The sequence below is a fragment of the Erithacus rubecula genome (assembly GCF_903797595.1).
Source record: "Erithacus rubecula genome assembly, chromosome: 11".
In the NCBI taxonomy this organism is placed as follows: domain Eukaryota; kingdom Metazoa; phylum Chordata; class Aves; order Passeriformes; family Muscicapidae; genus Erithacus; species Erithacus rubecula.
The window spans coordinates 8,580-69,527 of record NC_136663.1 but is presented as its reverse complement, the minus strand read 5'-3'; the positions used below and the strand labels follow the sequence as shown (position 1 = coordinate 69,527).

The following is a 60,948-nucleotide window of genomic DNA, read 5'->3' as shown; positions in this document are numbered from 1 at the left end:
AAATCACACCCAAACCACCAAACTCCCCAAACAAAAGCCTAGTTATTTCAGAGAATATTGCCAGTTGGAGGGGACCTACAAGGATCTTAGCTGGAGGGCTTATATGTGATTGAAACCTCAACCTTGGTGGTGTTAGCTCCATGCTCTAACCAGCTGGGTCAGGGCTTTTTACACAAGCCAACTGTCTTATGACAAAACTCCTTCCATGTGTCTCTAAAGCTCTACTCATGTAACTATACTAGTAAAGGGTATTAGTTCTTGGCTTTTTTTACTAATGTTGGGATGGCAAAAATTACTATGCACGATTAAAGCAGGTAACAGATGTGCTACCAAAACCTGCAATCTCAAATTGTCCTTCCTTCATGAATACACACATTAATAGTGAAGAAGAAAAAAAAAAAAAGCAGCAATATAATCTTTGGGATTTTATTTGGAAGCACGTTTGAAAGCAAACAAACAGGGTTCTGCAATTTACTTTTTTTTTTTTTTGGTAAATAGATTTTTCCAGGCTTTAGTTTTCTCAATATTCATCTCCTTCTTCAGCCTCTGCTTCTACTGAGTCTAGGCCAACTTCTTCATAATCTTTCTCAAGGGCAGCCAGGTCTTCCCGGGCTTCAGAAAATTCTCCTTCCTCCATCCCCTCCCCAACATACCAATGCACAAAGGCACGCTTAGTATACATGAGATCAAATTTGTGGTCAAGCCGAGCCCATGCTTCTGCAATAGCAGTTGTGTTACTCAGCATACACACAGCCCGCTGCACCTTGGCAAGATCGGCACCTGGCACCACAGTTGGAGGCTGGTAGTTAATGCCCACCTTCAAGAAAACAAATGTGAACTTTCCTTAGGAATGCTAAGGCTTAAAGACTCATTTCTGTTAACAATCAAAAAATTACCATGATTACAAATAAATAAAATAGCTTAGAGTTATTTTGCACTTTATCAAAATATTTAACAGGGACATTACAACATTGTAGCATGACTGTCACCTCTGAAGACTACACAATTCCTAATCATTTAGGTATTGAGCACTTAAAAGGCTACATACCTTGAATCCAGTTGGGCACCAATCCACAAACTGAATGGTACGTTTAGTCTTGATAGTGGCAATGGCTGCATTGACATCTTTGGGCACAACATCACCTCTGTATAACATGCAGCAGGCCATGTATTTGCCATGGCGAGGGTCGCATTTGACCATCTGGTTGGCTGGTTCAAAGCAAGCATGGGTAATTTCAGCCACAGATAACTGCTCATGATATGCTTTCTCAGCAGAGATGATAGGGGCATATGTTACCAAGGGGAAATGGATTCGTGGGTATGGAACCAGGTTAGTTTGAAATTCTGTCAGATCTACATTGAGGGCTCCATCAAAACGTAGTGAGGCTGTGATGGATGAAACAATCTGCCCAATTAATCGGTTTAAATTGGTGTAAGTGGGTCGGCCAATGTCCAGGTTACGACGACATATGTCGTAAATGGCTTCATTATCGACCATAAAGGCACAGTCTGAATGCTCTAATGTTGTGTGGGTAGTTAGAATTGAGTTGTAGGGTTCCACTACAGCAGTGGAAACTTGTGGTGCTGGATAAATTGCAAATTCTAGTTTAGATTTCTTGCCATAGTCAACAGACAGCCTTTCCATGAGCAGTGATGCAAACCCTGAACCAGTGCCTCCTCCAAAACTATGAAAGATAAGGAAGCCTTGCAGCCCTGTGCACAGATCAGCCTATAACAGGATCGAAAAAGATGGGAGAAAAAAAATTATTGATGGTTTTGGAGAAATCAATATTCAAAAGCATTTCTGTCATAGGTTTGCTAGTTTTACATTATTATTATTTAAAAAGAAATAGTTTAACAGTTTAACTGGTTTAACTGATTGAATTTTTATTTAAAGGAGGGGGACAGGGCAGGCCAGGAAATCAAAGGCTTATTTCGTTTTGAACAATGAACTATACACAAAACTCTTAATGAAAAAACAGCAAACCATCAATATAGCTAGCTGTAGAGCTGTATCAATTATTTTAAATACTAACTTGCAGCATGAATCCTTACCAGTTTGCGAATGCGGTCCAGCACTAGATCAACAATCTCCTTTCCAATGGTATAATGGCCTCTGGCATAATTATTGGCTGCATCTTCTTTCCCAGTAATGAGCTGCTCAGGATGGAATAACTGCCTATATGTGCCTGTACGTACTTCATCTACAAAAAAACCCCAAAATACCACATCATAAATTTGATCACTTCTGTGTATGTTACCTAATGACTACACGCAAAGCAAACATGCAAAAAGAGTGCAGACAGCATCTCTGACTACATGCAGCTTGTCTGACTGGTCTAAATTGGTACAACTTCTGCCCCTTTGTCTCAGGGCAAACATGAGGCACACACAAAGCAGTATTTGTACATAAGGAACTCAGAGATCACTCATAAAGCTACATTACAGGTACAGACATGATACTGGACAGCACTCAAACAGATCTCTATATGCAGTGCAACAGTCTGGGAAGATGATCCAGTCGTAAAAAAGTTCTCCTGTTTTCCAGATATTGTTACCTATAGACAATTATTTAATTTCTTTCAAATAACATTAACTGCAAATGTCAAAACAGAATCCAGACACATGTTTTTAAATCTATCATATTCTAAACAAACAAAAAAAGACAGTAGGGAATCCATAAAGGATTCTCACTTTTTCACTTAAAACCTTCAATGTTGGGTACATACCAACTACTGTTGGCTCCAGGTCTACAAACACTGCTCTCGGAACATGTTTACCAGCTCCCGTCTCACTGAAGAAAGTGTTAAATGAATCATCTCCACGTCCCATAGTATTATCACTAGGCACCTGACCATCAGGCTGGATCCCATGTTCAAGACAATACAATTCCCAACATGCATTGCCAATCTGAACACCAGCCTGGCCGACGTGGATGGATATGCATTCACGCTGAAAAGTAAAACGAGAATGATAATGAGACAAGGGGTTACCTGTCTGCAGGTATGAAAGATCTATGATCTTTCTCTGCTGCAATATTCCCTGGTTGCTCGTAAGTAACAAATTAAGAGAACAAGTTATCTGCTGCAGGCAAGATACTACTCACCTTTGCTGACCTGCACTGACTTTGTGAATATTGGAAGATCCTAAAGACAACACAGTCTCTATACGTGAATACAAGTTCATTATCCCTTAAAATGCTGCACATATATTAATGTTCAGCATAGTCTCTTTTTCACCTTCTTTTAGTTTTTGGAAGACCTCTTTATATAATATCCCAATTTTCTTGTTTCCAGACCACGAACTGGGTAACAGTTGCAGGAGTCTTTCCTAGACAGGACTATTAAGCACATTTCCCTTTATAATAAGCACACTGGTATCCAGGCCCTGGCAATTAGTTTGGGTTTTTTTCATACATATTCCGATGTGAAATCATCCTAGAATCGCAATGAAATGTAATCTGCCCCCTTTAAGCCAGCTCCTTTGATTCTACGCAACTGTGCCATGTATGTTTACTCTCCCAATACCTCTATTGCCTTAGATCTGAGATGGAAATAAGCTGCTTTTCTAGTTTATTGTTTCAATGTATCTAGAAAAAAGCAGAGGTGGAAAATAAAAAGCAAGATGTCTGGGTCGCTCTTTCCAGTTTCCTTGGTGGCTTCCTGAAATTCCACAGTCGCCGCTCCACCCCCGCAGATCCGCCACGAGACACGCGCCGCCCGTCCCGCCGCCGGCCACACCCCCTCCTCTGATTGGCTACCCCAGTGAGCGGCGCCCTGCGCACGCCGCCCCCCCCCGCCACCGGCCACACCCCCTCCTCTGATTGGCTACCCCAGTGAGCGGCTCCCTGCGCACGCCGCCCGCCCCGCCCCTCACCGCCACCGTCCCTCGAGCACGCGCTGTGCTCGCTACGGCTTCACGGGCCAAGGCAGCCCAAAACAGGCATATAGATCCGGCTGGCGACCACCATGCTGTCCCGCTATCTCCCCGCTGCTTGGACAGTGGTTTCAGTTCGCGGAGGAGATGCCTGCTCCGAACAGACTTCCCTTGCACATATCTCGTCTTGCTAGCTATCGGCCGGTTTCTACGCCTCGCCTCTCCTAAAGTTAATAAACTTTCACACTAATTTCTCTGTTTCTCCCCAACCCTTCTGTGTTAGAGCTACCGCGGGGATTTCAAATAGGGACTGCCTGCGAGTCCTGCCGCAACACGTGCAGTCATGAACTCTCCTGAAGTGCCGCAATAGAAGCGGTACCAAACGCCGTTTCTCCCTCCACAACCACAAGGATCCCGTCTCCCAAACGCCCTTTCTCCCTCCACAACCACAAGGATCCCGTCTCCCAAACGCCCTTTCTCCCCCCGCAGCTGTAAGGATCCCATCTCCCACCATGGTGCCTCGTTAAGGTGACGAACTCCGACTGTGCCACAATACGTCTGTCGCAGCGACCGACCAGCACCAACTGCCGACCGTTAACGGCCTCGAACCGCTCGCCTCAGGCGCTGGCTCCCCATTGGCCATTACCCGCGCGGACAGGGCGCGAGGGAAGGCCTCTGATTGGTCGAGGGCTCTCTTCTCCCGGCGAGGGGCGAGACTGCCACAAGGCAGAGGCGTGTCCGGAGGCGGGGCTTGAGCAACCCGGGGCGGGGCGTGCGCGTCGCGCGCTCTCGAGGCGGGAAACGGCCGTGAGGCGCCGGGGGTTGGCTGTGGAGGTTTGCCGTAAAAATGGAGTGGTACCACAGGGCTAAGCTGTTTTCGTATGTAAAGGTGTGTATTCTGGTCATGGTGATACAGAAGTACTACCTCCTGTAGGCTCTCCTGATAGTAGGAGGATAGAGATCTGCTTTCCCAAGGGAGATTCATTTGATAGAAATACAAAACGGGAGTGGTATTGTAATTACAGTATCACTCTATGAGTAGTAAGCATTTTCCATTTCCTGCTTTTGACTAGGCAGATTCATTTTGGGACTTCGGGAAATTGTGTGATTGACGCCTCAAACCAGCTGAGGAAGGGGGAGGAGACAGGTGCTTCCATGCTCAGAATGAAATATTACTGAAAATGTCAAATAAAAAAAATTATTACTCTTGAAATATAAGAATACTAGGATATTCCAAAGAAATAGGCCAAAATATAACATCTTCACCCCTTTGAACATTAGTGTCATTTACAGTTTTTGTGAGACGAGGAGGACACCCCTGTTGATTTTTCTGGATACCAGAAGACAGTAAGACATGGTCAGAACCTTTTTTAGAAGTTTGTTGTTTGTTTTCCTGAAGCATACAGGACAGAAATGTTATTTGAAAATTGTTCAGTATTTATTTAGAGCTTAATCATTAACTAAGTATGACTTGAATTCCTCTACTTAAAACATAAAACAATCTTAACTATAAATAGCGCCACATCCATAGCATTGTTGCTACTTGTACAGCTGCCACGTGAAAATTGCTTATTCCTATTAGTTATTGTGTTGCATACATGCTTATTACTGAGCATACAGTTGAGATATTTTAAGTTCTAATTCCCATTTTCCCAGGTAGAATTACTCTTTAATATATTTTGAAATGGTAGGCCAGAATTTTCTGTAGTATGGGGCAGCTTGTGTTTTTATGTATTGCAGACTATATCCTTATTGTGTAGCAACTGTTCTGATTGCATTTTGATCAATGGAACTGTTTTGAAGCATGAGAGATCAGAATGTTTCCTGTATGGAAATCTCTGGATTTAAATATGTTTCTGTATTTGCAAGAGATAAAACTCCTGAAGAATTGCGTGAGACATTACTAAGTAAAATTAAGTTGGTTCTGAACTCTGTTTCAGATGAAGAATGTACAGTTTGCTTGGAATCACCAACTCATCCTGTGATAATACACTGTATACATGTGTTTTGTAAAACATGTATTTTTTGAAGTCCTCAGAAATGAACAGGTTGGTTGTTCTATGGTTAAAAGTAATTGTAATAGCTATTTGAAAGCAATGAAGTGCTATCACCAGAAGGGCCATCTAGCTATTGTTCATTTAAATTGTGAAGAGTTTAAACCTAGTTATCATCTGGCCTGTAAAAACTATTGGCCTGAAGTCTGTCTGTGGGGACAGCAGCTGTCAAACTGAACAGTGGTAAGGTCCATCAGTATTTTCAAAAGCTTGTTCTGTAGTTCTTACCTTAAATTTTCTCTGGAGTAAAAGTGTGCAGCATGGTATGCCTCTATATGGCTGTGTGCCTTTTCACAGCTTGTATGTGGTGTAATACACATATATATTATTGTGCTCAAAAGAGATCAAAGCTGTGTATTGAAGTTGACTGTTGAATTAAAATAATGTCTACTCTCCGTTTTCCAAGCTGATAAACTTTGACAGTGAAATAGCTGTTTTGGTAAAGGGCTGTCTTTATATGTCCCTTCTTTGCACTCTATCCAGAAAAAGCTTGTGGGTGAGTATACTTGGATTGCTCTTTTGAAAAACATAGTATTTATTTTTCTTGTGTGCTTCTAAGATATACTTTTTCTTTTTGTTTGCCCTTTTCTTTCTAGGGCAATATAATGGCATGGTAATCTCACCATCTGTATCCACTGCTGCTGCACTTACTCTTGGGAGTTGTTCTGACTCCTCCTCAGTCAGAATAGAGCTGCAAACATTAGCACAAACTGGGGGTGTTCTTCGTTAGGAACAAGCAGGGACAGGTTACAAGTTAGTCCCTGCTTGTGAATAGTCCGTCAACCTAAGAAGACAGAGGTGGAAATTGTGGTCTCCCTGGCTTCTGGACTGACACTGCCACATAAACAAAATTCTGATGCAGCTGTCCCACTCTATAGTTTCTGAGAAATTTGAGGGAAACTAGTGAAGGAAACAGCACTTGCAGAGGTCTTTCTCCAGTGCAGAGGTTCTTGACGTGTCTGCAGTAGTCAGGACCCCTACTGAACCTTCTGTTGCTTTTAACATGCAGAGAAATGAACTGGATTATGATGTGTTGGAATTATCATTATTATATACTACTTGACTGTAAAGTAGCATATAGCTTTTGAACTATCACAATTTTCTAAAACAGTGAGTGAATAACCTTCAAAGTGATTCCTGATTTCAATCAATTGCCAAGGAAGTCTTTGCAGCTTTTAGACAAAATTCTGACCTGCATCTAAATCCCAAAGTTGAGAAATTCACTGTTTCCACATGATAGGTACTTGTACTAGTACTGCATCTGAGCTGAGTAGTTTCTGAATAGTTTACAATTTCCTAGTAAATAACATGGGAAAGTACTTTAGGTATCACCTTGAAAACAAAGGAGACCAACAAATTGCATATCCTCTCCCCAAAGCAGCTTGGGTTCAAGCAGGATTCTTCCAGGCAAGACAATGGTTTGCATTATTAATACAAATGACAGCATCAGTGAGAAATGAGATGTGAAGCGGCAAACACAAAACTGCTGAGTGAAAAGTTTGGTCTCTCATGGTTTTACAAACTTGGAAATCATTTTATATTTCTAATGTTAACCTAAAAGCCTTTACCAAAAACTTATTGGTAGTTAACAGCTTGAGAGTTAATATTACCTTTATTTCAGTCTTCTGTTGAGACTAAATTTAGAGTTGTGCAAGTAAGTAAAGATCCTGTGCAGAAGCCACAATAAAGCTGTAAGATCTCTATAGTAATTCTAATGTCTTTGTGTATCAACTGCACTCCTTTAAAAGCTTGCCAGATATGTATTCAAACACTTTTTTGTTCTAGCTGTTCATTGTGAGATTTTTTTTGTCATTTTCATATGCTTTTACCATAAGTCTTCAGTATCTGTGTTGGCAATGTTCAGCTGACTTTTGTGTGTTGTTTATAATTACAGTACTAAAGTGGAGAAGGGATGCAGAAATATGTGAGCCTTTTATTTTAAAAAAGTCTTTATGAGAACTGATTGGGGTTTTTTTCCCAGAAAACTTTTTTTCAGATTTAGTAGAATACATTTATTTTGTCTTGTCACTGGAGGATTTTGGGTTTGCTGCCAAATCAGGAATGGCTCATTCATTCACTATGTTTGGAAAACCGTTATTTCAAATTTGTTTGTGTTAAACAATCTATCTCTTGAAAAGATATCTTTATTGCTGCAATAATGTATCAGACTTATGACTGCCAGTCTCGTTAATTGGCTAGCGATTCATTCCAGATTAGCAGCCCCCAGTGTTCATGTGCTTTATGAAGTCTGTTTTGTAGCCTCTCCAAAGATGCCTTGGTTCCATGGTCAGATTTCTGTACAGAGTTAGATAATTTTAAAGGGTTGCTCTGATAGGCAGAAGTTTTTTCAGGTCTGTAATTTTTGCTTCACAAAGTTGTCCATTTGTATAGTGCACACAGTCTATTATTAAATTTTCTCAGTAGTCCTATGAAAGTGCTATTGTATAAATTTTGCTTTATCTAGAATATACTTCAGATAAAAATGCTTTTGGTGTTAAATTATGTCTCATTTCATGTGTCTATTGGGGAAAAAGAGAAGATACCCTGTGCCTGGTCCTGACAAAGCATATTTCATCAGACTGCTATTATTTCTGTGCAGGCTTTGAAGAAAAAGGGTAAAAGGTCATTCTTTTGTTTGTAACTAAGAAAGATATTGTCTTTGAAAGATGGTTTATTTTTTGCATATTTTAAATAATCTTACTTTCATAGCCAAAATATATCCTTGCTTTAAAACCTTGAGCTACTTATTTCAGTAAAAATATGCTCAGAAAGAGGACCATTTCACCTTTAAGGAAAGCTGAGAATTAATAAAATGTGAAGTGTTTATGTCATGTTAATAGTCTGGCAAATAAAACATTTTGACTGACACATCAGAAATGACAAAGTGTGTTTACAAGAATGAATCCTTAAGGATTTTTTTACATGAACATTAACATAATAAATGCATAAAGGTGCTTTGTAAAGGTGGTATTTATCATTCACTATGATAACAGTAAAATAAACTTTTAATACTTTTAATACTGTTTGGGCTTATGCATAGCCAAATACCCTTTCTGTAGGAATGAGCTTCAAGTAGACAACTTGGTGGAACGGTCCCCTGGAAGAGGAAATACTCCAGAAATGGAAAGAAGACTGATAAGGAGTGGATATCTAGCTCCAATGTGCTTTCTTAGTGTGTTTTATTTAGTTTTCATTCTGGTTTTGTATAGCATACTCTATAATTGTGTACATATAGTGAACATACTATATGTATTGATAAAATACCTCACATTATTATTTATAAGTCTGTTCAGCATGTCTAGCCAGCACAAAAGAAAACGCATACAAAAATCACACTGCAAATAAAGTTTGCAGCAGGGAAACAAGAGAAAAGGAACACCGGTTGTAATTTGATGCTGGTCATTATCTGGTACATAGATGTGTGTTAATTAAATAAAACTTCCTGTAAAGATCTTTTCCTTTTGTTTCAGTTTCTGAAGATAGAGCAGTTTTATAACCACTGAAATTTATTCAAATATTAATTTACTTCTGGAAACAAAATCTAAAGAATCCTTCTTTCTTAAAGCTTATTTAAGCAATATATATTCTGCTCTAGAGGGGAAAACTAAATGCACATATGTTCAATATAACACTTGCCAGAAAAAACATTGCAATATTTTTATTTTACTTTTTAGACTTGTTTCTCAAGGTCTGCCATATCATTTTTCTTTGCCTCCTCTCATTTGTTGCCAGATTTTGTATCTTCCTGCTCATTCTTTGACCTTTTCATTTTGAGATTGCTTTTCTGAAACATTAAGTTTTTAACTTTCTATGAAGAAATTATTCTTTCAAATGCTGGTTACAAATTTGTTCCCTAAAAATGTTTTTGTGGAGGCTTAAGAATTAATTTCAGACATTATGCCCTAGAATAAATGAAGATTTTTATTGTTTGGGGTGTTTTTTAACTGGTGCAGTTACTTTCATTCTCTAGTTAGCGGTTCTTTACGTCATCATAGCTGAACCTTGTTGAGAAAACTAGCAGTGTTCTGCCTCAAACCCAATTCCTTGTTCGTTTTGTTCTCATGTTGGTTCCAAGAGAGCTTCTGGTGCCTCCTTATTCTGTCACACTTAGCCAGGGGTCTTGCATACCTTATTTGCCTCAGTGTTTCTTGGGGAAGACTTTCTCACTTCTTGGGTATTGCTGTGCTAGATCACTTGCCCTGGGGCTGTCAAATTGCTCAAGCCTTATTCTCTGAAGTTCCAGTATTTTGTTCCTATTTTCCATATACCCTGGAGATAGGGGACTTGCAAACTTTTGACAATGTCAAGTATGTCTGGAAAATGGATTGTGAATCCTCCTTCCCAAGGCACTCTCAGTCACCCTGTAGTTTGTGACTATTAAAATGCTGAACTTTTCATTTCCCATGGAAATTAGAATAAAGCCTATCCACAGAATTCAAAATTAGTTCATTTAAAAGGCATTACTGAACAGTGATTTCTCTCAATTGATGTGAACTTTATCAAAGCCATCTGTAGGAATGGACTCTAGCCAAGTCAGAATAAGTTCCTTTCATTTTAGATAAATATTTTACTTGATTTCAGGTAGTAGAACTACAGAGAGATAAGTCCAGCTGCTAAATGTCTGGTTGTTTCTCAGTTCACAGCTTTCTTGTCACTGATAGAAAATAATTGAAGCAAGTAGAACTTATGTTATTTTTAATAAACATGTGATTTTATGGTATTTTAGAAAGATCCCTCAGAGAAAACAGAATTTTAAATAAGCATTTCAAAGCAGAGGTCAGGATTTTAGTGTATTTATTTCCTGTTGTCACAGAAAATGGATTGTTAAATTGAACATTTTTACTTTCTCTTTAGAGAGTCAGGGTTTGACTTTACTGATTTTGATGGGTCAGTGGCACAGAAGAAAAGAATGGAAGCAATTTGTTGTTTCCAAAGCAACCAAGCAGGGTCCTGAACTGTAATGCTTTTGTCTGTGAAAGTGGGTGGAGCTGGATTAAATGTGACAGCAGCTTTCCTAGTGTTTTTAATGGATCCCGTGAGTAATGGGTTGTTCATAATGATATTGCCTAATCTAAGTGAAGCTTCTTTAGTCTTTTCCTAAGAGGCAGAAGGAAAGCTCTTCTGAGAAAGAATGACCCTGATGAGTATCTGTTTAAAAGACAAACAGGGCTTTTCTTCATTTGTTTCCCTAGCATCTTCTTGTCTTAACACTGTATTTTTGTGCTGTCCATTTATATGCTAGTAGTACTACTAACAGAGCAGTATGACACTTTACCATGTAGCATATGCTATCTGTCTGTTCTTCATATCTCTCTTGCTTTCTGATAATTTTGAATGAGGTTTTCTATTTGTTGTTTATGAACTTCAAAAGCCATAAAGTGGAATTCAAGGAACAGTGTATATTTAATGAAGTGCTTGTCTGCTCTAGTCTCTTCTGTTATCACAGACAATTTATTTATAAATTAAGACATTAGTCTGAGGTTACCTTTTGTGGTCATGGGAGACTGGTAATACCTACATTTAGGAAGTTTTTTTCCTTTCATTAAAGCACTCAGAAATGCAAAATTATTTATAAGGAATAAAAATGTAAATTACCTTTATTGATAGCAAAATGGTATTCATAGCAAAATTGGTTCATATGTTGTCTCATTATACCAGATTAAGGGGTTACTATTCACTTCCTGCCTTCCCCCATACACTCCTCTGCTGTAATTCTCAAGCTTTTTATCAGTTGGAAACTGAAACAAAATCTGCATTTGAAAGAAACAGAGTAAATTAAAACAACAGTCTAGCTTTGGACTTGGGCATCTGTCACCACCAATAGTAAAGAATAAGTACTAGCTTGGACATCAGCTCAGCGATAGTAACAATATGAAGACAAGAGCTACTTATTTAATAAACGAAAGAAATTAAGTGTGAGTTAAGAGTATGGAGAAATTTCCATGAAAGAATTTTTTTGTTAATTGTAATGTGTTTTCACAAATGCTGTCTGTGTATGGACTGCATTGATCTGTTCAGTTGGAAGGGGGACCTACACTACCAATGCCATCAAATCTGACTGCTGCTGCTTTTTTTCCCCACATAATTCTCTGAATACTTGTGGAAATTTCAAGAGATTTTAATCTTCTGTGAAGATAATGATTGAGGTATAATTAATTCATCATGTTGTGGCAAGCAGTTGTAAGAAAATAAGCTAAGCATTGCCAACACCAAGTTATCTACAGGCTATAGGCATACTTAACAGTCCAGGGCCAAATATAATTGCTGCTTTCATACACCACTAAACAGCATCTTCTTATCCTGCTGGTAGCCATCCTGTGATGGTAGTCATCCCAGGTAGCAGTGGGTGACTGCTTGTGTTTGATGGAGGAGCAGTGGGCCCACAGGATCTTTTATGAGCTCGCTTTGGAATAATCAGTGGCAAATGATATTCATTCATGCATTAGCATTCCTTGAAGTGCATTAGCAGCAATAATACGATTTAAGAAGTAGAAATACCAATGGAGTAACCACTTTTTCAAATTCTGTGGATTTATTGTAGAACTGTAGCTTGGAAGTCTGCATTCCTTCACTGAGAGGTGTATCACGATGCAAGGGAGGACTATTTATCCAACCATAGATTACTTTCTCCCTCCCCCCTTTTACAATTGTTTGTTTGTTTAAATGCAATCATAGATGCAGAATTCTCACCTTTAGGAAAAAATACAAACCTTTAATGTGAGAGTATCACAAGTATAGAGATGTTTCTCTAAGGCTCAGGTTTTTTAATATTTTCCAATGGAAAATGCAGTGTCCTTTGTATGAGATACTGCAGAAAGGTCTCTGAGTGTGCATAGGCATCAGAGGATCATAGAATCTAAAAGAAGTCATTAAGAAGGATTCTTAGACAACTTGCAGTATGTGGGTGGCGTGACAAGGTGAGCCCATTGCACAAGACTTGCTTATCAGAGACAGATCATTATTTCAGTTGATGTAGATTTAAGTATTCTCTGAGAACTAGTAGTACTGTACCTGTAGATAGATAAAACATGCTGGGAAAATTCAGAGCATAGACTTGACATTTCACAGATCCTTACATTTAATGTTGCATCCTTAGCCTATCCTCAAGTATGAATACAGGCAAGGGGAAGAGAATTTAGACTGTTTAGCTTAAAAAGAGTATTTTACCATTTTCCATAGACCAGTCCTTGAATATGCAGAACTCGCCAATATTTGTTTGATAAAGTATATTTTTCATTACGGACTTTAACTAATAATCCCTCCTGCTTTCACACAACTTCAAATTTATCTGTTAAAAAAAAACAAAACAAAACAACAACAACAAAAAAAAAAAAAAAAAAAAAAAAAAACACCCCAGAAAACAAAAACACAGCAAAAGAAAAAAACCCATAAAGGAAAGGGCTAGTTACAACTGGGACTTCAGCTACTATATTCTTTTATGTAGTTACAAGCTACTTTGGTTTTGGACCTCATCTTTTAGCATTTTTCCTAAATGGTGACCAACTAAATCATAGAGCAATTAAGTAGAGAAAACAAGTTAAAACTGCCAACCCTTATACTCATATTTTGTCTTCTGCTTTACCAGCAAATGGTGAGAGCTTGTTGGTTATTTTAGCTCTAGGCTGAAGGTTTAGCACCCTCGCTAGATTCCAGCCAAAATCCTCCTCTACAAGGAAATAATGAAGTAATATTTTCTTAGAGTTTCTGGATTAGTACAAGGTACAGCTGTCAAAGAACACTAATTTTGTTCTGTTCAGACTTTTGCCTAAAGGATAGATCTAAACCTTAGTACAGATGACAGCCAATCTGTCATCACCATGCTTTATTTTTACTGCTTTTCCATGTGTCTTGGAGTACATGCAGCCTGAGTGTGGCAAAAAATGCTTTTGCTATCTTTACACATGGAAAGAGTAGTTTTCCTTATCATGCTAGGTACAGTTACTTAAGCAGCTATGTAATCTTTCTTTGCCAAAGTAGTATCACAGTTTTGTTTAAGACTAAATTCAGCATACAGGGCTTACATTAGGGATGATGTTTCTTTAGTCACTTGAAAGAAAGATGCCTTCTTCCCAAACTTCAAGTTATTGATGTAAGCAACTTCAACAGCTACTTCCTCCAGTATCCTGTCCTGCATTTAGGACAAGCTAATATGGGGATTGGCCCTAAACAGCTCCCTGGCAAATGACTAAGTACTTCTAAGTAATTATGAACTAAAAGCTGAACATCTGCTAATGAGAGCTTGAGTAGCATCAGCAAATTTAAGGGGTAGTTGTATCTGTTGAATATTTTAGTTAGACTGCTTTGGAGCTCTGTTTTTGTTTTTGTTTTGCTTTTTAATTGCTCAAGAGTTTAGGGAAGACAGAAATGCATGACAACTTTTTATTTTTGTATCAAGTGCAACATTGCAAGGAACAGATAAAACTCAGTTTACTAGTCCCATAGTATACAGAACTGAAAAACGCATTCTGCCATGCTGCAGGCACTGTGCGTAAGAACCTGGTCAAAATTTCAGTGCAATTGTGACTGGAAGAGCAAAGCAGTGCTTTTACTGTTACAACTGTATGTATTCCCAGTGTCATTAATACATTTATGGTAAAGCAGAATGGCTACCACTCCAGTGTATGAGCAATCCCATGAATTAGATTTTACATCTAAAACAGCAAGCAAAGGAATCAATGCTAATTACCTTAATGAGGTAACAAACCCAGTTTAAATAATACGTTGAGCCAATTGATCAAAACAGAAGAAATTTTAGGCTGAAAATACCTGGTTTTATCTAGTAGGGAGAATTGGAAATTGGGCAGTAATAGGTGGCCCAAGGATTCTGCTTCCTAGCTTTTTTGCTCAGTCTTCATCTGTAGCACTGCAGAGGCCTTCAGCCAAGAAGTTTTTCCTCAAGCTACTAGCAAGTGTAACTGACCACCATCTATACCTCTCTAGCTGTTAGTTCTGGAACAAGTCCTTGCATCACCACTGTTTGAGACAGGCACTTCTACTGAAGGTAGGTATCAAGTTTCTTCTTGATGTTGTCAAAGGAATCCACTCCCATATAGTCTGCTTGACCCTGTTCCCACCGTTCCTTGCGTTCTTCTGAAGATTCAGTCGGTAATAGTGGCGATACTGATACATGGGACACTGCCTCTGTAACTTCTGCCTAAAAGGAAAGGCAGAGTAAAAATGCAGAAATACCTTGTACAGCTAAAGTGAGCAACAGGCCATAGAATGGGGCAACAAAGTAGATGTTATCATGTGCAGTAGCAAGCATTGCCAATGGGTGGGGATTGTGCAGCTTTCCTAGCAAAATAACAAAGCCGAGTTACAGAAGTTAGCAGGGCAAAAAAAAGGTAAAAAATAAAGTTTAATTTCTTCATACCTCTCTACAGAAGCCACAAGGGAAAGCCAGAGTATAGACCAAGCCCGATAGCTGCAAATAGTTTGTTAGAAAGATGCAAGATTACCAAGAGAAGCACATCTTAAGAGATCAGTAACTTTGGTCTTAGAAAGGCTGAGAACTTAAACTGATCCATGCACTAAGCTAAGACTAAGAAGTCTGCAGTCAGATGCAGTCTACTAAACTCTGTGAATGAGAACGAGAGTTAGAAGCATTACTTTGGTTTTAATAAGTATTGGCATTCATCACTGCCTGTTGATTTAAATACTGATTCTCAAGTTATCCTAGGTTTACCTAAATGTGATTCACCATGCAAGATCTGTATGTACATATTTGCATGCTGAACTGGGGTTCTTCTGCTTGAGAACCTTAGTAGATGCAACACATTAAGAGTTAGGCCCTTCTCTGTATACATTAAAGTAACTACATCCAAGAAGTTACTGCAGGATAAGACCTGGTACATTAACTATGTACATAGCTTGTTTTAGGTAAGCTATGTCGAAGACCTGTCTAGCATGCTTCTCTTTTGTAGTATTATTTATTCCAAGCTTAAAAGGACAAAACTAAAATACCCTGCATCCCACAGACTAAACCACACCCATGCATTGAGATGGACAGAGGGAAGGGAAATTGATGCAAGGGTAAATAACCTGTCATCCATACTTAGGTATGGATGTACAAGATTATTAGAGCACGCACCATATTTACTCCTGTAGGAATTTCTTTAACAACTCCATGCTGTTCTAGTAGTGGTAAAACATCAGCTATATAGGTATTCCACCACATGTTGAGGAATTCTGGGTGAACTATTTTAGGGTCTTCCATGTTGCCCTTTATGCTTTTTGTTCTGGAGTCATATGTATAGTTCCATGGCTTTATGCTTCCCAGGAAATGCACCACCTTAGTATTTGCACCAAACCTGTTGGGCAGAAAAATTTTAGAAATCAGTTTGTACATGTGTTTAGAAAATGAGTTTTTACTGGCAGACATAGCTTTTTTTAACCTGCTATTTCTGTATTTGTCCAGAAACAGAAATATGAATATATTTAGGAGGCTAAATGCTAAATGATCAAACTGCCAGTGCCTATTGGGACTGGAAGCATTGCAATACAACAGAAAAAATGCAAACTGAGTTCTACATCACACTAGTCAGAATACAGCCAAAACCTAGTGGTCTGGGCTATTTAAATACTTACAGACAACTCAAGTCTTTAGGGTGATGTCCATAGCTCAGGAGAGAGCAGTCTCAAGCAGCCGTTGCAATCGGAACTGGTTTTAAAAGTGAAAAAGATTCTACTCCAAAGTCAGCAAGCCAGAGAGTTAAGCATTACAAGTATTATATGGAGAAGGGTCAGTGTTAAGGTACCCTTTTAGTTTTATAGCCCTGTAGAAACAAATCATTGGATGGTTCTGCTGCAAGGAGACCACATCCCTGCAAAATAATAGCTTTGTATAACCAAGGCATTTCAGAAGACTCTTGATCTCACTGCAGCAGGGTCTTGCTAGACAACCCTTGCTTCCTAAATAACCATGCATGGGCAGCCACGCATGGGATGGTAGTGGGTTGTTTAGTTAATTTTTGAAACCATTTAAACTCCATTTTCAATATGGACTTCTAACTTTGTCCCAACTGTTATCAGTATGTTCTTCTGTATTAGAAGTATAGACGAGATGCACCTCTTCTCAAGTAAAGAACTTAACACTGAACGAGACCACATTTATGTCATTCTCCTACAATTCCAGAACTAGGTTTCAGCTTGATTTAGTTTTGTGAGCAAGCAATACTAGTTCTCTCTGCTAACAGTGACTATCTCCCCTAGTTCAGTCTGTGTCACATTTTGCTTTCTTGTCAACATATTATGACTGAAATGGAGAGTAACAGCAAGTATCTTGTCTAACATTTAATTAAGAAGACGCTCATTTTGACCAGGACTTATGTGTTGAAGAGTTTTACGTGTGGAAACAATACAGGTATGTTTCAAAAGCCGTAGAATATTCAAACCAAGTATGCATTTGGCTGGGGTTCTGGATTTCATACTATTTTAAGGTCCTTGACTGTATTTCAATGTTCATGTGCAATGTTTTGAAGGCAACTGATCTTCATAAGAATGAAAACTTACATGCGCATGAAAGGCCAAGTATGTGCATTAACTGCATGAAAAAGAAGTGTCTTCAAGAGGCCAGTTACTGGGCTTCAACTTTAAAGCCCAAAAGTCAAGATTTAACATAAGGGCACTACCTTAGTTTTATTAGCTGTCGCAGTACCAAACAACCTGAATTTTCTTCATTTTAGGCTGCTGCTGTTCTGAAGAAACTTTTTGTTCAAAAATCAAGGGACATTAAGCTAGAGAGTAGAATGTATAAGAAGTATCATGTGACATTTGTTACAAATGGAGAAGTGTACTCTTGGTATCTTGTCCACTTACAGTCAGAACAACAGATGCCAAGTTTCTGCAATGTTTTCAGCATCTGCTTTCTAGATACCTTCTAGACCTGCAATATTTTATTTTGACATTTGAGCTCAACTGTTAGGAAGCTTTATGTCCACACTGGCCTCAGCAACTAATCTGTCTTTCCACATCTCCCAGAAAAGTCCTTCATGAATGTTTTGAAGTTAGAGAGCATTTGTCATGAATTGGCATTTTCCTTTGGAAAAAGGATTACTGAGACTGCTGTGAAATCTAGTCTCGCTATACAAAGCTGCAAAAAAACTTAGCTATTGCTGTCAGTAGGTTTAAATTTCACTATATTCCAACTGCTGATTATCAGGAGTGTAGCTGCTGATCTAACCAAGGGAACTTGTTCCACCTATTGAGCAGGGAATGTTACTTACAAGGGCTGCACTTCCAGCATTCTATTTTTGAAGGCCTGACTAATTCAGTTAAGCAATTGATTCAATCAGGTAAAGAGTATTTTTGTCAGGTACTCCCAGATCCAATTAGTCTTCTGTGGCAACAAAGTAATTTGTAAAATTAACGTCATGTGACTAACAGCCAGCCATGGAAAGAGGGCATACTTTACAAAAGATGTTAGTTTATCTAATGCTATCCAGCTACTTAGTCATTCTGAGGCTTGCATATATTTCTTTAAATAAGCGTTCCGCTTTTAGCATGACAAGATTCCAGATAGTATTCTGATCACAAGACATAGTTTGATCTTGAGCCAGCAAGCCCTGCTTATGCTAGCTGCTGCTTTAGACACTAGTAACCTGATGTCATTCAGAGATCAGATTGTTTTTATGCATTTGGCACTTTCCTTCTCCCTTGCCTTCAATTTCTGTAGCTCATAATAGATAAAGAGTTTCTGTGTAACACTTCTGTTTCCCTTCTTTCCCCCCCACCCCCTTTCTCCTGAACTGTTATAACACTTTGAGCTACCCTGCCTCTGACATTTACATTACTTTACTCATGTGTCAAACTAATGCTGCTAGCTAGGGAGGATACAGGTTTTGTCACAGAGGAAACATGCAATGATATGTGGTTGGTTGTATACTTTGTTCCATCTTGCTGTTACTTAAGGAAATGAAAAAGGACTAGAAAGTCTGTTAGGAGAGAATTATAGCTTGACACAAGTCTTTGTTCACCACACTTAGTTGAATGGTATAGGTTGATTAGAGAAACTGTAACTACTGGTGGTTAAATACCCTAAGAATTGGAGTGAAGAAAGGGCACCAGTGACATGTTGAAGTTCAGCTCAAGTTGATATAAAGAGCCTACTGCCATTGGTTAGAACGGTATTAAACTCCATCCTAGACTGGAGGAGTGATTTTTCCTTCTGCAAGTGACCTATCAAATGTGCTTACTCTAAATCAACTTCAGTGTTATCACCAGGGATGAGTGAGCTACAGATACAGCTGTCTCTGTGTTTATCTTGAGATGATTCATTTGACTTTCACAAATTCAATTCTTTTTTTTTAAGAGAAGAAATTATATTTTGAGCGACAGGAACAGTCTCCTTCTAGAAAATCTGTTTAAGCTCACATTATGCTTGTTCATTCTGTTACAAGATATTAGTTTATGTAAGCTCTGATATCTTGAAGTTTTCAACTTACGCTTTAAATGCTGGAAGGTAGGAATATACAGAAGTGCTGCTCAAATTATAAATAAACGGTAGATGTTTGCTCATATCTGTTGTTGCCCAGCTGCTGAAGAAGGTGTTTAATAACCCCTGATCTGCACCTAAAAGAGAAAGCATTAATAGGCTACAAATATCAGACAGCTGTTTGAGGATCTTTTTCAATCATTTTACTAAGTAAGAGTTGGTAATGCAGTTATCATGTCCTGCAGAACTCTGGCACAGAGCACTACAGTTCTATTTGTGAACAGCCCTGTAAACCTTGCAGCCTTTGAATACTCAAAAAATGCAGAGAACAAAATAGCATATATGGGGTTACTTTTGCTAAAAGATAGGAAGCTGCTCACGAACTCTGCCATTCACTTTCTTTTATAGCTGAAGTTCAATCTCTACAAGGCAGCAAAAGAACCCCGCAATAAAAACAGCACAACTGACCACTGTTCAGCTGCAGGAAAAGTATAGCTCAGGAGATCAAATGGCAACAATTAGTTTTATTACTTATGCTTACAGATGTATGACCAACATCAGCTCATTGATAGAATTAGGGTATCAGAGGCCTGTTAGACCTGCAGTCCCAGATGTATCTCCCTCCACACTGATCCGATAAGAAAAACACATGTAATATTAGTGGCAACTAATCTAGTAAAACTCCATCAGATTCTTTAAGAGACAATAGGCGTTCCTAGCTCTGTATTAAAAAGCTCCTGACTAACCACTAAATGAAGATAACAATCTGCATTCATAGGGGTCATCTCTTAGCTTGCAAGTAGAGGTTGTTACAAGGTTAAGTGAGTCTGAAGTTGTTTGGTATCTCAGTAGTAGATCAGCTAAAAAAAAAACTAAATACAGCCTTCAGGCCAGAGCAGACTAGTTTATAACCAGCAATTGAGAAGTAAAAACCTATTTCTCTATATCCATTCATACTTTATCACAATGAATACAATTAGTCTTTAAATGGTAATAATTCCTCTTATCAAGGAGACTGAAGGCAGTCCTTCAACTTTCACTTGCTGTATTTTTTCACCTATCACTGCATTCACAAGAAGCATTACTAAGGAGTAGTTAAATAGGTGGGCTTAGTTAGTAGACTATGTTTTATTTAATATTTCATTTTCTCAACCACTCACTGATTCTCTACTGACTCAGGAAAAGGTTTTTATTGGCCTGTGATTCGATTTAAGGTAGTATAAGGGTTTATACCATCAGTGTTGTTTGAGCAGAATTTGCTTTTTGCAGTTGAAGTATCTAGACAGTGGGCATAAACTTAGATGTACGGACAGTACACTGACAAATATAAATTCAAGGTATCCTGTTACAGCTGTCAGCATACATACAGACTGCAGAGTGAGAAACAGCCTGGAGACTCAGTCCAGTAATTTCAAACCTCTGACTTGCCTCTCAACCCATAAAGAAAGAAAAGCACTTTTGAAGAACTTGTATCCATCATAAGAGAACCGAGAGAGGCAGCAACAGTGTATTTAACTTACTCTGCAGGACTTTCGCTCAGATTGTTTTACATACTCGGCTTTTTTTCAGATTGTATGCATTTGTGCCAAAGCAGACAATGAAAGCAGCATCTAGATGTCCTAATTCAGACTTCAACAGGAATGTTAAATAAACAGGACCTCAGACATAAGGTGAAAAATCAGGCAGTACTTATATTAGCTACATATTTACAGACATAAATGAAGGTTACAATACAGCAAGACTGTAAAAGCAACTATTTTGGATCCCAGCCTAGAGTCAGAAGATTGTCTAAGCAATAGCAACATTCTTAAGGTAGCAATACTACTAGATTTCTTTTAAATTCAAATTTTCCTTTCCCATCCACAACTTTTAGGTCGTATCTAGCGTAGTTGCATGACATGTTATTATCTAGAAAGGTGAAGTTCAGACAGACAGAAAAGATGTCTACACAAGCAGCCATCATTCTGCCATTTCTGGACAATGGCACTACATAGGAGGCAGCTGTCTGCTGTTTACATGCAAGAAATATTCTGGAACATATTCCATTCCCTAGTTACTCCTTCTGTGGGCAAGGTACTTGCAAGCTTGACTTCAATTATGCAGTTTGGTAGATTGTTAAGTTTGCATCCCCAGGTTTATCTTACTAAATTTCCTGGACCCTTTCATTACTCCCTAGGTTGATTTAATTTTCAATTCCCTTTTTACCTGCCAAGTTCCTGAGCTTGGCAGTAGCTTGTAGCCTGTAGCTTGGCAGCAGGTTAGTTGGTTTTGGGGGGTTTTGTTGGTTTTAATGCAACAATTCAGAATTATGTTACAAATTTTGCCATAGCTGGTAATCAATTTGCACAGCAAGGTCCAGACCTTTATTACATGGCAGTACTCATTTTCATTGGATAGCATTGAGCATGCAACTGTGACTAACATTCTTTAGAAGGCCACACACAGGACCCCCTACAGTAACAAGGCTTATTCTGCAGACTGGGAGTGACATCTGGATATTTTACAAAGTACTGAGAGGTAAGGTAACAGGCTAGCTGATTAGCTGCTGAGAGTTCCATTTTATGGCCTTACTTACATAGTTTTCTGTAGTTTTTGAAGATAGACTTTGTTTTGTACCACAGTAGTTACATAATGAAATTAAGCAACAGGAGACAGTGATATTCAAAAGCCTTTGACTATAGGCATCTCCAAGTGACATATGCTCTTACTGCAATGGTAACAGATTTTGTAGACTTACAGGACAGCAGAACTTGGCTTCTCAAGCTTATACCTGGTACAGTGGCTGATCCCAAGTAACCTATATTGGGAAGCAGCCAAGGCTACTACATGTGCTTGATATTGGGAAAGTCACCACCCCATAATGAGAGGAAGTCATTACATAGCATATGAAGAGAGGTGTATCTCCAAATGTTTGATTCTCTGAAGCTGCACTCCTGTTGACCAGCACTATTTTTTCTATAGCAGCTTGAGTTAGTATAGGTAGAACACCCAAGCCTTAAGTTAGGAATGTCAGAAGCATAGTACTGGAATTTCATTTCTTGTGATACTATTTCTCATTATATGATTCTACATCTATTAGTCTGGAGGCCCAACTCAGTTTTTATTAATGAAGTCTGAAAAAAAGTAGTTTTACTACACATTGTAATGGTAGCCTCTGTTTCTGAGAAAGATACGTTTGCACAGTTACATGGAGAATTCTATCGTACAGAGTCGCCATGAGATGTATGTAGTTACTGAGTAATCCCAACCACCGTCACCATTTTGGTCTAACTTAAACTGAAATACAAATTAATACATACCATCAAAGCTGCCTTTCTCTGTGGCAAACTGTAGCAGCTGACTGTATGTTTCAATGGAAGGTCGGTAAACAAAAACTCCTGAATTAAAACAGTCAGGCCAGCCTGGATCTGGTGCTGCAGACAGCTCTTCTCTCTCAAAAAGCTCATCTATATTTGACAAAACCTAATTGTAAAGGAGTTTAAAAAAATGCATTTAGGTTAGGAATTGTGGTATCATGCTCCAATGGATTTTGGTATCAATATTAAGACATGAAAGAAAGTTCTTGTATCAGCGTTCATCTTGCAGAAGACAATACAGAAACAGTCCCCACAGACTTCATTAGTTTAAAAGGCACACACATTCTTACCGTTACTAGTCCATCTAGTAAAAGGCTTCTAGTACCTCTACTCATGAAAAAAAACCACAAAACAAAACAACAACCCATAGAAAAAATTCAACAATCTTGATACTAGGTCTTTAAGAGGTATCATGAGACATGGCCACTTACCATTGTGTCTGCATCCATGAAAACACACTTTGAAAATTGTGTCAGTTCCCAGCAGTGAAGCTTTGTTAGTGTGATGCCCAACTCAGGTCTTTTCATTAATGCCAAGTGTGCTGAATCCCCACTATCCAAGACATTTACCAATATGACTTCATCGAAGACTTTTTCCAGCACTCTCCTACAGAAAAGTCAATTGGCAAGATTTAGTTCTAGTGATACTCCAACAACAGACCACATGACAGACTCCATAAAGAGAAGTGAAATAACAGAACCTGGCAACATCTCCTGCTGAAAAGTAATAAGGTGACTGCATATGTTGGAATGTACAAGTACACCTGTCTGCCACAAAGTTAGTAATTTGCACATTTTGGGGAATAGAGAAGTCTCTTGGGTTTGCTTTTTTCTATTTTTTTTTTATTCCACAGAGTTTTAGTAGCTTTCTTTTCTTTTTCATCCAGACTCTGATTTCTGGCAACTTAACTGTCTACTCTGAGCAAGGCAATTAAGAGATGGGAAGCTGTCAGAGTGGCTTGAACAGGACTGTAGCTGAATCCCAAACAGCAGAGACAAATGTTATGAAATAGTTACACTGCTCTGGATTTGTGACATCTGGGACACTTGAGATATCTGACTAGACCCAGTTGCTAAAACTTGCTTTATCCCATAAAGCCTTTTCAAGACTGACTTAGTCATGGCTGTGGATACAGAAATGTTTTGAGCCAGTATCATATTCAGTAAAGAGTGACAAATGTTCAGGCAGTATAGTGAACTTTTGTGGCAGATATCCAACCTTTGATTTACCATCAATACAGCATTGCCAGTAGTTCAAGAGATTAAAGTGTTCATGCTGATTAAAACAAGAAACATTAGTAAAGTCTTACTGTTCTACAGCGTATCTTGAATGCTCAGCAATTAGCAGTACAATTTGAGCCACAGAGCTTGTAAATGAGTCTTGGAATTTTGCCTTCCAGAGGTTATATTGGTAGTTTGGTTGGACAGTTCCTCTGAACTTCAGGCATACTTTGTCAGCCTGGCCAGGGCAAGAAATGCAAGTTTCAATTACTCCACTATGTATGTAGTTATCACTGGTCTAAGGGCATAGTATTAGCTGGCGTGCAGTAGCACATAGGTACATTTAGGGCTCATCTTAGAAGAGAGCACTCACTTAGAAGGCTGGAATGGATGTTCCTATATGCAACATCTTAAAATTGACATGACCATTCAGCTGCCAGGAGACTCCAGAGAGAGTCACTGCATTTTTCCATTGTGTCACTTTTCTATTGTGTCTATATATTGATAACTCTTTTCAGAATTATTTCCCCATGCAGAGAATCTTGTCTTATCATCTGTAGTTCCCATAATTATTAACTGTTTCATTGTTTGTCTTTTTTTTTACTCTCTTACATGTGGAAAGAGAATCCAGTCCACTCCATAGTGAGACTATTCTAATGAGGCTGTAGGAAGCAGTTGCCTGTTAATTTCATTTGATGTACTGTGGTAACCTTGTTAGATGCCTCTGTTCAGCTGCTGATTTGACACATTTGGTGCTACTTTAGTTCTGCTCGCTTTCTTCTCCCATGATAAAATTTGATTTGAAGTGTCTGCTAGATTTCAAGAGAGCTTGTGTGATATTATCTCGATCAAGAATACTTCTGCAAAACAAATACCAATTCACTGCTCTCATCTCCATATGCATACACATAACGTTAACAAACTCACAGGCAATAGCACATTGTTGGACAATTCTAAGTGGGACTACAAAAGAGCATAAATCCAGCAGAAATATCAGTATCAAGTCAAAATTTAGAGCTCTAACTGTGGACTATTTGTTTAACTCAAGGGGAAGGAAAAAAAACACATCAAAACATAAACAGTTTCATGTTTGAAAAACTTACAGACCTCCAGATAGCATAGATGAGTTCTGCTGAAATTAGCTGTTAAGCTTCCAGAGTTTTGAAAGGTTACTATTACGGAATTTAACTTCCATTTTTCAACCTGCACATCTGCAGGAACTGTTGCAGTCTGAAGTATGTAAGTGACCTTACCTCATAAGATCTGAGACCTGAGGAGTTATGAGTGCAGTCAGCTTCCTTGTTGTTCTGTACTGTTGCAAGGATGAACCAAGTACCAATGCTCCTTTCACATACGAGTCATTTGTGGCTAGAGTCACAAAAGACTGGTCTGGAAGAAATGAACTTGGTCAAGTTAACATGATCCACTACTTTATTCTGAGACAGATACATTAGAAACCTAGTATTGTTAGGTAATCATGCTGTGAGACTTCTAAGATGTGCCCTTTAATTCTGTGTATAGGGCCTTCCTATGTGACTCAGTGAAGCAGATTTCTTGCATAGCTATATTTGCTATGGATAACTTGACACATGGCAAAATGCAGTAAAATGACCCACAAAAATCAAGATTTGCAAGAGTACACCATTTCAAATTTGCCCACAGGTTAAATAAGTCATGCAAAATGTAGAGACAATCCAAAATTCTAAAGAGCCCTCCTTTGGCCACTAATATTCTATTATGCAGAAAGTGTTTGGAGTCTGTGGGCTTGCTTTTGGCCTAAAGTCAGTAGGGTTTTGTAGAGTTTCTCTAGGTTCGGCTCTCAATCCTGAAGCTAAAGCAGCATAAAACTTGCATTTCATTTTCAAATGAAAGCAAGCATTGAATTATATCTTAGACAACAGTTTGAAGTTTTGGTAGCTCAGGATTTTGCTGATGAGTTGTTCTGCAACCAATGATTGCAGCTCTGTTACAAGAATGCAAGATTTAAATGGGAAGTAACTAGTAATACAAAAAGAAATTTAAAACTTGCAGGAGTAATTTTTACTCTTTGAGCAGAAAGTGGTACTATATTCTGCTCCAGCTGTATCTTAAATATAGTTTAAGACAGAGTGTTTTGCCATATAGTACTTATTGAAACCATATTATACAAGTTTTACATCCTTTCATGCTGTTTTAAACTGCCAGAATGGGACCGACAAAAGCAAACAAGTAACTTACAAAAGTTCTTCAGTTCACTGTTAACTACTTTCATGTAGACCTCCTTTCAAAGTTACATCCCTTTACAAAGCATGTTCTTTTCTACCAATCCATTTTTCACAGTATCAGCAAAACAGTTTCTTCCTAAGGATTTCAAGTCAAATTTACCTTAGCAGCTTTGACTTCTTTTCTTTACAGAAGATGTTAACTGGGTTTGATCAGAGTGAGAGTTCTGGGCACTTAAAGGCTTACTATTAAGCTTAGTGGTAAGATTAAAATATCGACTCCTTTCAGAAATACTGTTGGCACAACTCCTAAGTTCGCAAGGCAGTCACCATCAATATCTTATTTAACTAAATACCCCCTTTACAGTTGACAACAGACAATCATGTACCATAATTGCCTATAAGCTCTGCAAACCTGGTCTGCAAGATCTATAGACCCGCTACAAAACCTTCTTTTTTGCTTAGCAGCAAAACCAACTAGTCCCAAGGGATTTAGATTATAGTGTCCAATCATGAAGATCAAAAAAGCTTCTATGATGTTGGGAATAAAGATACTTTGTTTCAATTCACTTTTAGCTGCCTATTTGTTCTGGTTCATATTCAGCAAGTCTGCAGAACAATTTAATGTTTCATTTAAAGGGCAAGTGTGTAACATTTTAAGTTATATAAACATCCACCAAATAGGACAGGGATTTTCCTAGGTAATTTGCATGTTACTGTTCAATACATGGAAGTCTGACATTATGCTCTAAGAGAGCTCGCTAAAAATCCGGTGTAAACAAAGTGGGATTGTGCCCAATATTCATCTGAATGTTGCTTGTTTGTTGTTTTTTTCCCCTAACAGTGCAAGACTAATTCTTAAAGTGACCTCGCCACTGAAAGAGAGGTCTTTTCTTTGTTGACCAGTTAGCAGGTATACTACTACTCTGTCTCATCTTCTTGAGATTGAATATTCACAAAGGTCTTTAGAGAAATAAAGTTAATTTAATGATGGAGTAAAGGCTAAGAAGCCCCACGCTGCATCCCAGCTCTACGAGGAAACTTTACAACTGCTTGACAGGAGGTGAATTTTGCCAACTTGGAGACCATCTAAGTCAGTATAACTTTCCAAAGTTTTGAATAAACTATGTTCTATTCTAGATTTAAAGTGCACTCAAAAGTACATGAGCCCATGCTACAATTTGGGCAAGACCAGCTGGTGCTTATTATAGGAGCTATATCTACAAAAGACTACTCCATTCTACCTAAATAACAGGTATTTCAGCTGTGTGGGTGTCCCTTCTCATCCTTCCCCCCCCCCCCCCCCCCCCCCCCGTGAAGGCTTTCTCCACAGAATCTTATGTTTACACAGCAGGCATTGTTAGGCCTGAAACACAATGAACTCTTGGTGACAGTATGTCTGCAAAAGCAGTTAGAATGAGAGGCAGTTGCACAGCTTCCTAATTGACTTACGCAGACAAAACCATGCTACTTCGGAGACTTCTTTGGCTGCCCAGTTCACAGGCTATAATATCTCTCTGCAAGAGTTTTTGTGCTAGTCCTTACACACCCACGAGCATTCTGGAAGTCTGAGCTAAAAGCAATCTTTCATTTGATGGTGTGCAGAATGTTACTGGAGTGTTTGTCCCAGATAATTTCTAAACTCCCCAGGAAGATTTTTCATAGACATAGCCAGAGTTCAGAGGTATTTGCCTTTCTTCCTATCCCCTGAGTTAGGTGCTAGTATATCTGAATTTTTTTTTGAGTACGGGTTCCCTAGAGAGACAGGACCATCTTACAAACACGTGCATCGGGGGGCAGACTTCCTGCAGGCTTCCAGACCTGAAAATAAAACCGACTTTGCTGATAACTTCAGGTGTAAATCGGGGTGGGGGGACCAACAAAAAAAAAAAAAACAAACCGGAGCGACACGAACGCGGAGAGCCGCTAAGGATCTACTCACTGCAAAGTATCAAAATCACAGAAACCACAAGCTCTTGCGGCGTTTCAGGAGAGAAACTGGATTTTCCCCCGTGAGCCGCTGTAGCCCTACAGTGGCCTCTCCGGCCCATGCTGCCCTCTCCCCCGCCACCACCACGCCGGCTACATCCCTCCTGTTCGGGGACGGAGCCTGGGGCAGAGCAGCGAGTCAAGGCGCGGAGAGAACCGGCACCGTGAGCGTCCTCTCGGACCGCACAGCGGTGCCCGGCGGGACGGCTCCGACCCCCCCGCGGGCAGCCCCCGCCCCCACCAGCCGGAGCCCGGTCGCCGCCGGGACGCTGCCCACAAACAAAGGGGCGCAGCTGCAGCGAGCCCCCTGCCCGGAGCGCGGCCCGCGGCCCTCGCGAAGGGCGGCGCGAGCCGGGCGGGACACACTGACCTGCCATGGTGCCCGAGCGCAGGTCGGCTGCGGGAGACGCGACGGCCGCGGTCGGGGCTGCGCTGAGGCCGCCCCTTATATAGGGGCGGGGCCAGCGGCGGCCCGCCCGCGGCGGCGGGAGGAGGCCCCGCCCCGAGGAATCCCCGCCATGGCCGCCTGCGGTGGCCGCACGTCACCCCCCTCCTTCCGGGCCGGCACCGCCACCGCGCCCTCTCCGGGAGGCCTCGAACCCCCGGGCTGCCCGCTCCAGTGCCTCTCGGCTAAAACGGTGCTTGAAAATGCTTCAAAATACTCCACTGCGCCAACAGAGGGTAGGACCGTGTCAGGGTGCTGTGGTTTAGGCTGGGAGCGGCGGTGCTGCACCGGAGGAGCGTTGCTCCTGTGGCCGCTAAGCCCTGCGGGAAGAAGGACTAAAACCACTGGGAAGAGCCTTGCTCCGCCCTCTTGGCACTCTCCTTGAAGGCGTTAGTACAGGTGGATGAGATCCCCCACGCTTCCTCTTCTCCAAGGCTGAATGGTACCATCTCCCTCAGCCTTTCCTCCTCGGACAGATGCTTGCTTGTCCCTTCATCATGCTTGAGACCCTTTGTCGCCCTCCTTCCAGCGTGTTCCTGTCTCCGTCCTGGGGAGCCCGGACGGCGCTGCAGGTGTGGCCCCAGCAGTGCTGAGCAGAGGGCAGGCATCCCTCTCGCTCTGTGCAACCCAGAATACCATTCCCCTTTTCAGCAAGGGCACACGTTTGACTCGTGTTCAATTTAGTGTCTCGCAGGATGCCCAGATCCTTTCCTGTGATCCATTACCTTTCTCAAGACTATAAAATATAACTGCTTCTTGATCACAATAAACTGAGCTAAGTCTTTTAGGAAGGGGGATTTCCTTCTGTCTTGAAATGGCAAATGGGCCATAAAAGGATTTTAAAAATAAACAAAATCTCAAATGCAAACTCATGGAGAAAGAGCACTCCAACTACTAATTTCCCCAGAATGAGAGATCATGTTTGAACTGAGACAATTTTTGTAGACCTGTTTTGAAATAAAATTACTTACTTCTAAAAATACCAAAATCAAGAAAGTGTTCCTTGACCAACTACAAAAAAGCAGCCCTAAATCAAAATATGCATTTAGAGCATACCATTAATTTATAATTCATGCATCATATGCATGAAAGTTTGTGTGTCAGAACTGTAGGCCATGCTAGTAATGTTATACATGTATAGGGGTTACTAATAATTTTTGACATGCAACCCTTTTTTCAGGCTTTGACAGACTTTCTCTATGATGGTGTTATGCATGGTTTGTGTCTGTCTCAGATGAAAGTTTTGAGAAATTTTTAGCCAGCACATTTCAGCTGTGTCTAGCTTGTTGCTTTGCCAAGTTTTTGAGAGAAAACAATAGAATAGCTGCTGTTGGTGACTGCCCTCCCCCCTTCCCTTGGTTCTTTTGTGTTATGCTAGTGTGGAGCAAAAGAGCATAATTCCTTCTGGTTTCCACATTAAGCAACCAGAAAAAACCTTAGGATTGCCGGTATTCAGCTTGAAAGTGTTACGGAGAAGTGCCACATCCACCCATATGCTAACACTTGTTTGTATATGCTCATTTTAAATGTTTCTAATGTTCATAGCTGAACAGACTATACATTTTATGGTTCCCTGTGTGATCCAATTGCATATACATCTGTGCCTTTGTACTGACTGTTTACTCTTCTTTCTCCATAACCTGAAGGAAAAAGTCACAGGAAGAACCTGAGAGAGAAACAGATATCCCAGAGAGAAACTGGTTTCCAGTACAAATGGAAGAAAAGATCATGTGGTATGAGGATAGAAGGAGAAAAAAAACAGAGAAAAGAGAAGAATGCTCAGGAAAAGCTCTCATGAGATGAAGGCTAGGATAGGAAAGCATCTAAGCCTAGGATAGGCTGAGCAAAAATACTAGGTAGGCCTCAGTTTTTATGGAAGGGAATGAATTTAAGACTAGGTTACGATAAGTAAGATGTGAGGATGGGAGCTAACCAGGGAAGCTATTACTTGTCAGCACACAATAAGACTTGATCAAAACCTAGTGAGGAGGGAGAAGGAATAGATTTTGCTGGATAAAGAGACAGCATTCGGAAATAAGGGGCAAAGTGCTGTATAGCAGCTCATTAGATGAATACTGGCACACTGAATAAGGTGCAAGTCCTATGGAAAATGATCCTGTCATCAAGCAGTTAAAAAATTCCATCACCATGCATGTCACAGAAGTCTAACTACTCTTATACATTATAGAACATCCTATTTTTAATGACTGATACTGTTATTTTAATAGGAACTTGCTTATAATGTAATTAAAAGTAACAGGACTGTTTAGTGTAACTTGAATACCCCCCTCGAATTAATAAATTTAATAATTTTGCAAATGTGCACAGTGAGTCCAACCATGAAGTTAATAAAATATTGTAGAGAGGGTTTTAGAATTAAACATTATTTCTGCCTCTGCAAAATTCAGGGGGAAAAATTTTAAAAGCAACCCAGAAAAGTTGATTCAGTGTATCCAGTCCAAGTTTAAAGTACTGGAATTTAGTTTTTACAACATTGAAATGGTAATCTGTCTGGTTAGGAAAGAGACATCAATGGTGTGAAGTGCATTGATACATGAAAATAATTATATTGAGAGATTTGATTTCATTTTTGTCCAGTCATCTCTGTCTTGCCCTGAAGATGTCACAAACTTCTCCGATGACAAAAACTGTTCTGGGTCAACCCCTCCTCTTTCTGCAGCTCTTCTCACCTTGACCTTACTGTGAAGTAAGACTGAACAGTTATTGAGTATTCAGAGAATTAAAAAAGTATGCATATGAGTATGCATAGAATTAAAAAATTTGGCACAAACTTTTCCCAGTACTAGGATTTCAGTGTAATGTAACTTACTCCAATAGGACTGAAAAAGCTTTCATGTTTCTATTTGAATAATTAAATGTTCTGTTGTAACTCCAACTTATTTTAGCTTTTCACATTCTCCTTTCCGAACAGATATTCTCTTTGCCCATCCCAGAGCCAATTATAGTTCTAGTCTTGTTTTCTTAAAAAAAAATTCACCTGCTACATTAATGTGATAATCTTCTAAAAAGCTAGGCTCTATAATTTGCTTCATTCATGTTACATAATGCATTGCAGTGTTTAGCGGATTGAGGAATTCTTGTAATTTTTTCTAGCTGGCATGATAAACATCCCTATAAGCAGGGAAGTGAGTAGGTCTCAATTTCTCTTGTGTTGTCTTTTGGGTTGATTCTCAGTGATCTGCCATGCAATCAAGCTACAGTGGAAACTGTTCTCCTGGTTGCATGATTAACTTGGCATCTATTAAGAAGAAAATTGGTGGTGAACCTTTATTTCTCATTGGAGAAATAGTTACCTCTCTCACCAGTCTTTACAAGACTGCTAAGTTCTAATGCTGAGACCTCCCAGTGCTTTCTTACATTTAATCAAAAGGTTAAATTATCATTGAAGAACACAGAACCATGAACCATGTGAAGAACACAGAACAACTAGTTTATAAGCCTCCTTTCCTTTGGCAAATAGGCTAAACGGGGCAGGTGTATGTGTGTTTTTCTCCTAAATTGCCCTCTGCTTCATCTTTGCCTGTTCCCCTTTTCTAGCGACTCTTTTCCATGGAAGGCCACAGGACCTACTGACCAGGACGTGTGGCTGAGAGCAGAAGGCAGGGGCTTGTTACCCGTTCTACTCATCATTTGCCATGGCAAGAAGTACAGGCAGGACAGCTAGGTATTTCTCTTTTTTCCCCTCTCTTGTCACTTGACTTGAAACAGTAGAACACTCTCTTGCTCTGTATTTTTATAGGGGAGTCGCAATAATGTATCCAAATCCTAACTGTTTTCTACCTCTGTCGGTAGCAGTAACTCATAATTTCTTGCCCTGATCAGAGGTTTAAACTCTCTCAAAATGCAAAAATTCTAGTATTTCACCTGAGCAGGCATGTTCTTCCTTACTACAGGAAGTTCTAGAACTCTTAATGCTTGAAAAACTAGCAGATGATAAAATTCCTGGACATACAAAGTGCTCAAGAAATTTTAGCAGGGGTTTGAGAAGAAGCAGTGGCAATACTTCCACCAAGTTACTTAGACTTACAGCAATGCTTCTGTTCCATGATAGATTTTTGTTGAATTTCAATCTAGTGCTTCCTTCAGGCTAGGCCAAGTAATTAACTTTAGGGTTAGTCACGTTAAAAATAAATAAATAAATAAAAATTAAACAAAAATCAGGGTGTTATACTGGGAATGACATTTATTATTAATATTAGTTGAATACACTTGCTCCTTTTTGAAAAACCTTAGTATCACCAAGTTGGGGTGCTTTAATCTCTTCCCAGCTAAAGAGTATAGTGTATATATATATATATATATATATATATATATAATCTAAGAATAGAATAGAATAGAATAGAATAGAATAGAATAGAATAGAATAGAATAGAATAGAATAGAATAGAATAGAATAGAATAGAATAGAATAGAATAGAATAGAATAGTTTGTTTGGAAAAGGTCAACATTGATCATGTAGTTCAATTGACTGACCACTTCAGGGCTGAAATGTTGTTAAAGCGTATTTTTAAGGGTATAATGCGGATGCCTCTAAACACTGACATACCTGGGGCATCAACCATCTTTCAGGAAGCTGGTTCCAGTGTTTCATCACTCTCTTGGTAAAGGAATACTTCCTAATAATGTCTAGCCTGAATCTGCCCTGGAACAAATTTGATGCATTCTGTCCTTGGCTCCCAGGGAGAAGAGCCCAGCACCTTCCCCTCCTCAGGAACCTGCAAAGAACAATGAGGTTGCCCCTCACCTCCACTTTGAACTAGACAAAGCCAGAGTCTTTGTGTAGGACTAGACTATTTCTGCAGAGATGATGCAGTAACAATAATGCTCATCAATTATAGTTGTCAAAAGTCTACAAAAGCATTAATTCCCCATCTCTGAGCATTTAGCCGTTACTACATTAAATTTTACTGAAGTGATCATAGGATTCATTTAGATTAAACAGGCAGTAGTTTGCAGTTTCTGCTAGCAGGAAGCAACAGCAATATAGATTGGGAGGTCATTTTATTTGACCTCCTGAAATTGTTTCTGCATGACCAAAACAATTCAAAATTGTTCCAGTTTGGGCAACACTAATCTTTCTTACACTATTTTCTCCAGTTTCCAGAGAACATCAGCAGTATAGATCTGTGGTGTAACACGTTCCACACCTGACCATCAAAGCTGAATGATTTGAACCTAGAGGTACACATTCCTGAGTTCTTGACCCCAGTATGCCAGTGTGCTCAAGGGCTAGTTAGTAAGGTCTTCTTTAAGTAGAGTTTTTTCTTAGGATGTGTGGGTTTGCATTAGAAAAAGGCCATTAAACTAGACTATAAAATGATGATCAGAAGTCCTTGTTGTCAAAACCATCGTAGCACAAAATGGTCTGTAGGCATGAAACCCCATCTCTGCTAAATCTGATGTTAAAAGTGCTGAAGGAAAGAGGTCTTGTCACAGTACTAAAAACACTTACGCTGAGCATTAAAAAATTTATCTAGCGAACTGTTAAAGGAGTGCTGAGTCAGTCTTATGAGTGCCTCAATCACACTGATTTTGTGCTGTAAGTGCTGTAAATTTCACTTAAGAGAATTGTTTTTCTGTTGAAAGTCTGGAGAAAACAACTTCTTGCTGTGTCATATTGGCTGTGCTGTGTACTTTTGCTATCTCAGGCATATCATTCCAAGAAAATGTCCATGTGTTAAAAGGTTAATCCTTAATTTTACACTCTCTCATAGTTACAGTAGCTGTCAAATGTAGCTGCCTTGCAGTATATGCTGTATGAAATCGGTTTCTTAAAAATATTTTGGGACTATGCTAGGAAGCTGGACATAAGTAGTTTGTTAATGCCTTCTCTTATTAATTGGTCCATGTGTATCAGGTGTAGCTTGATGATTTTCCATCTGCATAGTTCATACAGGCCATAGCATTATTTATCCTGTGCAAACATTAAAACAACACTCATGCTTTCCTCACTGAACAGTTCAGTTATTTTTTCATTGTCTTTTATCAGGATTTTCATCAATGTATCCCCACAGCTTCCAGATTGTTCACAATGCAGATGCAGCAGTTCTGTTCACTGGGCTGGGCAACAGCAGTCACGTTACCCATGCCCTGCATTCTTTACATTAGTTGCTCATAGGAAGATAAATTTAATAGCTAGTACTAACTGGAGATGGAAAGAGATTTGGTTGGTTGCTTTAAAATCCGATACAGTAAGAAGGCCTAAGCTCAGTTTGCTTTTTTCTGATACTTTTGCTAATGACTGTTTATATTATGATGCAGCCTATTGCCTCTGAAGATCATTTTGTTATAGCAGTTTACACTGATATAGCTCTTGTGGGTAACGCTTAAGATATGAAGCAGGTGGATTTGAATGCATTTTGAACCTTAGAGTTTTTCAGTACTATTTTTGTGGTTGAATTTATCTTTTCCATGGTTATTTAAATTCTTTAAAAGCCCTGTGATGCTTCTGACTATAATGTCTTAGGTATGCAGTGAACTTCACTGGTTAACTTTAACATTTTGTTAGCACTAAATCAAGGCTACAGAGCTTTCTCATTCTGTATTCCCCAGTATCTTCTGGAGAAAACCTGCTTAAAGGAAAATTTTTAGTGTTTCAGGAGAAGTTTAAGGCATATTTTTTTGTTATTTAAGGGATCCCATACATTCTTCTAATAACCATTATCAAGGGACATTCTGAATTTTAGATCCCTTAGGGGTGACTTCTGTGAAATTTCTGGTTTTTAGTCCTGTATTCTCTGTTATAAAAGGAATAAAAATAGAAATAAAAAATAGTAGAAATTCCCAGCCAGTTTTTTTCTTTTAAATGGTTTTTTTTTTTTAAGCTATAATACAGAATTATTTGTGGCATGATTCTTGCTGGGGAAAAAAAAAAAAAAAAAAAAAAAGACTATAAACATCCCACTTTGTACATAAGTTGAAATTGTTTTATTTAAAGGTTAAATGGGTATAATAGGCTAGCTGGGAGACCATTTAGCTTGTAGTTATTAGCTTGCTGTTATTAAGCACTTAGCATCGATAAAGGTTATGTTCAAGAAACCCATTTGGATAAAGCACATTTATGTCAATATGTGTTGAGGAAATGTGTTTCATTGAGAAAGAAGAGTAAACCCCTTTTATATAACCAGTAACAATTAATGAATAGCATAGTAGAAAATGTTTTGGTTCCATTATCTTCTTCATCCTTGGCACATTTAATGTCTACAGCTTCACTTAAAATAATGTGTTTATTCTTTCTAGCAACTTAGGTATACGTAGAGCCACTGGTACTCTTCAAATATTATATGGAAACTTGTAATGAAATTATTTTATGATTACTTGTGTTAGAGATAACAGAGTTTTGCTCTGAAGTAATAGAAATGAAGGGAAAAGCACTGCATTTTCCTAATAATTACTAATTATATACTATTTTACTGTTTCTGTACTTGGAGACTTAGAACAGATCAAAGCTGTGCATTGGTCCAGATGAGAAGTGAAAGAAGAGCAAAAGAGCAGGAAATGAGGCAGCAGCAGGAGAAGCAATTTGGGACATCTGTGATAGATGAAAGGATTGGGACATGTAATCAGTAAGAGGGCTTTTATGCATTGCAGAGTCATGCTGAAGAATGTAGCCATTAAACTATTAAGACGATAAACAGAGATGGACAGGACCATAAACAATATAGTAAACAATATAAGTAGGGGTCTTCCAATTTTTAATCTGGCTTTTTATGAGCTGCTGATATTAAACAACTCTGATAGGGAAATTTCTATAATTCTTGTTTTGTAACTCCTCATCACATCCTTCAAAAACCTGTGTCCAAATGTATCTTCATGGCTGGTACAAAGAGAGTTTTAGTACCTGTTGCAGTGTGCCAGGAAGCGAGCTGTGGAATTCCCCTTACTCTAATATTATGTCTGTGACATTGAAACGTGACCATGGACAACACAGCAGGACATACAAAACAGAAATTGCAGGTAGAGGTCTTTACTAGATCAGCTGATTTAGTAGAAGAAAGTAGACAAGCCTTTGGACACAAGACATTCTTTAGTCTCAAATAAAACCATGGACTCACTAGAAGCCTTACTTGTTTTATGGCATATCACTTCCTCCTTAATGAGGCAAACTATCTGTTTCTCTTCCCTAACACTGTCTCCAGTGTCATTCCCTTACTAACTTCTCCTTTACTTCAAAGCTGTCTGCTCCATTTTCTTTCAGAGATGGTCTAGCTGATACATACCTAGCTAAACTCTGAGCGATTCTCTTCAAGTTGTATATAGCTCAGCTAATTTTATTTAGGTCTGCCACATCATTATTTGATCTAATTAAGACCTCTGAATGTTTTAAAAGGCTTGTCCTTCCCTTCCCTTCCCTTCCCTTCCCTTCCCTTCCCTTCCCTTCCCTTCCCTTCCCTTCCCTTCCCTTCCCTTCCCTTCCCTTCCCTTCCCTTCCCTTCCCTTCCCTTCCCTTCCCTTCCCTTCCCTTCCCTTCCCTTCCCTTCCCTTCCCTTCCCTTCCCTTCCCTTCCCTTCCCTTCCCTTCCCTTCCCTTCCCTTCCCTTCCCTTCCCTTCCCCGCCCCTCTTCTCTCCTTTTTATTTTCCTCCTTTTTTTTTGCTACTACTGGCTTGATGCAGCATAATATCTCTTGCCCCAGCACTGTAGGTGTTCCAGGCCAGGTTGGAGGGGGCCCTAAGCAACCTGTTCTAATGGTTGACATCCCTCCCTGTGGTGGAAGCAAGGTAGGGGTTGGAACCAAATGATCTTTCAGATCCCTTCTACCCAAGCCATTCTATGATTATCTGCAAATCTAATGATTAGTTTTTGAGGGATGAGAACAAGAATGAAGAAAAACTTGAATGCATACTGTATGTACCATATTGAAAAGAGCAATGGCATGAGTTTTATGAATTTAAGAGCTATTAAATTTTACATTTGCCTTCAAAGCCTTACAATTCCTTACCATATAAGGAAGCAGGCCAGAAATGCTGATCTTCATAACCCCTAATATAGGAATGTCTTACTCTGCACATTGTGAAGGCAGAAACATTTCCAGGGCCATGTAGCTATTGTGACAGATCTTGGAATCACTTTCCGGTGTAAGTGCATTTCTCACCCTTTTGTTGTCTCCTTATGCATATTCATTGATACTTAGACTTTTGGCCATATGCTGGTGAGCCTAGTGGGACAGAAACTTGTATTTTTTGCCTTCCATCATGCAGTCTTCTGAAATGTTCTGGGATATAAGAGGTGTAATTAGTACAATTTCTACAGCTTTGTTTCTCTCCTTTGCAGCAACAAGGTTGTTGACCATCTCAGGTTTTCTAAAGTTAAGTACTGTTTATTCCGTCACACTATTTATAGGAGTAAACCTCCTGTAAAACAACAAACCTTTATCCCATTTGACAAGGCAGGCTCTCGGTATTTGTACAGATAATTTGTTACCAATTCCTGGCAGCAGCAAGGTGATCCTAGTTCAGTTCTCAAGTACATTATGAATAAACCTGGAAAAGTAAACACACACACTCATGTGAGGGCTCCCACTGAGGTTGTTCCCAACCCTTCTTTGTTGCTGGACCTTCTGTATCAAATTGAACCAGTAAAGTGGGTATAAGGCGTAAGTCATATAGGTTTCCAATGTTGTTTTTCTTCTATCTGCGTTTCTCAACTTTCTGTTGGGACTCCATGGCAGGACTTGTAGTTCTTTGAATTTCACTCAACTGAGTCTGCTGAGAATACATTCAGTGGCAAACATGTAATGAAAAATGTGTCCTTTATATTATCAAACCAGAAGTGTTTCATTATTTTGAGGCCTCTCAGAATCCATTATATTGCTATCTTTGAATGGCTCAGGATGTTAGGACATTGCATCAGGAAAACTTGTATTACTGGTTTAAAGGTGGCCCTAGTTTTAATCAGAGAGAGATATATCTCACTCTACCTTTTGCCCTTACAGTTCCAGCTGAAACTGTTTATTTAGATTTCTCAGTGTTCCTTTTCAGAAAAGACAGAGAACAAAAACAGCAGATAATAGTTGCTGTTTGCTGTGACCTAGCTCCCTGATTTCTTTATTAAGGAATGGAAGAGAGTAGCCAGACCGAATAGTGATGGAGCTCAGCTGAACTACATGGGCTGAGATTCGGTTGCTGGGCTTGTGATGGAGTAAAAAACATTCTATCTATATCTGTATAGTGAGAGAGAATTCAGGAAAAGCTGTAAAGTAAAGCATTGTAAAGGAAAGGAAAGCTTGAAAGGAAAAAGGAAGAGGGGATAGCATAAATGAGAATAAGTGAAATTGAAAGGCACAAAAAGCTGAAAAAAATTTCAGCTCTGAGGAGTTTTTAGAATCGGAAAAAACTTGCAAAAATAAAAATAATGTTTCTTCTGGGTTCTTGGCAAAGCAATGACAATGATGTAGTGAAGCAGGGAGAGAAAATTGGGGACTTTGACTGAAAATCAGGGACAGTAAGTGAGGTGAATTTTTAAAAGGCTTCAGTGCTGAGACTAAGAGAATAAGAGAGCTGAAGAATTATTTGAGAGAGAAGTCTGAAGACACATTAGAGTGCTTTCTTAGGTATGGATATTTGGCAGTATTTCTTGAAACCTGCCCTGAAAGACTTGTGGAAAATAAGAAGGGCATTAGCCAAGCTTCTTTATAGCAAGACCTTGCAAGGGCCCATTGGACTGCAAAATGTAAGAGGGACTTACAGTCAGCAGTTCCACTTGGACTGGCATACAGCTACTAATGCTGCACAATACTTTACATCCCACTTTGCTTCAATTAGATTTTTCTACTCCATCTTCCTTAACAGAGCTACTTCTCTGCTCATTTTCCAATAAAGGCGTGGAATTAGCTGAAGCAATCCTTGGTGGGTCTATATGCAGCACGTCTTACATTGCATTTGCTCTTAGGATTATGCTAAAAACCTTAGTACTCAGATAACATTACCCTTCTTGTGCTAATGGCTGAAATAGCAAGAAACAAGTATACCTCTCATCTGTATCTAAATAAATTTTTAAACATATGAAAATTCTTCTAGGATTTTCCTAAGTGTTCATTTGCTCAGCCAAGCTATGAGTCTGAAAACTGACATGCACAGACATAGCCACTTTTTGAATTGTACCTTTACTGAGGAGTGAATCTTTCCCTTTTTCATTTTGGTAAAGAAGCCATCCTGTATCAATATCATCCTGTATCTGGGCTCAATTGCTAATGAATATAGCATAAGAATATATATAATATATTTATATCATATACATACATATATATATAATATATATTAAAATATATATAAAACATAAATATATATACACACACATATATTTATATATGCATATATACTTTTAATTTTATGTGTCTTTATATACTTATTGTATATTTATATATTGATTTTGCTGATATTATTTATAAAAGAAACTGCCTTTACCAAATAAAACCAATAAATTTTTTAAACTATATAAAATATTTTTATGTTTTCAGCAGCTGGAGCACCCAGAATTGAGGTGAGCTGACAGGAGCTTCACAGGGACAGGGTTCAGACCAGGCTGAGGAACAGAGCGCAGCTCCAACGCCAGGAACCAGCTCTCCCGTGTAGGATGCCTGAAAATCAAGGTGAGTGTATCCTCCAGGGTCTGCAACAAACAGAGGTAACAGTATCACTGAATGGGTAATCACGGTGCAGGGTAAAAAATAAACTCACTCATCTGCCTGTTTTCTGCAGCTTAGTTACAATTATTAGTTACAATTATTGAAGATGAAAATGTCTACTAGCTGGCCAGAGGATAAAAAATATTAATGAATTACAAGCACATAAATATCATTCTCCTAACATTTATGCTGTGGGATTTATGCTGTTATACTGAACACTCTGGACATGTCTAAGCTCATCTGCAGAGGAAAACTGAGTATTCTGGGGTTCATCTACACACTGTAATCTCCACAAATTCACAGAACAGATGAATGGAGGAAAAATTCCCTCCTTAAGTACCTAATTTGCAATAAGGCTTTACACAGGGCTGAGGGAATACATCTTTTTCTGCAAAGGTGATCTGATTTGGGACTTCTCTTAACTGAGTTCCAGTTCATGTGACCCAGCTGCTGTGGGTGATGCAGCTGGGTCACATCTCCACACAGTAGTTTAGTAACCTCACGCTCTACATTCCTAAATTCTCCTCCAAGAGCTTAACAACAGCTCTCTGATCAGCCAAACTATTCCCTAGAGAATCAGCCAAATCCAAGTTTACTAACAGGTACCTCTGTGTGCAGAGATTTGGTACCTTGTCATTTGAAGACACTTCTGTCATCAGAGGCTCCTCATCCACAAAGAGATCCCATCAGCCTGACGCTCTTCCTGTTCCTGCTGCTGCTCCGGCTTTATTTGGTTGCCCTGGCACAACAGGATGCTCAGCAGGTCCACACAGAGGTCAGCAAGCTGAGGACCCAAGGTTTTACCAAGCTATGAAAATAAAGACATCTTGGAAGTGTAGAAAAGAGGATGGGAGCAGAAGGGTACTTAAACAACAGGAATAGGAGTTAATGAAGAACTACTTAGACAACAGCCTCTTCTGGGGGAAGGAACCACTTCCCTATGTAGAAACTTGATTCTAAGAGAAGTCTCAGGTTGCCAAATAAACAGTGATAGAATTTTATTTATATTGTGACATTTGGAGGTACACAGACCAGTGAATTTTACTCTCTGCAAAGGCTTCTTAGGGAGACCCAGGAGCTGGATTAAAATCTCGAGTTTATTTGCACTCACACCAATCAGCAAGGTGACCCATGCAAAGTAAATGCAAAGCTCCTCAATAATAAGAACTGGCATTTGTTTACAAATTACATGCAGTTTTGTACAGTGCTGTGCAACCTCAGAGACAAGTACAGAAAAAAAGAGCTACAGAACTGGAACCTAAATTTTAACAGCTAAGTAATTTGTACCTTCTGCATGAAAATAAACCAAACATAACCACAATATTATTACAATATTGCTCTTACAGTGCTGAAGTTCTCCACTGTGGATTTCAGGTATAACAGCACGTGCTTTACTCCTAACAAAAGCTGGTCAGGTGGGAGCCAGAAAGCCAATTTTGTCTGAACACCACCTTCTAGTAGGGTATTGCTAAAGAGAGCCTATGAGAGAGGAAGCAAAGTGGTAAATACAGAATCCAGGGGCACAGCAGGTTCTTCGTCTACCTCCTTGTGATTTTTAAATTGTTTAAAGTGAAAAAAAAAAAAAGCATAAGAGAAAAACAGTGATGCATATGAAACAAAAATCTCCTCAGCTACCCATGTTTTGAGATGAGCTGTGGGCTGAACCCAGGGCAAAGCTCCAGGAGCACAAGTGTGCAGTCCTGCTAGAACAGAGCCATCCAGCAGTGCCCCCAGGGAATCTGTAGTGTTCACTGCTGGCCTTAGAGAAAAACACCAAACCCAGCCCGGGGGGCCTGTGATCCCCAACCCAGCCAGGGGCAACTCCAGGCACTCTGAACTGAGGCCACTGTATGCACCAGGCTCTGCTGTGCCCGGTGAGGAACCTGTGTACGACCCACCCCTGAGCCCTGAGCCACCTCCCAAACACCACAGAGACCTCTTGTGTCATCAGAGAAAAGCCCTGCAGCAAATCTGTGTCTAACATGATCAACAAGAAATACAGAATTAGCTCGACAGAAATGCTCTTTCTGATGGAAATGTGACCTGTATAAATTGTGAGGTTTTTATAGGAATACTGGCTCAAGAATTCAGTGGCTTCATACCACAGGTTCCTGAGATTGCTTGGGTATCCAGAGTTTATAGTACTGGTTAAACTGGTAGAGATGAGGATACTTAGCAACTTTCAGGGACTCAAGATCTTTATCAAAGAGTTGGAGCATCAAGCAGAGAGCAAGAGGTTCTCTCTGAGAGAGCAGGAGCTCAGTGAAAACAGCAACAAGGTACTCCACTATGTGTGTTCTTAGAAAAGCAAAAACAAATTTAGCTATTGACCTGAGCAGACACTGGGGCAACCCTCCTTACCTTGGGCCTTGGCAGCTACTCCACTATGTGTGTTCTTAGAAAAGCAAAACCAAATTTAGCTATTGACCTGAGCAGACACTGGGGCAACCCTCCTTACCTTGGGCCTTGGCAGCAGCCCACAGAGCATCATTCAGAAAAGTACTGAGTAAAAGCAAGAAGTGTTAGACAAGAGTTCCTGACCACTGAGGAACCTGAAAAATCCTCCGCACATTAGTTCCTGCTGAAGTAAATAATCCATCCTGACTGTGCTGTGCCAAGCATGCCTGTATTTAACAGGAAAAGCCCCCTGCCAAGCACCACCTCAGAGAAGAACTGATTTGTACTGGGGGGCACATCCCAGTTAACACATACAAGTTAAACAGAATTTTCTTTCAGTCATCCCAGGTGGTACTTGAGCACCAAATACCCACAGAGAACTTAGTGAGGTTCTGTGGGGTTGGCAAATCCTGGTCCAAGCCCAACTGATGCCCCTGTGACTCCCCTGTGACTTTCCTCAAGGAGCTGGTAGAACTGTGCAATATTTGCCACCAGAGCTTCATTCCTGAAGAAGCTTTATCTGGAAAATGCATCCATTTCCTACTTAACAGCGCAGTCCTCTCTCCCTGATCTCGGAAAGAGCTGCCCACAGCCACGGAAACCACCTTCCTCTCCTGATCACCTCACTGTCCTAAAAACACTGTGACAGAAGCCAGGTGGTCCATGCAGGGACAGTGTCTCTTCTCTTTAGGGTCAGGGGAAAAGGGCAGAAGCACCTACAGAGCTTCAATGCCTCTCTTGAGGCAAAAAAATCCAAAAAACCCCCCCAAAACCCCCAAAAACAAGCCCCACAAGAAATACTCAACCCCTCAAAAACCTCTCAGAATAAAAAAAATCCACTAAAAAATCCCCAAAACTTTGAAAAATCCTTAAAAATACCCTAAATCAAGCTTTAAGACCCTCCAAAGCACCCCAAAACCCCTTTAAACACTGAAAAAAAAAACCAAAGAAAAGAACCTGAAAAGCCCCAAAATTCCACTTTAAAACCTCACAAAACTCCTTTAAAACCCAAAGAAAACCCATCCCCCCCCAAAATATTAAAAAACCCTCAAAGTCCCACTCAAAAATAAAATCCTTAAAAATCCTAGAAAAACTAAAAAAAAAAAAAAAAAACCCCAAAATTAAAAAAAAGAAATTCCCTCCAAAAACTTTAAAAAAATCCATTAGAAATTCCCTAAAGGCTCTCCAAAAAAAAAAAAAAAAACCCAAAAGCCCCTTTAAAACCCCTAAAATAAATTCCTAAAAAGAACTTCAAAACCCCCAAATTCCCATTGAAAACCCTCCCAGAAAAACCTTTTAAAACCCCCCAAAGAACCAGAAAACCCCTTTTAAAACTGCAAAATTTCTCCAAAAACCTCCTTTAAAAATCCCTTTAAAAAAAACAAAAAAACAAAAAAACCAAACCCGTTTAAGATCCGTTAAAAACAACCCACAAAAGACCCCCCCACAAGCCCCAGTATTCCACAAAAAAAACCCCCAAATCCGCTGTAAATAAGGGTAATGTTTGGCTATCGATCGCTCTGGATTCGCGTGTTAATGCCCGCCGATCGATCGCTCCGGGCTCGACTGCTGCTGCCTGCTCAGCACCCTGAACCTGACCGCGCCCCCGGGGCTGCCTGACTGCCGGAGGTGTCACGTGGCCGCGCCCTCCGATTTACAACGGGGTGTTGGGGGGGGGAGTTCGGGTTTTTTCTGCGGAATTTTGGGGCTTTTTTTTAAAAAATGGATTTGAAAAGCTTCTTTTTTAATTTTAAAGGAGTTTTTTTGGAGGAATTTTGGCCGTTTTAAAGGGGTTTTGTGTTATTTTGGGGTGTTTTAAAAGGTTTTCTGGGGAGAGTTTTAAATGGGAATTTTGGGGCTTTTTTAGGTTCTTTTTAGGGGTTTTTAATCAGCTTTTGTGTTTTTTTTTTAGAGGGTCTTTAAGGTTGTTTTAGGGTATTTTTAGAGATTTTTAAAAGTGGTTTTTTGTTTATGGTTTTTTTGTTTTGGTTTGGTTTTTGGTTTTGGGTTTTTTTTTTTTTTTTTTTTTGATGGGTTTTGGGAGCCATATACAGTGGAATTTGGGGGCTTTTGGGTGTTTTTTTAGTTTGGGTTTTTTGCGGTTTTTAAAGGGGTTTTGGGATGCTTTGAAGGCTTTTTAAAGTTGTTTTTAGGGTATTTCTAGGGATTTGAAAAAGTTTTTGGGGATTTTTTTAGAAAGTTTTTTTGATTCTCAGAGGTTTTTGAGGGTTTTTGGGGGAATTTTTGAGTTTTTTTTGGTTTTGGGTGAGTTGGGGTTTTGGGAGGTTTTGGGTTTTTGTGGATGTTTTTGTGGTTTCTTTGGGGGTTTTTTTTTTTCTTTTTGGCCTTTTTTTTTTTTTTTTTTTTTTTTCCTGGGGTTTTTTTCCACTTTTTTCCCCCAAAATTTCCCTCCCCAGGTCTGTTTTTTCCAGCGTCGCTACAAGGAGATGCTGGAGGGCACCGAGACAGTGACGAACCTTTGTGCGAGGAAGCAACTGCTGAACTGTGTGGCTTTGTAGTGGGAACTTGTCGCTTTTCCCTTGTCAATTTTACCTTGCCGCTCCCTCCCTGGTGCCCCCAGAAAAAAATGGGGGCTATGAGGACTAAAAAAAAATAAAATTGAGGGGAGTGATTCCTCTTCCGTTATTGTGTGTGTTTAAACTGCGGGAAATAGCCCTCCAGCTGTGATTTAAAGGGGACTGACAGACACGGGCGAGTGCGAACCGTGCAGAGCCGAGCAGTGCCGGAGCGGCGGCAGGAACCGAGCCCGTTTCGACCGCCCCGGAGGGGGCTCGGGGGCCGCCTGGGCCCGGTGCCAGCCCCGCTGGGCGGGCAGGGGCGGCCGCAGTTCTCCCGGCGCAGCCCCCGCCTGGCGGAGGAGCCGCCTGAGGAGCGGCTTTAGCCCCGGGGACCGCCCGGCCCCGCCCAGCACCGCCCCTCGCCCCGCCCGGCCCCGCCCAGCACCGCTCCTCGCCCCGCCCAGAACCAACCGATCCCGCCCCTCGCCCCGCCCAGCACCGCCCCTCGCCCCGCCCAGAACCAACCGGCACCGCCCCTCGCCCTGCCCGGCACCGCCCGGCACCGCCCCTCACTCCGCCCCGCCCCGCCCGGCACTATTTCTCCCAAAACTGGGGTGGAGCAGTGGTGGGGGTGGTTGGGTTTGGTCTGGATCTCTTATTCTTTATGCAGTTTCTAAAGCCTGTTGTACAATTCACTGTCCAGTATCTTTCTAACAAAAGAAGGCCGGGGAGACCGAGCAAAGGAGCGGCCTCGGGCTGGAAAGGGGCAGGAGAAAGGCAAAGGGACCTGCCTGGGGTCACTGTAGGCAGCAGAATGGACCCTTGGGTGACCAGTGGAAGTGAGGAATGGGTCTGAGTTCACCTACAGGGAAAGAAGGAGGGGATGTTTTGGAGGGAAAAGCTGAGGCAATGAGTTCACTCACCCTGGCACAAGTTGTGTTTATACAAAGTGGGGCCAGAGTTGAAGGTCAATCCAAAGCTAACCCCACTTGACCTCTGAATTCCGGAATAGTCTGTGAGCACACAAAGCAAGGGACTGTTAGGAAAAATAAGACAGCACTGCCATTCTGGACCTCTGCATGATATTCACACAGATATTCCCTTTCAAGGAGTGAAACGGAACAAAAGGTATAAAAGAAATGTAATTCCAAGAGGGAAAATAATCTGCAAAAGACAAGTCCCCGTGGGTCTGGACGCTGATCCCTATTGCTGGTCCATGACAGCATCTGACAGGTCAGATTTCAAGCTGTTTTATGTAACAGGAAACTCGTTTTTTCCTTCTTGTGGGCAGGATCATTGGCTTTGCAGGGGTGAAGGCACTGCACATTTTCCACCTAGGAAAAGAGTTAGGGAACTATTTTAAAACATAGTCCTGGAGGCAAACAGCTTGGCTTGATATTTCTGTGTGGAAATAGAAGAATAGCTCTTCTGATCTTTCTCTGATCTTTCTCCCACAGCTGTTTCTGTGTTCCTGACATGTCTTTAGGTCAGGGACGTGTGGCTCGGAGCTCAGGAGCTGGATATGTTACTGACCCACATCAGGTTGTTCTGCACTAGTGCAGGTGATGAATTGCAGGATGGCTTGGGAACTCAGAAACAAGGAGGAGAAACTATTACATCTCTTTGTAAAAATATTTGGCTACATCAGAGCATTAATTCAGGGAACTAACACTTCATCTTTAACATTCTGTGCTCTGCCATCCTCACTGTGAGCCCTGAAAGTCTCCTGAGCTGTTCTCATACAGATCTAACTTGTTTGGTCAAAAAAATCTTATTTTTGTTTGGACAAAAAGATTTTATTACTGTGTGCAAAGTCATGGGGAAGATTTATTCAACATCTCTCAGTGGGACATTAAAGCTCCGCTTTCCCTTTTCTTGAACAGTCTGAGACACAATATTACTTTATATCATTTTTATTACAGGCTTTTTTAACTTTTTGAAGAACCAGAAAGACTGTTTGTGCATATGTGCACAAATATGTACATTGAGCCAAGGTGGCTGGAGAGGTTAAGTTATCCTGCAGGGCTTTGACTGTTCTCCTACCTTTTTTTCAGTTGCAGGTGAATTCCATCTGAGGCAGAGGGACCATCCCGGCCGGGGAGACTCACCAGAGAAGGTCAGTCACAGTTTGCCTTTGCAGGGGGACAGGAAATGATGAGTGTGTTACAGCACTTTGCTTTGTCTCTTTCTTAGGAATTAAAGCTGGATATCTGCAGTGAAGTTGAAGCGTGCAAGGTGAGCACTGATCTGTTTACAGAAGCAGCTGCTTTTGCTGAGGTCTCACTTTCTGCTGCAAATCTAAGTATCCATCGCTGTTTGTTTTCTTTTATTAAGGTGAGATGTCCTCACTGACCTGGCAACAGACTCTGTTCCCTCCTCCTGCAAGCTCTCCAGGAGTATTACAGCAGACTCTGATGAACCCTCAGCCTTTTCCTCTTTGGAGGCGCCACCCGGGCAGCTTTTGGCACCGGCCGAGCCATCGCGGTGAGTCGGGGAGTTTGGGGGGCGGAGCGTGGGTCCGGTCCAGTTTCAGCCCTGCCACATCACCTTGTCTCCTCTTATTGCAGGTATATCCTGGTGAGATGGCATCAGACCCTAACAGAGGCCACATTCCCCGAGGTCCCGGGCGTTCTCAGGAGACGGTGAGTACCGGAGTCATTTGGTTCTGGTCCATCTGTTGCTAGGAGGATACACTGATGTTTAATTTTCTTTTTTGTAGCTGACTAAGAGAATATCTCCACCACAAGGATTTGTTTCCAGCACCAATGGATTTCATCAGACGATCTACCTAAAGGTAAGGAGCCAGCGGTCGGGAAAAGGGGAAAAAATCTTTATCTGCGGGGGCAATTAGAAGCTAGGTTAGAGGTCAGTCCCATAGCGGGAGGGGCCCCTCAGAAGCCAAGGGACCGGGTTTCTCCTCGGCCTCACCAGAGCCTCGGCAGGGCAGTTCCGACAAGCACGCCTTTTCCCCCCGCTTCGCGTCATCAGCCTTTTTTTCGCGTCTCAGCCGTCCCGGATATTTTCTCCCCGGGAGCCCGCCTTTCAGCTCGGAGCCATCGCCACGGTCCCTCGGCGGCCCTTCCTTCCTCCGAGCTTCCAGAGCGTCCTCCTCACAGCTTCAGAACAGACTCGCCTCAAGGCGTCACAGTCCATCGTCACGCACTTACATCGCTTTGTACACGTCACTTATTTTGCCACGCCTTGTATCTGATGTGATGTTGCTCACTTTGCTGTGCCTTGTACATGATGTGATGTTACTCACTTTGCTGTGCCTTGTACATGATGTGATGTTGCTCACTTTGCTGTGCCTTGTAAATGTTGCTTCTGCTCGGAGCTGCCCTGCCCTGGCACACAGTTAGGTAGTCACAGTTAGGTAGAGTAGCTATGAAACTTGATTGTTGGTCTCTTTTCCATGGGATTTTGGGTAGGAAATGTCTGAGGGTATCTCCTAATTCAGCTAAACCTTCATTGACCTCCTCCCATTGTCTCACAGGTACCCCAGGCAGATAGCCGTCTCCGCAGCTGCCGCCACCGCCACTATTCCCGGAGTCTCCGGTTCAACGTAGAAGACCAGCAGCCGGAAGATGCGTCCAAGCGTCCTCTTCAGCGTAGCTTTTCGGGTAAGGATTGCAGTCAGCTAAAGAGCGTGTGACCGTTTGTCTGTTTGCGAGAGTTTGCGTGGGTCTGCCGCCGCTTGAGACGGCCAGAGCGAGCGCGTGTGCCGAGCGGGTCTAACCTTGCGTGCATGTCTTTTCCTTTTCAGCTTTTTCAATTAATTTTTACACTTAGAATAAAAAATCCCCAGCCGGGTTGTTTTTTTTTTTCCCCCCCGGCTGGGTTTTTTTTTCCTCGGTCCCGGCCGGTCTGCGAGGCGACGTTCATCGCCAAAGTTCGGGCGCAGACCGACCAGGGCCCGGGGTTTTCGTCAGGCAGGGCGATTTTTCCCGAGGCTCCCGGGAACCGAGTTCCCGAGGAGCGCGGCGAGTGCGGTTCAGCAGAGCGCTTGAGACGAGAGCGAGGGTGCGTTTGCGTGCCGAAGGGTTCTAACCTTGCTTGCATTTCTTTTGCCTTTCAGGTTTTTCAATTAATTTTTGCATTTAGAAGAAAAAATCCCCAGCAGATCGACCAGGACCCGGGGTTTTCTTCGGGCGGGACGATTTTCCCGAGGCTCCCGGGAACCAGGAGAGCGACGGCGAGTCGCAGGTAAGCATAAGGATTAGCGTGCGGCAGATGAGAGGTTTTTTCCGTGTGCAGATTGTCCTTTGGATATCCTGTATAAATAAAGCAAACCGAGGCGAGCGGTCCTGGAATAGGAGGATGGATATATTGCGTTAATATGTATTTGGCTCGCAGTCAATGGTATTGTTGTGCATTTGCTGCTGCATTTCCCTGTATTGCTCTGTATGTAAGTTTGCATGTAACATCATGTATATGGATTGTATTTGTAATTCAATTTGTATCGGTACTTGCCTTTGTATACATTGTTTGGCTGTATTTTGATGAAGTGTAATTAAAAAAAAAAATCATTCAATAAAGTTCCACCCCGACCCTAATAAAGATATCCCCCCGCTTCTCCCCACGTACCCCTCCCCGGCTCCTGTCTTTATTTATTTTCCTCACTCTTTCTCTCTTTACCTTTCAGTCTATTTCTGACTTTGCTTTTCTAAGTCCTCTCTAACTCTACTTTCCTCTATTTTTCCTATTTATTTCCTTCTCCACCTTTGTTTCCCTGTTTCTCTCTGCTTCTCTGTCTTTTCTCTCTCTCCTTCTCTGCTTCTCTCTCTTCTTCTCTTTGCTTCTCTCTCTTCTTCTCTTTGCTTCTCTCTCTTTGCTTCTCTCTCTCTTCTTCTCTTTGCTTCTCTCTCTTCTCTTTGCTTCTCTCTCTCTTCTTCTCTTTGCTTCTCTCTCTTCTCTTTGCTTCTCTCTCTTTGCTTCTCTCTCTTTGCTTCTCTCTCTTCTTCTCTTTGCTTCTCTCTCTTTGCTTCTCTTTGCTTCTCTCTCTTCTTCTCTTTGCTTCTCTCTCTTCTTCTCTTTGCTTCTCTCTCTTTGCTTCTCTCTCTTCTTCTCTTTGCTTCTCTCTCTTCTTCTCTTTGCTTCTCTCTCTTTTCTTCTCTAACTTTCTTTTCCTTTATAGCTTTAAAAAAGCAGCAGTAGAAACTTTCAGGCTCCCTGGGAGTAAATTTAAAAAAACATTAAAACAAATAAAAACAATTTACTCCCCGGGAGCCTGAAACTTTCTACTGCTGCACCAGACTTATAGTTTTTATTCTTTTTATATATACTATATAGGGCCCCTAATTAGCCCTTACCGAGGAGGTCCAGGCCCCCCTAGCCCCACCCCCTACAGGTACCACATACCTGGGATGGATCAGCCCCCACCCTACCCCATCCCTGCAGGTGCCACCACCCACCTGAGGGCTGAATACACTAGGGCCAGGACCACACCCACATGACAGGGAGGGAGGACCCCCCCATGCGCCGCTGCCGCCCCCCCCCCCCCCCCCAGGCAGGGCTACACCACGCCCACCCACCCATGTAGGGGGTCCCTGCGGGCACTCAGCCACACAGTTGGCACCATGCCAACCCTAATTATCACCCCATCCCTAAACACCCACCCCCTAATTCGCACCCCATCCCTAAACACCCACCCCCTAATTAGCACCCCATCCCTAAACACCCACCCCCTAATTAGCACCCCATCCCCAAACACCCACCCCTAATTAGCACCCCATTCCCCAAACACCCACCCCTAATTAACACCCCTCCCTAACCCTAACACCCACCCCTAATTATCACCCCTCCCTAACCCTAACACCCACCTCTAATTAGCACCCCTCAATAACCCTAGCACCCACCCCTACTTCACACCCACCCCTAACTCTACACTTAGGGTGATGGTGTTAGGGTGACGGTGTTAAAGTCAGGGTTAGGGGTCAGGGGTCAAGGGTCAGGGGTCAGGGGTCAAAGGTCAAAAGTCAAAGGTCAAAGATCAGGGGTCAAAGGTCAAAGATAAGAGTCAGGGTGTCAAAGGTGAAGGGTCAAAGGTCAAAAGGTCAAAGGTCAAAAATCAAAGGTCAGAGGTCAAGGGTTAAGGGTAAAAGGCCAAAGGTCAGGTGTCAAGGGTCAAAGGTCAAGGGTCAGGGGTCAAAAATCAGGGGGTCAAAGGTCAAAGGTCAAGGGTCAAAGGTCAAGGATCAAAGGTCAGGGGTCAAAGGTCAAGGGTCAAAAGTCAGGGGGTCAAGGGTCAAGGGTCAAAGGTCAGGGGTCAAGTGTCAAAGGTCAGGGGTCAAATATCAAAGGTCAAAGATCAAAGGTCAGGGGGTCAAAGGGTCATGGGGGTCAAAGGTCAAGGGTCATGGGTCAAAGGTCATGGGGTCAGAGCTCAAAGGTCATGGGGTCGAAGCTCAAGGGTCATGGGGTCAAAGGTCATGGGTCATGGGGTCAAAGGTCAAAGGGTCAAAGGTCAAGGGTCATGGGTCAAAGGTCATGGGGTCAAAGGTCAAGGGTCATGGGGTCAAAGCTCAAAGGTCAGGGATCAAGGGTCAAAGGTCATGGGATCAAGGGACAAAGGTCAAGGGTCAAAGGTCTAAGGTCATGGATTTAAAGGTCAAAGGTCAAAGGTCAATGGTCAAGGGTTAAAGGTCAGGGGTCAAAGGTCAGGGGTCAAGGGTCAACACAAATATTTTCCAAAAGTGTTTGCAGAGATCCAGCTGTGGGGAAGCTATTGTGAAGGTTTGTAACCTTCTCAGAGGTAAAAAAGTATTTACTATTGATATTAATAGATTGTCATTGATAAGCAGCTGAGATTCTCTAGTACTGGAGAAAAAAATCAGTTTTATTTCAATAAAATTGAATAATGACATGGTGATTCCTACATTCCAAACTCTGTTAGTCCTTGTCCTTTCAAAGCGCAAAGAAGTTGAAGTAATGGAACAGAATTATTCCACCTAAAACATTCTGCGTGAACCATTTTTGTTTTAGCCTCTTCATTTAAAATATCTGAGTTCTTTGTCCTTTTCATTTTAAGCAATCTTGTTCTATCTGTGGACACCCTTTTTGCTAAGCTAGTAAGAGATGGAAAATAGGAACAAAATGAGTTTTAGCATGATGTGCATTACTGTGTTTCAGTAACCTTCCTGTTTATCATTAGGGCAAAATAGAAGAAAATAATTTCTTCTGAACCTGGTTTCCTTTTCTAGCATAAATTGTTGGTTTCTAGCTCAAGGAGCATCTTAGATTAGTCCATAGTCAGAAAGCTGAAGGAGCATCTGGAATTTTAGCACCTGTCATATGTGATGAAGTTATGCTCATCCTGCATTCATACCTGGTGAAAAATACAGATGGTGCTGGTTTGTATTTCTGAAACCTTCCATTAGCAGTTTCCATCTTTGCAGCAGCACAAGTGGGGGGCAGGGGGGAGTACATGAAGGTTTATAAGCAGGGTGAAATCTTTGTGTGTGCTACGTAGGTACGATAACACAACTTGCAGGAAAGTACAGCTGCCAATGAAAACAAGTTTCAGCTCTGCTCCTGGGGTTTTTATCCAGATGAATGCTGATTGTTCAGCATTACCTAATGGCCAGCTTCTTTCAGAATTTACAAAGGTATCTGTGCAAACTATATTTTAGCATAATATATATGTATACTTTATTGATGATAACTAATACATTAATAAAGCACACATTATACAGAATCAGGAGAGCAACGGTGAGTCGCAGGTAAGCATAAGGAGGTGCATGTGGCAGATGAGAGTCTTCTGTGTGCTGACTATCCTTTGGATTTCCTGTATAAATAAAGCAAACTACGGTGAGCAGTTTTGAAATAGGAGGATGGATATATTGCATTAATATGTATTTGACTTGCAGTCAATGGTATTATTGTGCATTTGCTGCTGCATTTCCAGGTATTGCTCTATATGTAAATTTGCATTTAACAGCGTGTATATGGATTGTGTTTGTAATTCAATTTGTATCTGTACTTGCCTTTGTATACATTGTTTGGCTGTGTTTGATGAAGTGTAAATTAAAAAAAAAATTCATTCAATAAAATTGAATATAATAAAGATACCCCAGTCCTTCTCCCCCCTCTTCCCCTGGCTCCTGTCTTTATTTGGTATGATTTATTCATTTTCTTCACTGTCTTTCTTGCTTTGCTTCTCACTTTACTTTTCAGTCTATTTCTGGCTTTGCTTTTCTATTTTGAGCTCTCTGCGTCTCTCTGGTTCTCTAAGTCTATCACTATATCCTTATTTCCCTCTACCACTCTTTCCCTGTAAGTCTGTTTCTTCTCTGTTTCTCTAACTGTGTATTACTATTTTCCTTTAACCCCTAAGTATTTTGCTTTCTCTCTCTCACCCTAACTCTTTCTGTCTCTGTGTTTCTTTTTCTAATTCTCTATGTCTCTCAGTGACCCCACCCCCCCCCCCCCGCTCCCAGGAAAAGAGGCCCCGCCCCAAGAGCCAGAGGCCCCACCTCCAGCAGAGGAGGCCCTGCCCCTGGGGGTGAAGCCCCGCCCCCCAGACTATGGGACATGTTCCCTCCCTGGTGGGTGCAGCCTACTTTCCTGGAAGGCAAGGGCTGTTCTTCCGTAGGCATGGCCTCGTTGTAGGCGTGGTCTCATTTCCTGAGGCAAGGGGCTATTCCCTGGTGGGCGGGGCCACCTTCCTTGGGGGTGGAAGGGATCTCCTCTCCTGGGGGCGTGGCCCCCTCCCCGGTGAGTGTGGCCTCTCCTCCAGTGTGAGCACTTAAGGTGATGAGAGAACAGGGCAGCCCCAGGTGTGAGCACTTAGGGTGAGCAGTCCCAGGTGTTCACAATGAGAGTGAGGATGAGCAGGTCCTGCTGGGGGCTGTTTTAGGGGGAGGGTTTTACTGCTCTCTTCGGTATGGAGCTGCTGGGGGAGAGCAGTTTATGGTGGGTTCCCGGGGGTACCTCGTGGAACGGAGGTGAGAGCACCTCACAGGATCTGGGGAAATGCTGGGATGTGGAGCACTGCTTCAGCGAGGTGCTGAGGGACACTTCTGTGCGACAAAGCAACTGCTGAACAGGTGAGCCAGTGTGGCTTTGTAGTGGGAACTTGTCTCTTTTCCCTAGTCAGCTTTCTCTTGGCTATCCCTCCCTGGTGCCCCCAGGAAAAAAAGGGGGGCTATGGGGACAAAAGAAATTTAAATTGAGGGGAGAGGCACTTCTTCCATTTTTGTATGTGTTTAAACTGCGGGAAATAGTCCTCCAGCTGTGATTTTAAGGGGACTGACAGACGCGGGCGAGTGTGAACCGTGCAGAGCCGAGCCGCAGAGCCGAACCGAGCTGTGCCAGAGCGGCAGGCGGGAGCGGCGGCAGGAACCGAGCTCGTTTCGTCCACTCCGGAGGGGGCTCGGGGGCCGCCCGGGCCCGGTGCCGGCCCCGCTGGGTGGGCAGGGGCAGGCGCGGTTCTCCCGGCGCAGCCCCCGCCAGAGGAGCAGCCTTAGCCCCGGGGACCGAGCCGCTGCGGCTCGGCACGGCTTCTCTCGCCTGGCGCCGCTCGGCTCGGCGCGGGTCGGCGCGGGTCGGCTCGGCGCGGGCTCGGCGCGGTCGGCTCGGCGCGGCTCGGCGCGGGTCGGCTCGGCTCGGCGCGGGTCGTGCTCGGCGCGGGTCGCTCGGCTCGGCGCGGGTCGGCTCGCTCGGCGCGGGTCGGCCTCGGCGCGGGTCGGCTCGGCGCCGCTCGGCTCGGCGCGGGTCGGCTCGGCGCCGCTCGGCTCGGCGCGGGTCGGCTCGGCGCCGCTCGGCTCGGCGCGGGTCGGCTCGGCGCCGGTCGGCTCGGCGCGGGTCGGCTCGGCGCCGGGCTCGGCTCGGCCGGGTCCGGCTCCGGCTGCCCCCCCCGCGCCGCTCGGCTCCGCGCGGGTCGCTCGGCTCCGCTCGGCTCCGCTCGGCTCGGTGCCGCTCGGGTCGGCTCGGCTCCGCTCGGCGCCGCGCGGCTCCGCTCGGCTCGGTGCCGCTCGGCTCGGCTCGGCTCCGCTCGGCTCGGCGCCGCTCGGCTCGGTGCCGCTCGGCGCCGCGCGGCTCGGCTCCGCTCGGCTCGGCGCCGCTCCGCTCGGTTCGGCTCCGCGCCAGCGTCCCGTTCCGCCGCTCTGCGCCGCCTCCCGCTCGGCATCTCCTCCCTCCCCGCGCCGGCATCTGCTCCGCGCCGCTTCCCCTCGCCCGGGTCCCGGTGAAAGCAGTGCCATATGTGTCACCTTAAGCGCTACATCTTTCTGACACGTGCTCGGGTTGGGGTTTTCATGTCAGTTTTTCTGGTCTAAAGGCTTTTCTTGTGCCCCAAAAGCCACAAGGAACCTGCCAGAAGCAGGCCTTCATTGCATAGGTGGGATTTCAATTTCCTCTTGGATTCTTCTTTCCCATCTTTTTTGGAGTTCTTGTGCCAGAGGGGGGCTCTGACCCCCAAGCCACACAGGGTCTGTTGCCTTGCTAAGTGGGAATTAAATTGGCCAAGTCTGTCAGGAAAGCAAAACCATCCTGGGATTTGTTTGGCCAAAGATGGACTGTGAATATATCTGCAGTAGCAATCGGTGTGAATGCTGATAGTTTTGGGTTGTCTGATGCCTCTGGCCCCTCAGATGTTTTTAGCAGCAATCCATTTTTTAAAAGAACACAAAGAGCTTACAATGTGGAAGATTGTTTAGGAAATGCATCCATAAAAGGGACTCTTTTTGTAGTTCTCCTTCCTGCTTTCACCTGGGCTGGAAGGATGGGCATGGCCTGTATTTATCATATGAAAGTGATGTTACTAAATTTGTCCATAGATTCTGATGATGATGATTATTATTACACTTTTTTTTGACAGAAAACATTTTCATTTTGCCTTTCCCACGTTGTTTTCAGGTCCATTTTGCCTTTCCCACGTTGTTTTCAGGTCCTGCCCTGGAGTGACATGTGTGGTCTCAGACAGTGATTCCCTAGGAGGAAGGGGAGCCTTTGTCTCACCTGCACAGCTCAGGTGGATGTGACAGAATTGGTGTGGCCTGACAAGGAATGAACAGCTGTGTTCTGGAGTGCCTCGAAACCTTTCTCTGTCAGGTTTTGGGGGGGTTTCTCTTTGGGATTTCTTGTGATGCAGCACCTGGGGTGTCCCTTTGTGCAAAGTCCAGTGGTAAAGGATTGAATGACTGACAAGCAGGGTCTGGGATGAAAATGGTTCTGTTAAAATCAAGCAAAGAATGCAATAAGAAAGATGAGCATCCTTTTAATTTCTGAAATAGTTTGGAATAAAAATGCTGGGAAAAGGCACTTTTGCATTTGAATTGGTGTCACCTGGATAAAACCCCTTAGTGAGCAATGAGAGCAGAAATGTGAAAGCCAGGATTCTTTGACTTCTGCAGGGGACTTAATTTTCTTTTCTTTTCCTCCTCTCTTTCAGGACAGGAAAAATCATTACGCTGCTCGCATCTTTGCCAAAAGCTGTGGTGGTTGAACAGCCAAAGCCAAGAGACTTCAGCATCAGGGGTCTGTGCTTGAGGGCTCCTGGTCCTGTCTGTGCTGTGGGGTAAGTCACAGGGATGCTGCGTTCCTCTTTTCCTCCCTGCTGGGATTGGCTGCCTAGGGAATCCTGGATCTGGGTGAAATGCCAGCTCTCCTGGTGTTCAGGGATGCAAGGTCTGAGGGACTACGTTTACCTAGGGCTTTCCAGCAAGAGGAAATGGGGTGCCAGAGCCGTGTCCCATCAGGCTGCGTTTCCCTCTGGGGAGGAGGGAGTCTGGGCTGAAGCGAGATTGCCACGAGCGCTTGGATGAGCATTCCAGGGAACAGGGAGCTGGGAATTGCAGGTGCTGCCGGAACCATTGCCTTAGGTCTGCTCTATCTCTGTCTGACCAGTGGGATTTGTGCTGGAGAGAGAGGTGGTGTTGGGAACAAAAGCAGGAGTAAATCCTCTCTGGAGATGTGCAGCAAAGGACTGAATAGCATGGAAGGAGAGCATTTAGAAACTCTATAGCTCTTTCTCCCAAAATTAAGATGGAGCAGTGAAGGGGGTGGTTGGGTTTGGTCTGGGAATCTTATTCTTTGTGCAATTTTTAATTATTGGACAACATACTGTACAGTATCTTTTGAACAAAAGCGGTCAGAAATTTAGGTTAAGGATTAGAACTTGCTCTGTGAAACACTTCAACTCTTTTGTAATGTCCATTTAGAGGTGGGTTTTGGCAGCCCAAGTCCAGCCAGGGTTCTAAGCAGCGGCATCTCTGGTCTGAGAGAAATCCGGAACAGTTCGGAAATATAGCAGGCAGAAGCCCAGTCTAAGGCTGCATTTCACAGAGAAATAGGCCCCTGTTTGTGTCCACTGCCCAGTTAATTAAACGTGGCTGCTGCCTGCTAAAATTCCAAACAGTACAGAGTCTCTCACAAGCACAATCTGGTACCACTTAGAAGCCTGGCTGTTTTTTGAGTGCCAAACACCTGCTATAAACTAACATTACAAAACTGGTGAAGTGAGCTGTATTTCACAGAGAAATAGGCCATTATTTGTGTCCAGGTCCCTGTGCCCGATACTGGGCTTCTGCCTGCCATAATCCCGAACGGATCAGAATTTTTCCCAGGCACAACCTGTCACTACTTAGAACCCTGGTAGTTCTCTGAGTGCCAAAAGCCTCCGCTAAATAGACATTAGAGAAGTGGTGAATTCAGCCATATTTCGCAGAGAAATGGGCCCATGTTTGTCTCCAGTGCCCAGTGAATTAAACACGGCTTCTGCCTGCTAAAATTCCAAACAGTCCAGGATCTCCCACAGACACACCACATAGAACCCTGACAGTTCATTCAGTACCAAAATGCTCCTCTAAACATACATTACAAAAGTGATGATGTGAGCTTTATTTCACAGTGAAATAGCCCCTGTTTTTGTCTGTGCCCGAGACTGGGCTTCAGCCTGCTCATATGCCAAACAATTTAGGATCTCACAGACACCATCTGGCACCACTTAGAACCTGGCTGTTCATTCATTGCCAAACACCTGCTCTAAACAATCTTACAAAAGTGGTGAAGTGAGCTGCATTTCACAGAGAAATAGGCCTCTCTTTGTCTCCAGTGCCCAGTGAATTAAACATGGCTTCTGCCTGCTAAAATTCCAAACAGTTCAGGGTCTCTCACAAGCACAATCTGGCACCACTTAGAAGCTTGGCTGTTTTTTGAGTGCCAAACACCTGCTTTAAACTGCCATTACCAAAGTGATGATGTGAGCTTTATTTCACAATGAAATCAGCCCCTGTTTGTGTCCAGGTCCCTGTGCTCGAGAGTGGGCTCTGTCTTCTGCAAGTATTAACAAATCTGGTGTTTACCCAAACCCCAGCTGCCACCACTTAGAAGACTTGCTACCTTTAGAGTGACAAAGACCTCCTTCAGACTGGTATGGGAAAACTGGGAGGGTAAGTAGTTTTTCAAAGTGAAAAGTGCCAATGTTTTTTCCCAGGGCCCTGTGCCTGAGACTGGTTCTCAGCCTGCTAAATTTCGAACGGATCAGAATTTTTCCCAGGCAGAACCTGTCACTATTTAGAACCCTGGTAGTTCTTTGAGTGCCAAAAGCCTCCTCTAAAATAGACATTAGAAAAGTGTCAAATTGAGCCATATTTCGCAGAGAAATGGGCCAGTTTTTGTCTCCAGTGCCCAGTGAATTAAACACAGCTTCTGCCTGCTAAAATTCCAAACAGTTCAGGGTCTCTCACAAGCACAGTCTGGTACCACTTAGAAGCCTGGCTGTTTTTTGAGTGCCAAACACCTGCTATAAACTAACATGACCCAAAGTGTCGAAGTGAGCTGTAATTTACAGTCAAATAGGCCCCTGTTTATGTCCAGGTCCCTGTTCTTGAGACTGGGCACTGTCTTCTGCAAGTATTAACAAATCTGGTTTCTCTCCAAACCCCAGCTGCCACCACTTAGAAGACTTGCTACCTTTAGAGTGACAAAGACCTCCTTCAGACCGGTATGGGAAAACTGGGAGGGTGAGTAGTTTTTCAAAGCGAAAAGTGCCAATGTTCTTGCCAAGGGCCCTGAGCCTGAGACTGGGCTTCTGCCTGCTAAATTTTCGAACGGATCAGAATTTTTCCCAGGCACAACCTGTCACTACTTAGAACCCTGATAGTTCTCTGAGTGCCAAAAGCCTCCTCTAAATAGACATTAGAAAAGTGTTGAATTCAGCAATATTTCGCAGAGAAATGGGCCCATGTTTGTCTCCAGGCCCAGTGAATTAAACACGGCTTCTGCCTTCTAAAATTCCAAACAGTCCAGGATCACCCACAGACACACCACATAGAACCCTGACAGTTCATTCAGTACCAAAATGCTCCTCTAAACATACATTACAAAAGTGATGATGTGAGCTTTATTTCACAGTGAAATAAGCCCCTGTTTTTGTCTGTGCCCGAGACTGGGCTTCAGCCTGCTCATATGCCAAACAATTTAGGATCTCACAGACACCATCTGGCACCACTTAGAACCTGGCTGTTCATTCATTGCCAAACACCTGCTCTAAACAAATCTTACAAAAGGGGTGAAGTGAGCTGCATTTCACAGAGAAATAGGCCTCTCTTTGTCTCCAGTGCCCAGTGAATTAAACATGGCTTCTGCCTGCTAAAATTCCAAACAGTTCAGGGTCTCTCACAAGCACAATCTGGCACCACTTAGAAGCTTGGCTGTTTTTTGAGTGCCAAACACCTGCTTTAAACTGCCATTACCAAAGTGATGATGTGAGCTTTATTTCACAATGAAATCAGCCCCTGTTTGTGTCCAGGTCCCTGTGCTCGAGAGTGGGCTCTGTCTTCTGCAAGTATTAACAAATCTGGTGTTTACCCAAACCCCAGCTGCCACCACTTAGAAGACTTGCTACCTTTAGAGTGACAAAGACCTCCTTCAGACTGGTATGGGAAAACTGGGAGGGTAAGTAGTTTTTCAAAGTGAAAAGTGCCAATGTTTTTTCCCAGGGCCCTGTGCCTGAGACTGGTTCTCAGCCTGCTAAATTTTCGAACGGATCAGAATTTTTCCCAGGCAGAACCTGTCACTATTTAGAACCCTGGTAGTTCTTTGAGTGCCAAAAGCCTCCTCTAAAATAGACATTAGAAAAGTGTCAAATTGAGCCATATTTCGCAGAGAAATGGGCCAGTTTTTGTCTCCAGTGCCCAGTGAATTAAACACAGCTTCTGCCTGCTAAATTCCAAACAGTTCAGGGTCTCTCACAAGCACAATCTGGTACCACTTAGAAGCCTGGCTGTTTTTTTGAGTGCCAAACACCTGCTATAAACTAACATGACCCAAAGTGTCGAAGTGAGCTGTAATTTACAGTCAAATAGGCCCCTGTTTATGTCCAGGTCCCTGTTCTTGAGACCGGGCACTGTCTTCTGCAAGTATTAACAAATCTGGTTTCTCTCCAAACCCCAGCTGCCACCACTTAGAAGACTTGCTACCTTTAGAGTGACAAAGACCTCCTTCAGACCGGTATGGGAAAACTGGGAGGGTGAGTAGTTTTTCAAAGCGAAAAGTGCCAATGTTCTTGCCAAGGGCCCTGAGCCTGAGACTGGGCCTTCTGCCTGCTAAATTTTCGAACGGATCAGAATTTTTCCCAGGCACAACCTGTCACTACTTAGAACCCTGGATAGTTCTCTGAGTGCCAAAAGCCTCTCTAAATAGACATTAGAAAAGTGTTGAATTCAGCAATATTTCGCAGAGAAATGGGCCCATGTTTGTCTCCAGTGCCCAGTGAATTAAACACGGCTTCTGCCTTCTAAAATTCCAAACAGTCCAGGATCACCCACAGACACACCACATAGAACCCTGACAGTTCATTCAGTACCAAAATGC

The 60,948-nt window shown here is 42.1% G+C and overlaps 2 protein-coding genes and 2 long non-coding RNA genes across 5 annotated transcripts; 1 reads left to right on the top strand and 3 right to left on the bottom strand.

The window, feature by feature from the left end:
* Window positions 1–410: 410 nt before the first annotated feature.
* LOC306806682 (tubulin alpha-3 chain) lies at window positions 411–4,525 on the bottom strand. The gene is made up of 5 exons (XM_079315651.1): window positions 4,388–4,525; window positions 2,730–2,952; window positions 2,056–2,204; window positions 1,049–1,729; window positions 411–817 (listed from the first exon to the last, which is right to left on the bottom strand). Exons 1-5 carry the CDS (start codon window positions 4,388–4,390, stop codon window positions 521–523), a joined length of 1,353 nt encoding a protein of 450 aa, XP_079171777.1. The 5' UTR covers window positions 4,391–4,525; the 3' UTR covers window positions 411–520.
* A 184-nt stretch (window positions 4,526–4,709) lies between these two features.
* Window positions 4,710–10,459, top strand: LOC306806222. Of its 2 annotated transcripts, none has more exons than XR_013775424.1 (3): window positions 4,710–4,822; window positions 5,817–6,426; window positions 8,990–10,459. It is a non-coding gene; the product is annotated as an uncharacterized lncRNA (long non-coding RNA). The 2 variants fall into 2 exon arrangements; XR_013775425.1 differs by lacking the exon at window positions 8,990–10,459 and adding an exon at window positions 8,465–8,852.
* Window positions 10,460–14,260: 3,801 nt separating this feature from the next.
* Window positions 14,261–28,594, bottom strand: GYG1 (glycogenin 1). Its single transcript, XM_079315221.1, has 7 exons — window positions 28,499–28,594; window positions 25,192–25,327; window positions 23,150–23,324; window positions 22,662–22,824; window positions 19,373–19,499; window positions 16,021–16,240; window positions 14,261–15,084 (listed from the first exon to the last, which is right to left on the bottom strand). The coding sequence occupies exons 1-7, from the start codon at window positions 28,503–28,505 to the stop codon at window positions 14,923–14,925; spliced, it is 990 nt and encodes a 329-aa protein (XP_079171347.1). The 5' UTR covers window positions 28,506–28,594; the 3' UTR covers window positions 14,261–14,922.
* On the bottom strand, window positions 16,591–19,365 carry LOC306806440. Its single transcript, XR_013775470.1, has 2 exons — window positions 18,711–19,365; window positions 16,591–18,664 (listed from the first exon to the last, which is right to left on the bottom strand). It is a non-coding gene; the product is annotated as an uncharacterized lncRNA (long non-coding RNA).
* Window positions 28,595–60,948: the final 32,354 nt, after the last annotated feature.

Bases quoted from the DNA above. Each gene is read 5' to 3' on its own strand.
- LOC306806682 (XM_079315651.1), bottom strand. The intron at 1,730-2,055 runs GTAAGGATTCAT...ATCCTGTTATAG, and splicing joins TGGACCGCATTCGCAAACTG to GCTGATCTGTGCACAGGGCT. The intron at 818-1,048 runs GTATGTAGCCTT...GTTTTCTTGAAG, and splicing joins GGTGCCCAACTGGATTCAAG to GTGGGCATTAACTACCAGCC.
- GYG1 (XM_079315221.1), bottom strand. The intron at 23,325-25,191 runs GTAAGGTCACTT...ACTTTTCTGTAG, and splicing joins CAGGTCTCAGATCTTATGAG to GAGAGTGCTGGAAAAAGTCT. The intron at 22,825-23,149 runs GTAAGTGGCCAT...CTTTACAATTAG, and splicing joins TCATGGATGCAGACACAATG to GTTTTGTCAAATATAGATGA.